The sequence below is a fragment of the Engystomops pustulosus genome, chromosome 7, assembly GCF_040894005.1.
Source record: "Engystomops pustulosus chromosome 7, aEngPut4.maternal, whole genome shotgun sequence".
Classification (NCBI taxonomy): Eukaryota; Metazoa; Chordata; class Amphibia; order Anura; family Leptodactylidae; genus Engystomops; species Engystomops pustulosus.
The window spans coordinates 41,855,534-41,916,250 of NC_092417.1; the positions used below are offsets into that span (position 1 = coordinate 41,855,534).

The following is a 60,717-nucleotide window of genomic DNA, read 5'->3' on the forward strand; positions in this document are numbered from 1 at the left end:
TCCCTTTAAAAAAGAAAATGCACACGTCACATCTGCCAAATCCCACTGAATACATTAGGTCAGTGTCCTGCACGTCAGAAACGTGTCTGTGAAAGGGCCTAATGGTGTTGAAAAAATTCTGCAAGGGCAATTCAGCTGCAGCATAAACCAGACGAAATTGGATTGTTCGTTGCAGTTTTTGCAAACAGGTTTAGCTCAACTTTCATGTTCTGGTATTGATTGGTAAAATCCACGAGTAGCACTTGTCCAATGAGGGAGATTTATCATACGCTGGCATACGAGTCCTTCCCCTCCGGACACATCAAGACACTAAGGATCCGATGTATCCTGCGGGTGGCTGCACTAGCGGCCCAAACTACACCAGCTGCTAGCTGGGGGAAGTTTGGCACCTTGAACACATGGGTTAGGTTACTGCCACACTCGGTCACCGTCCGCCCTTCACGCCCCATAGTGTGGAGCTGGCATAGGGAGATAATAATCTCAATGTCTGGCGGTTTGCACGGTATTGTAATAAGGGCTTCTACACCATTTCCAGCGTAGAAGCCCTGATAAATGTTCCCTATAATTTAAAAAAGTAAAATAAATTGGTTTATGTCCGATTTCATTGATGAGAAGGTAAAGGAATTTTCCAATATTATAACCTGTAAAAATAAACACCTATTAGCACTGGACAATTCCTCTTTGCTGGTGGCCTTCAATATCAAATGTTATCATCCCGGGGAAACACCACTTACCTATTTTCCCTGCAGCGCTGCTACAGAAAACCCCAGGATCACTAACACCATCACATGTTTGGTTTTCCTGTGGTAGATTATTTTGTGACTCTGTTCACATTTTCTTATGGTTTTTATTCTTTTTTTTGTGTTGTGGTGTTTTTTGATATATGAATAAAGAATGTATTGTCTTGGTCACTTGGCATGTATCCTTTCTTTTTCTTGTGGCTACAGCAAAATAAAGCATAACCCAGCACCAACTGTAATGATGCAATACAGTAGTGCTCTCGGGTGAAGGGACCTTCTGGGGACCCCCATTAATCAGCACTACATGCCCCGACAAGGGTCTGTATAAATCAGATTACCCTATATAACTCCTGTCTGGGAAAAAACTCCAGGGCGGAGGGCAATCCACTTCAACACACAGAGATATTGACCCGACTTCCAGAAATTCTTCTTAGATGAACACATAGTCATTCCAAGTGACAGATTTTATTAGTGGACACAAGATGTTTCAGTGTGTACAAGTTTATTAATTTTCATACCAACAGAGTCTGGATACAAGGTATAAGATATCCTACACATAGTTTTTTTTGCAATTACAATAACCCATTATAATAATAGTGCATTGCCTCGATCACATACAGTATCTTTTCCATACATTAGTCAGTGAGGCTTCCCTTTACATTAATCTAGAAACCAAATATAAGATTTATCATCTAATGTGTCGTTTTTACTATTTTGCTTATTAGGTTCAGTTTTATTCTGTAAAAGTTGCTACATGGAAACCATCAAGTGGGACAATTTATGTTGACGGACTAATATACAGTGTGTGTCTTCATATAACAATACTTAATAGATGCGAGCACATTACGTTTCTGTTTAAAAGAGCCAAATTTTATTGTCATTTTGTTGGACAATCCCCCCCCCCATGCTGACAGTTTCCATCTTTTCTACACCGACTATTGATATGAACTAGATGCCAGCTTTGAATTGGGTCCATAGAAAGCCAATGTTAGTCACTACTGAATTCTCTTTAAAGGAAATCTATCACCAGGATGAGGGATTGTAAACCAAGCACACTTACATGTCAGTGTGTGACCCCTCTACCAAGATCTGCTCTTCTTTTAGCCTCTGATGGCATCATTTTTACAAAAAAAATTTTTTGGTAATTTTAAAATTATGCAAATAAGCCTGAGGGGCTCCAGGCTCCATTGACATCTATGGAAATGGAGCCCCGCAGGCTCATTTGCATATTTTGTAAACCTGTGTTTTCGTAAAAACTAGGGCTTAAGAAGCTGAAAGAAGAGCAGATCCTGGCAAAGGGGGGCACACACCAGAATGTCAACGTGCTTGGTTTACAAACCTTCATCCTGGTGGTAGATGTCCTTTAAACTGCTATTATGAGCATCAATAGATGAGCAATACTACTCCGCACATTAGAGGGGTTGGTCAATTTGGTAGCAAACATTGATAAGTATAAGACCCTGCTAAAGTTTGCCGTTCTCTGTCAGGTTACATGCACACAGTGGGGGAGATTTAACATAAGGCTCTTAGAGCAGAACTGTTCTAATTGTCCATGTCAACCAATCAGAGCTCAGTTTCATTTTCCCACAGCTGTTTATAAAATTGAAGCTGAGCTCTGATTGGGTTCTATGGGCAACTAGAACAGTTTTACCTCAGAAACTCATGATAAATCTCCCCCAGCAACTACATTGGACATCGCAGGAGTTCTGCTGCGGCAGGTCACGTGATGTGTAGCTCCTTGAAAATGTTAACAGGCCAAGTATAATAAGGGTTGCCCTATTTGGGTCTTAAACTTACCCTGTTAAAGTTTGTTGTTAGTGACCACCCCTTTTCACGGTAGGTTTTGGAGTTAAAGGGATTGTCCTATGTAAAAACAAAATGGCTGCTCCACAACTGACTATTGGCTGTATCTGGTATAGCAGCTTTGCCCCATGAAAAGGAATAGTGCAATTCAACAAACAACCTGGGGACAGCTGTGGTTCCTTTAAATCAATTTGGCAATCTTATATAATACTCTAAGGGTGACTGACCTGCAGTCAATTTAGTTCTAAATTTTGAGGGCTGGAGCATGTATAGCCTTTAGGTCATAGTCACGTTACTTTATTCAAAGAAGTTGTCCAGAAAATTTAAACTATTGTGAACGCTCAGATACACCCGGGCTCCGTGTCTAAGGAGCCTCGGTCCCTTCTGATTTCTACTTCCTGTACAAACAGGAAGCGCTGCTCAGCGAATCACTGTCAACAAATCTGACCTGATCAATGACTGGTTCTGTAGGAATTTTCAGGGGTTTCCCAAGAGAACAGGATAGATCCGGGTAGCGTTGAACTAGTAGGGAATAGCCAATATAATGAATATGACCTTTTTTGTGCAAGAACTTCCATCCTAAACAGTTTGAAAAATATTTTTTAATTAAAACAGTTTTTTGTGGCATCTGTCTCTAAAGAGACTAAAAAGCAGGAAACTTTTTGATCTAGACTTCCAAATATTGTAGAGACTGATACAAAAATAATCCCGTGTCTTCCAGTGTCATCTACATTGGTTTTATTACCATCGAAAAACCTCAAATTGTTGGATACAGTAATGTGAATACAGACTATTACACAAACTTCTTTCATGCCATTCTACATCACCACCTCCATATACCCCACATTTCATAGGTCATAAAAAAAAAAAATCAGGGATCCTTATAATATACATTAATTTTAAACTCACTTTATTTAAGCTCCTATGCTTGTTACATTAAAAAACAACCCTCTGTGTGTGTTACAACCTTTTCCTGGATATTAAAGATTTTACTTGTTTAAAGGGAACCTGTCAGTAGACAGTGTTAGATTGCAGTCCCGGAGATCTGTGTAACCATACCTTTGAGTGTCATGTTATTAGCAGCAGGACTAGAAAAGTCCATTTATATTCCAAGATTGTAGCTGGACTTTAATGCACTGGTATGGGAGGTCTCTTCACTATACACAGAACAGCCTATGCAGCAGCAAATTGAAGAGCATCTAACCAGTGCATCTAAGTGCTCCAAATCCAGACACAATCCTGAAATATAATGTTGCTCCTAACAACAAACACAAAGGTATGGTTACACAGATCTCCAGACAGATACCCTTTCAGACTAGTCCTGCCCGTGTCTGTGAGCACGCTACGCACACTCAGTTATGGGTGGAGACATTGCTCTTGTGATTCACTGACCCCTCACCATAGATCTTCCAATCCAACACTTTAGTGAGCCCCTGTTATGCAACTTGAGAGACAGAAAGAGCCTGTCAGAATCCTTTGTACGGATGAGTTCAGAGCTTGCGAGTCACACCCATCTGGGAGCTGATCGACAGCTATCTTGCTGTATCTGATCCTGATAAAGTTGGGTGGCTCAATCTGCAGCTCAGTGTTTGTGTCAACTGTGGATTAATAATGCAAAGCTAAGCCAGTCAGATGCTGGGGGTGGAATACAGGAGCTCAGTTCACTCAGTGCTGGTTATACTTTCTCCTGTAGTACTACAGTCTGTTTTGATAGACTTGAAACCCTCAACTTGTACCGGAGCTGTTACCCTGAATCCCAGTGTGAACCGGACCCTGTATCCGAGTTGTATCCAGCCTGAGCAGTTCCCTGGACCCAAGTCTGAACTACAACCTGTATCCAGCCTGCTCTGGAATCCTCTGTCCTGCCTGATCTGGAACCCCCCTGTACTCTGAACAGACTGAACCCTGTTTCCGAGTCTATATCCTATTCCTGTGCCTGTTCCCTGATCCTCATAGGTCTGCAAAAAATTATCCTAAACCACAACAGAGCAAAAGTAAGTGGAGAAAGAAGCACTTTTCTCTAATAAGATATAGAACAAAATGTCTTGTATTTACAACTGTTATCAATTTACGCATAGTTTGTTTTATCATCTAAATGATCACTAAGTTTTCAAAAGAAATTGCATAAATGATTAGTGAACCCAAGAAACTTTGTTATCTATCTTTTCAGAAAATAAGTATAGAAACTTTCTCCACAAACTCTCAGATGAATTCAGAAGTGTCAGGTTACATCAAGGAGATGGGAGGGGTGAGGAGTGAGTCACAGCAGCTAGGTCCCTACCCAACAAAAATAGAAAAACTTCAACTGAACACATAGATGTCCAAATGGAGAAATACCGTATTTTTCAGACTATAATGCACACCAGAGTATAAGGCGCACCATCTTTAAATGCCTGCTAAAACATCTAGGTTCATATATAAGGCGCACCTGATTATAATGCGCACCTGATTATAAGGATGAATGACCAGCAGGTGGCAGACCTGTGCACTATTCAAGGCAGCTGTTGTCTGTAAGTACGGTTCATATATAAGGTGCACTGGACTATAAGGCACACCTTAAATTTCTGAGAAAATCAAAGGATTTTTCGTGCGCCTTATAGTCCGAAAAAATACGGTAAAGCGTGCACATATCTAGGAGCACTCTGGAAAATGCATATATTACAAATATTTTGTCCCAAGTCAAAGAGAAAAACTCTTTATTGGCTTTATGCTAAAAATATAATGTATTGAGGCTCTCTGGGGGGTTATGTACTGCGGAAGTCCTTGCTCAAAGCTGCGACACGTCCTATTTTTAGCCCATAGTACATCAAGTTTTTGTTTTTCACTTTTTTATTCCGGTGCTGGAATGAACCATTTCTCACATACACAAACAGGAAAATACACTTTAAACAATCTATTGCTGAAGCCTCCAAAGTCTGAAAACTAGGAATATTTTTGTGTCTTTCACCTCAATATAGAGAGACAATGCTGATAACCTATGACGACTCCTTAGATGTTCAGAACAAGGCACTTATACCACTCAATAAAGGCACAAGTCAGTCAAGTCTTTGGGAGATTAACCATATAAGAGAACATCCTCAGGCTTGAACACATTGGGGTGTATGCTGCAGGCTATGGATGCCCAACGAGGAAGCTACAATCATCTGACACCAAAGCTGGACAATGCCAACATCAGTCTTGAAAGGGAAAATATATCCAATATAGTAGGATCGTTGCCAGGGCTGCATAATTAAAAAAAGATTCGGTCACCAGCTTTTACCCCAATTAACTACTTGCCTCCTCAAGTAGGGTGTGTAAAATCCTTTTTATAATTCCCTCTTATGTGAAATCTCACTCCTTTACCTACATTAAATGTCCTCCAAAGTCAAAATGAGCAGAGAGGAGTCACTTTTTGCCCGGGATGAGTCATGTTTAGAGGCTGGAGAAGGTGTGTACTTTCAGATGCCAGTATCTTGAGCTCTATATAGTACATAAAATAATGCTTTTGATACCGATGATACAGGAAGTAAAAGAAAAAATATAGGAAATTTGAATGTTATCTACACATCACATAACCAACTCTCTCTAGTTTTGTAGCTCACAAATCCACAAGCCTAAAATGAATCTGAAATATGTTTTTGAATTTGTTACCAAAAGCAGGTTTCTAGTTACTATAGAACCAGAAATATGAGCGTCTGAAATGTCGCTTCTCTTCCAGACCCTAAAAGTGACTCATCTCAGGCAAAAAGTGACTCTGCTATGCTTATTTTCACAAGACTTTGAAGATGATTTTGTTTTAAGTGGATGAGATTTGATGTAAATGAGGAAATTCTAGAAAGGACATAGATTATGTGAGGGGGCAAGTAGCTTAATGGGGTAAAATCTGATGACAGGTTCCCTTAAAAGGGGTATTTCAGCAAATACATGTAAAGGCATATTGCTAGGATATGCGGTTACTTGCTCCTTACCCTTGTGGCACTGCGTAGGTAATGCAGCTTGAAGAAATTACCAAATGATAGGTGTGTGGGTCTAACCGTCAGCTTATTAATGCCATAGACTATGAACAGAGAGAGGGCTTATTCTCAACAATGCAGAGTTGTAAGGAGCTGGGTCCCCAGTATTGGAGACTGGAGGGTCCCAGCAATCTATAAAATATTATTTTATGTGAATGTTAAAGCTCTTTATAAAAAGTATAAGAACTGTTAAACTGCTAGTAAAAGCAATGTTTATATAATCTCAAAAGAAACTAGTCTATTACAAAAGTAAAAAATAAAAATAAAAAAAAGATAAATTAAAAAAAGAGGGTCAATCTTACCGTCCAGCCTTGCATATTGTGGTGGTTATTGTTTGAAACACTGACTTAAAATGAATGAAGTGTGAATTTGACCCTATGATAGTATAGAATTTTATCAATTTAAAATTAACTTAAAATGAAAATGTCCAATTATTTGTGATTTCACTAAAATATTTGACAAAAAACTAATTAAAAAGGAACCTGTCAGAAGTTAACTACTGTGTTAACTATTGGCCCTGGAGTTCTGTGTAATCAAATAATTTGTGTATGACGTAGCTTGGTGCCTGAAGTCAATTTATGTCACAACAATTTTTACTTCCCCCTTTTTTTTCTCGTAACATGTGATACTTCAACTATATATGATATTTTTTATTTATAGAATTAGTAGACAAATGACATGAAATGAGAACAAAGTATTTTGTCATTTTCCCTATTAAAGTTTTTTTTTTTAATAAGGTGTAAAATTGAATAGACCTTTATCCAAAATATATTTTATCCTGAACCATGGCACCTAGAAACAAAGTTCTGGTGTCATATTAAAGAGGAGAATCTTCCCTTTAAAACTGCATTGAGTTGTGATAGGAAGGGGGTTATATAAAAATTATATACCGTAAATAATATAATATATATATTAATATATAAACATTTTAGACAGCAAATTTAACATCTCCAATGTGGTATCTAGAAACACAGTAGAGTTGCTATTTAAGGGAAGAAAACATGGCCATTCGAAGTGAGCTACTGTCATGACATCTATGTACGTGCGATCTGTATGTGGTGTGTGCAATTGGGACGTATATAGTCCGTACGGCAGTCGAGAAGGAGTTTTAAGGAACTAGAATCCTGGAATGCAAAACAATTTCACAGTCCTGCTGCTACTAATACACACAAAGGGACGGTTACACAGATCTCCAGGGACAATACAAAACACTGTCTGCAGCTTTGTATGGTTAAAACTGCTGACAGATTCCCTTTACGCTATAAATGTTTGTACTATCTATTAGTTTCTCTTCTAAAGAGTAGTGGGCACTGAATAACTACATCATCTAGCTTCTTAGAAACCAAGAATCACATTCACCTTGCACAGTCATCTTCTGGGCATTTTGGCTGCCTGCAACCTTTATATGATAGATTGGCTTTATGCACGGGAAAACCTTAATTTCATGGTGGTCACTGGCCAAAGAGTAACATCACTAGTGTATTACAGCATAACCCATCACCAGGACGGGCTGCGGACTTATCCCATCTATAAGATGCCCTTACTTACAATTTCACCTGCTAAGATGCTGCCTCGTGGACATATGGACATGGCCTCCAGCCCTGTGCCCTCCTTATACAGTCAGGGCCCTCCTCAATGAATTTAGTGGAAATAGTTTACATGGACATGACATTTACAAAAAATAAACTTATTTTACATGAATTGATAGGACAGGATCAGAAGTGTGATGCCATATCTAATAAGAGATACCCGATAATTTCAGAACGATTGTACTACAGTATTCCTGGGGCTGTACCATTCCAAGCCATTACATACATTTCCAGGCAGCAGACACTGTGGAGGTATCTCGAGTTATAGCCTATGTATAGCCGTATTAGTTTTTCTTAAGATTTGCATATTTTGGCCCTTTTTTTTGTTTCAGAATCTTGCTGAACGTTGCCGGAATTTGACAAATGCATAGATGGCCACAGCAGCGAGAATCACGGGCACCACCATCATGGCCAGTGACGTCCCTTCAGAGTCTCTATCACTTCTACTTCCCAAAGGACCATTTAGATGATTCTGGAAAAGGAAAATAAACAAAAAGTATAAACAATGGGGGGGAGGGGAATAAAGATGACAAAATTGAGCAAACCCGATTATAAAGACATAATAAGGCTACATTCACATTACCCTCATAAGAAAATAAGGAAACCTGTCAACAGGGACCTTATTTTCACTTAAGACAGATTGCAGAAGCCCATTACAGCTGAACTGCAAATATGTCTTTCTGCTTTCTCTAAGAATTAATATTACAATATAATTGTGTGTTATAACTTACCTTGTGCTGACAGAATCCTCTTAGTGGTTAGGCTTTGGTTTGGATGCATTTCAAAAACCATGCGACTTGTCTGTGCTGCAGACTGCTCAGCTCTCAGCCCCCACCTTTGTGCTCCTGTACAGCTCCTCACTCCACACCGCTGTGACCTCTGTGAAGGAGCAGGAGGGAGGTGCTGTACAGGAGCACTAAGGTGGGGTCTGAGAGCTGAGCAGTCTGCAAGTCACATGGTTTTTGAAATGCATCCAAACAAAAGCCCAAAAACCCCTGGGACTACACAGAGGATTCTGTCAGCACAAGGTAAGTTATAACACACAATTATATTGTAATATTAATTCTTAGAGTAAGCAGAAAGGCAAATTTGCAATGCAGCGTTTTTTCAACCTGTCTTTAGTGAAAATTAGGTCCCTGGTGACAGGTTCCCTTTAAAAAGTTTCCCTGGATAAAGATCACTTAAACAGTCACTGAAGAAACTGGGTAATGTATCTTATCAGAACATAGTGTCTCTTTCTTAAGATACAAATGAGAAGAAACATACACTGCAGTCACAGATTACATTGAAGTCTATGGAGAGGAGAGGGTGGAGGAGCGAATCACAGCAGCTATGTATCTATTTCCAAGTTAAAGAAGAAATGAGAACCTACACAGAAAACTGGAAAACAAACCACACAATTTAGAGAAAAAGTGTCTCCTCTTTCTCCACTCCCTTGACTCTTATCATCCTCCCTTCCTGTATGACATATAATAGAAGAAATGTATGCTGTGGTTCTAGATTACATAGAAGCCTATGGAGAGGAGATGAAGGGGGGAGTGAGTCATAGCAGCTACGTATCCACTTCCCAGCTCAAGAAGAACTGAAAACCCACACAGAAAACTAGTCAAAAATGTACAGTATCGGGCTATGTTCACATGGTGCTTTTGTGAAATACTCAGTGTATACTCATAGATACTGACAGATGAGGACACATCCTTTTTGTCGCTATCCAGAAAGTATTCTTCGCATCCTGTCGAAAACACAGGATGGAAAGACACAACAAGCTACATATTTCCATCCTGCCCCCTACTACTTAGCTACGTATATACTCAGCAGACACCATAAAAGCTTATGGGGGGGGGGGGGGGGGAATGCAACATATTGAATCCATGCCCGACCTCCGCTGAGCATAAATGCAGGGAGTTTCCAAAGGTGACGTATCCCACTATATATGTAAGTGGGATACATCAGGAGAATTGTGATCGGAATCTAGCCTTATGCTTCAGGGACACAAGCTTGGAAAGTTTGTTGAAAGGTAGTGTTTTAAATATGGCTGATAACAGGCCAGGAACTTGTATAGCAAGGGTAAATTCTATGCCAAATACTTGGAATACTTGGCGCAAGGGAGAACTGAATGTGGAATGTGGAAAATGATTTGTTGTAGAGCACCACTCACTATCCCACAGGAGAAGCCTGGGATGTCAGCGAGGCACAAAGAGACTTCACTTATTGAAGAGCAAACCGGGAACAAGGTCATCTGCATTCTTATTTGTGTACTTCCCTCTCCGATCCTGATGCCTTCCGAGCAGGTAGATCAGTGATCCACAAAGGGGAAGGGTAATTTATAGAGGACAGGACAAGCGTCGGAGGTAGGAGAGGGTAACGAATCGCTCCTGACAGCTCACATTTATCTACCAGGAACTAGGGCTGCCGGGCGCACATCTGCTGCCATCTATCTTTCATGGAAAAACCTAGATAAAATCTGTTTCTATGGCTACAACTAAAATTGTGAGCGTGAAAAAGTTATTTTTGTGGGGGAAAAAAAAAAATGTAGCAATAAAAGTTGCTAAAATTAGTAAAACTGGTTTTTCGCTCTGCAACAGACAATGACAGCGAATACAGTCCCCACAGTGAGAAGAGGGAAGGTCTAGATTGTATGTGATATTTGTCTGCCCCTACATGGCTACATATTCATACCATTTATTAAAAGGGGTTGTCCACCCATATCAGTTTATTGAATTTGTTCTGTATTTTTCTAACCGTATCATTCACAGAAATTGCCACCAGTCTGAAATATGTTCCAGCCCAATAATTGGTTGGGTGATTGCTAACCTTATGAAAAGTTGACCTTTCTGGGCAGGATAACTTAAGTAGTGCTTAAAACAAAAACTAGCAAAGCTGGGCCCAACCTCACCCCCACCCCCCTTTCCTTAAAGGGAACCTGTCAGGGTGATTTAAGACACAACCTCCCAAAAGCCCAGTGGTTTAGTGTCCCAAATCGTCGGAACAGGGAGATTTGGAACACTAAGGCTTCATGCACACGGCCGCTGCCGTGAGATGCAAGATGGAAGAAGAGAGGAAGCGTGATCGCTGCTCCCCCTTTCCCTCTCCACAGAGTACTGAGTGGTAGCACCGCATATCAGAGCAGGAATATGAGCTGCGCAATGCACGTCTATGGCAGCCATGAGTTAGCTGCCATCTTTGCGAAGACCATTAGCTCACGACCGCTTAAGGAACGATACTTGGTTAAAGGGCATCCAACACCAGGATAAAGGACTGTAAACAGTCTGAGGGGCTCCAGGCTACATAGATGCTAATGCCTCATTTGCATACAGTCCTTCATCCTGGTGGTAGATGTACTTTAAGTGTCCCAAATTGGCCTTACATTTCCCTTTATAAACAGAATAGGATTCCTATATGTAGCCCATGTGCTCTGAAAGACCACAATCTGGTTAAAAACTAGAGAAGTGTTTTAGGCTGCAGTAAAAGGAGAGGTGGGCGCACATGTGCACCGTTCTCTATGCCAAGAACAGCCAAGCGGGACGCCTTTCTTGAGAACAAAACACCTTATTAAATTTGCAGTTGTTCCAGGGAGCTATTCTGACTGTCATGTTGGGTTCAGGAAGAAATTTTCCCTAACTTTGGCATCAGCCTTGCAAAATTGCCAGCACCAGGCCGCCCCTATATACACAGCGGCAGCACCAGGCCGCCCCTATATACACAGCGGCAGCACCAGGCCGCCCCTATATACACAGCGGCAGCACCAGGCCGCCCCTATATACACAGCGGCAGCACCAGGCCGCCCCTATATACACAGCGGCAGCACCAGGCCGCCCCTATATACACAGCGGCAGCACCAGGCCGCCCCTATATACACAGCGGCAGCACCAGGCCGCCCCTATATACACAGCGGCAGCACCAGGCCGCCCCTATATACACAGCGGCAGCACCAGGCCGCCCCTATATACACAGCGGCAGCACCAGGCCGCCCCTATATACACAGCGGCAGCACCAGGCCGCCCCTATATACACAGCGGCAGCACCAGGCCGCCCCTATATACACAGTGCCAGCACCAGACCGCTTGTATATACACAGCGCCAGCACCAGGTCGCTTGTATATACACAGTGCCAGCACCAGCACCAGGCCGCTTGTATATACACAGTGCCAGCACCAGCACCAGGCCGCTTGTATATACACAGTGCCAGCACCAGACTGCTTGTATATACACAGCGCCAGCAACAGCACCAGGTCGCTTGTATATACACAGTGCCAGCACCAGACTGCTTGTATATACACAGCGCCAGCAACAGCACCAGGTCGCTTGTATATACACAGTGCCAGCACCAGCACCAGGCCGCTTGTATATACACAGTGCCAGCACCAGACTGCTTGTAAATACACAGCGCCTTTCACTGGCAATTTCCAGAGCTGACCAGTAAATGTTACCCACCTGGTGTTGAACTCTTAGCACCACATGGTCACCGGAGCTCCTGAAGAGGTCCACAGCCTTCTTATGTAAGAGATTTTCTAGTTTGATACCATTTACCTGAAAAGAAAAAAATAATAAAACTGAATTACATAAAGTACATTTTTTAACTTTTCTTTGTGATCTCACCATCAGACTAATACCCAACCTCCAAAGTTTCAAATGTTCTCTTAAAACCCATCTCTTTAGGCAAACCTATTACACTTGTTAATTGCATGGAGTTTTCAACTTTCTCTTTACTAACCCATCTTGTGTCATCCTCCTGTTATCCAGCAACCAGGTTCAAGCAGCAGCACCTTTATTTATTATATTATATTTTGTTCTATTCCCTTATGAAGAATGTCTGGACCATTATATAAGCTTTTTACCTCTTGTGTTGCCTGAATTGTGTTGCCTGAATCTGAACCATTATATAAGCTTTTTACCTCTTGTGTTGCCTGAATCTTCCCATTTACAGCTCTTGTGATGGTAGCATGGTGCCCTTACTTTGTTTCCATAATATGAGGTCAGTTGAAATGAGGTTTCCATATTAAATGGAAACCTAGGAAATAAGGAAAATCAGTTTTGCCTTCAGCAAGTTGGCACCTCCCAAATAATTAAGTTAGATGTGAAAATGGGTCCCTGTCAGATGTCGTCACTGACTGCTCTGACTGGAAAAGCATATAATGGCCATCACTACATCACCTTCATAGTGACCTTCTACTGGTAGACAAGATAACATACAAATAACTAGACTGCTTGTATGTAGCTTCATGGCTATAAAACAAAGAGTGTTCATGGCATTCAACTGAGAGGGTAGGACAATAAAGATTTAAATGCACTTTACCTCATGTGATCTCTATCGGCCCATAAATAAACTTTATGATAGTATTAATGACTATAAGATCAAGGTCCTGGCAGGGCGATTGTTCATGGACAGATAGAGATCACATGACCCTCCATCTGCAGCCATTTTATGGACTGGAATGTCTGGCTGATGAGGTAAAAGAGAACTTTTACACGACTCATCCCTTTTTCCTTTTTGCGAGTTTTTTGGTGTGAGGGCTTGTTATCTGCAGGTCAAATTGTACTTTTTAGTGGCACCTTTTAATATCCCATGCAATGTACTGGAAAGCTGGAAAAACTTCCAAGAACGTTGAAATTGACCAAAAAAAAAAAAAAAACACACACATTTGTGGAGCTGTGTTTTTACGAATTTCATTCTTTGCTCCAAATGACACTTCCTCTTTATTCTTTGGGTCCATAAAATCACAGGGAAGAAATCCAGCAGAATGTATTATTACCATAAGTAAAACGTAAATTTTAATCATTACTGATAAAATAAGTTCACAGTGAACCACAATAGTATGCACATCAACCATCTAGTCAGCAATAACACATCAGAAAGGGAGCTCGTTCAGACCTCCAATAAGTCTCGTATGACACGGTCCCCAGTAATACCTCCCCGTGCCTTAGTGCATTCCTGTATAGCATATGACACGGTGCACCATCTCAAAACCACAGACCAACATTAATCCAGACAGTAAGGAATAATAGGGTGGATCTCAACAGTCTGCGATGCTCCGTCTAATGGTCGAGCGGTACCGGTCCAGAGGTACAGGACCTATTAAGCCCTACGATCGGTTAGTATCCTGACCCCGCAATATTGCTCCCGCCCTGACAAGGACGGTCCCAGTACTGTCCCTTACAGACCCTGTTAGTCCCTAATATGTAATCCCTACGCGCTTCATACATCATGTGACGCCCTCATCAGGGGAATAAAGTAATAAGGGAATAAAGTAACATAAATCAACCTTGGTTGATGTGCATATTGTGGTTCACTGTGAACTTATTTTATCAGTAATTATAAAAAGTTACGTTTTACTAGTACAGTACATTCTGCCGGATTTCTCACCGATTTTTGAATGTATTTTTCTTGACTTGAAAAGGGAGTTAGCCAACTAGGCAACCTTTGTCTTGTTCGGATTTAGAACCATACGATCACAGAGATATCAAATATATATTGGTTTTATTAAGGTTTAATAGATTTTAAAAACGAAATCATCAGTAACTTTTTCACACTTTGCTGTACAGACTTAGGCTACATTCACACAATGTATGCCCGTGTATGCCGCACGTGTGCTGCACCGTACCGCTCCCGTACAGGGCCGTGAGCCCATAGGAGTGTATGGGGGACGTATATCGGCCGTATATACGTCGGCCGTATATACGTCCCCCATACGTTAGTGTGAATGTAGCCTTATGCAAGTTGTCATTTTTTGCGGTACGTGCTGGTGTATTAACTTGGGGACCTATAATTGGGATAAATTTGGGACCTACAGAACTGTTTGATCACTTTTTCAAATAATCATTTATGGTAAAATGTTTTTATAAACAATAAAACCTTGTTGAAACTTTTACTGTTTAAAATAAAATGTCATATTTTTTACTATTTTTTTTTATTATTATTTAAGACCTTTTGGGCTACTTTAACCCTGAGGGTCTGGTTACTCACACTATATACTGCAATGCTACTGTACTGCAGTATATAGCAATTTAACTAATCATAAACCATCCAAGGCGGCAATGTTGGGTGCCGTGGTCGGATTCAAACACAGCACTTAACAGGCTAATTGCAGCGATTGGGGCAGTAACTGGCAGGTGTCAGCTCTATTATACAGCTGACACCCGCTGTGTGTCGAGAAAGCTCAGCCCATGAGCTCTCTCCATACACCTCCCCCCCTTCCCGCAGCACCAGGACTTTATAGTACACCCTAGTGCGCAAAGGGGTTAGTAGATGTATATTGGTAAATTTCCTAATAAATAACATGCCCCCACACATATTACAAAAAACAAGAGGTAAATTGACCAACCCCATTAAAGTGCTGCACACATAAGTAGCAGTTATATTGCATTATATAGCACCTCTGACATAAAACTTGTAGTACGTCCCCGCAGACGGCCATGTGAATGAGCCCTCAGGCTGTATATGGATACAGGACAGGCGCCACTCGGACAAGTCTGCCTAGTCCTGTGTCAGAAACCCAGATCTAAGTGCTCCACGGCCCAGGGACCTCTGTACTAGGGGACGTCTAGTGGTTAGGGGGAACAGAATTAGAGAATTCTCACTACTGAGCTTATAATGAAGGACTTAAACCAACATGGTGACAATATTAATATCTACCATGCAGGGGATGAGTCTAGGCATTGTATATTTTTACAATACTAAAATCCACCACCGCTCCCCCCCCCCCCTCCCAGAATAAATAAATAAAACAGGTTTTAAGTGCAGTAGGTATTTATATAACCGGTATCTATTACACCTCCTACAATGGATTCTTGTCTGGGGTACACACCCAGGTGTTGTCTAAAACAGCACAAATCTCATCATCCGTATAATTGTACGCTCTAATTATGAGAATACGCTGGCTAAAGTAAACAGTTAAAATAACAATTCTATGAGAATATAGGTGAAGGAGAACACAATAGTATTCACACTGATCAATGGTGCCTCACCTCCAATATCCGGTCTCCTTCCTGCAGCCTCCCATCCACAGCCGCCGCGCCATTCTCCTTGATGCTGCTGACATAGATGCCGCTGTCATGCGAAACGTACTGCTGGTCTGTGCCACCCACAATATTAAACCCCAGACCTGAGAGAGAAAGCGTGGATGAAATTACTATGTACATATATCCAACTTATCTAGGATTTTTTATAGAAATGTATAAACAATCCCCAGAAATGTTTTTTTTTTTTCCTCACGGTTTGAGCATAAAACAAGTACTAGAGAACAAGACTGCTATAGACCACACTAAAGTGTTGTCAGTGTCTATAAGAAGCTTTCACAATCTTATGAAGTAATTGTATGCAAAAAGGTTCATTTTAATAAAAAAAATACACGCCCACCGCCGGAGACAGTACATCCCAGTTGGATGGAATTCACAGAATCACATTGATGCTGCAAATTTAAGAAGAACCACGATTGGGACAATGAAATGTGGCCGACACACAGACTGCACATCCTGAATAGTCAAATGAGTCCTTAAAAGGGGTTGTCCACTTTCAGCAAATAATTAATATTGTTTGTGTAATGAAAAGGTTTAAACATTTTCCATTATAGTTTCTGTATCACTTCCTTATGGTTTTCTAGATCTCTGCTTGTTGTCAGTCAACAGGAAACTTCATTATTTACTTCCTGGCTATGGTCATGTGAAGTCACACAGGTGCACAGCTCGTTATATATCACAGAGATTATTCAGAGCTGTGTATAACAAGCCGTGCACCTGTATGATCACATAAACAGGGATATAATTATATGTGCACCTGTGTGAAAGAGCCATAAACACCACATATTTTAACATGTAATTCCATGAGAGCCATACATTATGCACATGCCCCCTCAGTGAATAGGTAGCCACAGCACATTCCCCTCAGTAGAGGGGCCACCGCCTGGGTTGCACAAAGGACACAAACAACAGTGGTGTGTGTGTGTGTCTTAGGCTACATTCACACTATAGTATGGGGACGTATATATACGGCCGACGTATATGCGGCCGATATACGTCCCCCATACACTTCTATGGGCTCACGGCCCTGTACGGGAGCGGTACGGTGCAGCACACGTGCGGCACTGTACCGCTCCGTAGCCCGGGGAAAGATAGGACATGTCCTATCTTTGCCCGTATTACGGCGCCGTGCGCCATTACTTTCTATGGTGAGGGGCGGGGGTGAGCTGCGCTCACCTCCTCCTCTCCCCGCGCTGCACCCACACTACCCTCACGGTAGTGTGAATTTAGCCTTAGGGTGAAGACACACATGGCGTTTTTGGGCCGTTTTTACTAAGTGCGTTTTCAGATCGTTAAAAACGCATGCGTTTTTGTCCGTTTTTCATTGCGCAATTTCGGAAAAACTGACAAAAACGCATTTTTGGCCTTTTAAGCAGTCCGTCAAAAAACGCATCCCTTTTTGACCAGTTTTAATTAAGATAATTGGTAAAACCTGTCAAAAACGCATGCGACAATCTAATCGACCTACCAGTATGTTTTTGGAGTGTGGGAGGAAACCAGAGGTCCCGGAGGAAACCCACTCAAACACGGAGAGAACATACAAACTCTTTGCAAGTAGTCCTTTTACTTTTACCTTTGTACGTTGCCGTTTGGGATTACTACACATGTAGGGGTTATCTTGCATTAGTTCAACACTTATTATTACTGAAGACTTGCATCATAGTGTGATCTTTGCCACTTTTTTTTGGATGGGATTCATGCATTGTGAACCAAACATAACTTGAGAATGCTGTAACTACACTGATGCAGAAACATATCTTGTTTAATCCCTCAAAAAACAATTATAAAAAACGCAGGACCTTGGGAAAGCTGGGTTGCATGCAGGCTGCCAATATGAACACATTACACAGAGCTTCCTGAACTGACCAGACAGGAGTAATCAACCTGAGCTGGATGACATACACAGCAGCTGGTGAATGGTGCAGCGATGGATTACTTCTACTTGTCAGAAACAAGACAGGGATTACAGCGTTCTCTAAAGCACTGCATTATTAGGGCAAGAGGAGAAGCGCTGGGGCAAACACATGAGTCACAGAGCTTTATTATCATATTAAACAAGACATGTTTCTGCATCAGTGTATCTACAGCAGTCCCAATGTATGTTTGGTTCATAATGCATGAAATCAAATGGTAGATTTCCTTTAATTATTTTACTTGTCTTTAATAAACTGTGATTATGTTTTTACATTATATTGAATGTCTTATTGATGGATTTTCATCTAGTGGGTTATTATCATTGTATGTTCAGTGTTATATTCAGAGGAAAAAAGAACTACAAACCTAATCCTTATTGTAGTGGAGGTAGTACTATGGTTTGGGGGGTCTTTAATATCTCAAGGCTAGTGATCATTTATGGTACATTGTGTATGAAAACATTTTACAGGAGAATGTAAGGGCAACCAACCATCCACCTCAAGCCGAGGAAACGTAAGGCGACAAGACAAAGATCCACAACCTAAAATCAACAGAAGAATTGTTGTAGGAAGATAAGGTTTGCGTGTGGAAATGGTCAGAGGCCTAACCTTATGAGGGTGCTGTGACCTAGAAAGTGCTGTGCACACAAGGAATCTGAGAAAAAGATCCATCAAGTATGACCCGTATGCCGACATATCTTCCACAGCCATTACTGTAAAGTATTATCCTGATAGCAGCACAATTGTCTGTGGTGGGTAGAGCTGCCGGAGACACCATTAAGTATCCAGTCCGCAGAATCAATGAAGCCGAGACTGTAAATGTGCCTTTCTCTAAGTGCGCCCCCACCCCAATGTCATATAGATCCGGTTACATGTATCCTGCAGGTAGATGAAGTATAAAATTATCTGACCCATCTTCATGCAGAACACTGCTAAACCACAAAATCCAGAAGCCACCTTCTCAGAAATCTACTAAAGGCAACTCCAAAGATATAAGGTGGTAAGTGAAAAAAACTGGTGAAGAGAAAATGAAATTTTCTCTTCAATGACTGTTTTTGGGGAAAAAAAGTAATTGGATGTATACAAAGCTTATAAGTTTCCCTACACAATATTTTTATAACTTGTGTGGTGATTACAGAGCTAGTAGACTCGCTGTCGCTGGTGACCCCACCCCCCACCACAAATACACACAGTACCCTTTAGATGTCTTTATACATGTTTCACTGATGACTATCCATGGGATTAAAGTCACTCTGCTTCTTAATCCCATTACTAAAGATCCAGTCATGGAGGTAGTTGAGCTCCAGAATACAGTCAAGTTACCCTGCCTCCTCACTTACGCTGCCACTTCTTAGCAGACCCTCTCAGGAATGAGAAGTTAAGAGAGCGGGGCTGAGTGACTTGCTTAAGAGAGTTCCTGAGGGAGGGATAAATTACAGGGTTGAGAGAAATGTTGGCTCTGTGTGACTCGCTAAAGACAATCCCTGAGGGATGGGTAAATGAGGGGGTTGAGAGAGATGTTGGCTGTGTGTTAATTGCTGAAGAGAATTACTGAGGGAAGAGGAATGAGAGTCAAGAAAGAGGATGGCTGTCAGCGACAAGCTGAAGAGAGTTTCTGAAGGAGAGGTGAATGAGGCAGTTGAGGAAGACATTGGCTGTGTGTGTCTCACTGAAGAGAATTGCCGATTTCTCTTCAGAAAGTAATACACTGCCAACGACTTTCTCAACAACCTCATTCAACCCTCCCTCAAGAATTCTCTTCAGCAGCTCCCACACAGTCAAGGTCTTCCTCATTTTTCCATATCTCAGAAATATTCTTCAGTGAGTCACATACAGCCAACGTCTCTCTCAACTCCCTCTTTCCTGTGGAGGGCCGGGGTAGCCATGTCAGTTAAGAAGGTGGGGTAGATGACCAGATCTGTAGTAAGGCATAAATAAAAGTTTTGTTTTTTTTTAAGAAGTAAAATGGTGTCTAATCCCATGGATAGAGCCATCAGTGAAACATGCATAAAGGGGGGGAGGGAGTCGCTGGTGACAGGTTCCCTTTAAGGGATTGTGCGGGAATTTTAATTGATTGTCTGTCCCCAGGAAAGGCCATCAATATCTGATCATGGGAGAACAAGGCAATGGATAGGCAATCAATTATAATTCTTGGATAACCCAATTGACATGCTGGTCACACCCCTTTTCAAGGTAAGGTCAGCAGATCAAGTACTTAATTAATAAAAAAAATTCAAAAAGCTCTGCAGATGCTGGAACAATCTGCCCGGCCCGGGAAACTTGCCAACTGTTCAGTGAATTTGAGACGATTTCCCTTTTTTTGTGGGAGCTTCCCGACCTCACCTTCAGTCGCAGTTACAGAATAAGTCAGTCTTGTACGGCGAATTTTCAAAGGTTTTCTGAAAAATGCTGTTCCAAAAAGGTGGCAGTCAGCAATATCCTGTCCTATACCTACAGAGACCTGAAACCATTCATTGTGACAAATGTGTAATAATAGGGGCCACCTTGAAGAGGACAAACCCTCTTCCCCCAGCGGTGTATACATTACAATGTAGAATGAGGTCAGTGTGTCCCGGTGTCTCTTTATATTACTTGTGTCAGCAGTTATAGGAGGGTAAATATCTGCAGAAACTCAAAGGGCGTTCACCCCAAAATCTAAACAAGTGCCACCTATAAAACGTGATCTGAGCTGCCAATCATAACAAGGACAATTATTACACATTATACTAACATCATGACTGTGCAATGCTTATACCATGGTCTACTCTACGGATAGAAGCGCTGGGCAGTACGTATATATTATATAGGGCACAGACTACTATTGTCGGGTGCGAGACATCAGATATCATCTTTTCATGCCAAAACTGATTGTGCATTTCCTTTTTTACAACTAGATAAGGAGGAATACAATAGTCATATGTGCCAGGGGAAGCATCAGAGCACCCATGTACATCAGCACTGGAGAACTTGGCAGCTGCACCTGCAGGTAATCTCTAGTAACCCTTTATGTAAACACTAGAATCACCCTGACAAAGCCGAAGTATTCAGGGATGACAAAGTAATCTGTAATATAGTGGAAAAGGTGATAATAAAAGCCAAATTTAAGTATATAATTGAAAATGGAACCAATGAAATGTCAAACCATCCTGCAAAAAACAAACCCTGCACACCAGAAGGAAAGTGTAACCCAGAAAACAACACCCAAAGTATTGAAATTCCTGCTTTTTAACCAAAAAGGAGGTGAAAAAATGTGTATATTATATTTATTTTTAAAGTTTATTTGTTGCACTGAAAATTACAAAATGGGAAATTGAAAGTATAATACACTGAGCTGCCTTAATTTTCACTGGATTAATCAAATGTTATAAAAATGCTTATTTGGAGTTGGAAGCTTGGCTTATCAACTCCACAGTTCTGATTGGGAAACACCCATAGGGTGTGGTCACACGGAATACAAAATGCATGCGTTTTTGCATGTTACCATGCATTTGGGGGCTTTGAATCCGTTTTTTTTCATTTCTGGAAGTGTAAGCAGCTGTAAAAACATTAAAGAGAACCTGTCACCAAGGACCTCATTTTCACTAAAGACAGGTTGTAGAAGCCCATCACACCTGCATTTTAAAGAGGTATTTCTGCCTTTTCTAAGTATTTGCATTACAATATAATTTTGTGTAATAACTACCCTTCAACCCAGACAGAATCCTCTGTGTAGTTCCAGGGGTTGGGCTTTGGTTTGGATGCATTTCAAAAAAACAACACATGACTTGTCTGTGCTGCAGACTGCTCAACTCTCTTCCCCAACCCAGCTCCTCCCTCTCCCACTGATGTCAGCTCACCAGACTGTGACCTCTGTGACGGAGCAGGAGAAGGAGCTGTACATGAGCACACAGGTGGGAACTGAGAGCTGAGCAGTCTGCAGCACAGACAAGTCACATGTTTTTAGAAATGCATCTAAACCAAATACCAACCCCTGGGACTACACAGTGGATTCTTTTAGGGTACAAGGTTACTTAAAGAAGAGAAGTGGGGGGAGCAGCACAATGAAAAGCGAATTAAAATTCCTAGTGGGTGCAGGCTTCACAAGGATCCGACTCCAAATCCCATGAATAACCAAAATTCAAGACAGGGAAGCAACACTCCGTGAAATATTCAGTGTTTTATTTCGCCAGTGGGCAGATGCAACGTTTCAGCTGTCTCTATGCATCCATCCCCCATTGCCTCTAATATCCACTGTAAACTCATCTAGTACTCCCCTGTGACTAAAAATACTCCTCAAAAAACTGGAAGGAGTATTTTTTACTCTGCAGGGAAAAATTTTTGTACAAATATTTGATACTCGGAGTTCTGCTATGCAGCTTCCATAGGGGTGGCTTATGCTGAAGAACACATCTGAATACATGGTAGTTGTGTATTTTTGCTGTGGTGTCCGAGCCTTGTTTTTTTTGTGGTTGGTATACAATTATTTGCATTCAACTCGTGGCAGGATCCTGCTAGCCATTCCTTGACTTAAAAATGTGTGCAAAAAAACTGAATTGTAAACCACTTACTCTTGAATGGAGAAGAAATTAATGTTTATCTGGATACCAACACCTTTACTACTTCTGAATCTGCGTAAAAAAAAACCTCACCCTGAACATATTTTAAGCGGGAAATTCTCCCAGTATAACTGGACTGATGTTCTAGTCAGGCCTGTGGAGATGCTAGGCCCGGGTTACATGGCGACGTGTTAGGTGACATGAAGATTGTAGTGTCCTAATGTACCCTGCATCTAATCATTCTCATTTACCTCAGGGGAGGTTCCCAAAAAAAAAATAAAAAATCAGACATATTACTTTTACAGCCAAATTTTACCTCAGAAATCGTCACATAACAGAAAGGTCCATTAAAAGCCCAGAATATTTGACACATGGCAGTCATACTGGTGGTTATTCAGGTTTTCCAGGCAAGGAAATAATATAAAAAAGGAAATAACATTACATAAAAAGAACATAGAAAATACAAGGATGTTTCAATACTACTAGAAAAATTAAAACCTATCCAAGAACAATACTATATACACTGGATGTCAAGGTCATTGTGTAGTGCTATGTGACTAGATCCTAACGCGAGTACAATACTGATTTCATAATTTATATATATTCTAAAGCAAAGAATAAAAATGTAAATGAGATACAATAAAATAAACTGAGTACTCCCAATTCCGACGTTATGGGCAGGTCCTCTTCATCAGAACGTAGAGTACACCTTTACTTTTTTTAAATGCTGGGCATACATGGGGGCTGGCAGACCGCCTACTACATGGGGGCTAGATATATTACAGGGCGCTGGCAATACACTACAGGGGGCTGGCTATATACTGGGAGGCTGTGACCAATGCATTTCACACCCTAGGCTTATACTTGAGCCAATAGGTTTCCCAGTTTTTGGAGGCAAAATTAGGTACCTTGGCTTATATTCGAGTGTGTACAGTGATTGTCGAACAACACAAAATAAGAGAACGCTCTCAGATACCTGCAAGTTACTAGTATTAATGTGGCACCTGGTGCTAATTTCCTTAATTCTGACAAACGCTATTTACCTGGCAGCCTGAGGGCACGTTCACACATGGCGTCACTGCAAACATTTTGAAACGCCAAACAACAGCTGAAGAAAGGAGATTTGCCTAATTAAATTGCTTTTAACATTTACAAAATGCAAAGTTAACCCGATGTTAACATGTGTGTCTACATTGTGTTAATGTACGCATTTAGTTAACACTGTGTTAATGTGCAGAAACGGTTGTGTTTTGTAAATGAAAATGTTAACAGCAATGCCATTTGGCGAATCGCCTCTCAGCTGCTATATTGCATTTCAAAACTCATGTGTTAACACCATGTGTAAACGCAGCCTTACTTTCAAGTTTTTACTGACTTTGAAAAAATTTTGTGCCGTTCCAAAGTGACCGAAACCCTCCAGCAGAAGATTGTCCAGATGAAGGCCAAAGAGGTGACCCAATCGTAGCAGGTGAATTTGGTTGTTCCAAGTCTGTGATTTCTAGACTATTGCATCACAAACTCTTTCAAGTCTTCCGAGAAGGCTGGTCGTCCCCAAAAGACAAATGCAAGAGAGGACAGGATAATGGAGAGAATCTCCATGGGTATTTCAACACAGCAGCTGGAATTGTTCCCCAGTTCAGCACTGAACAGGGCAAGGATCTGTCTAGTCATACAGTGTCTGTATGCATTTGGACTGAAGGCCCACTCTGCAGAGACCAAACCTATAATTCACCGAAAGAATCAAAAGGCTACACTAAACTTTACGGAGGAACATGTTGCATGGACAGAGGAGAAGTGGCCCACTGTTCATTTTAGTGATAAAACAAAGTTTCATTTATTTGGGTCTGACAGAAGACATTATGGTCTGGTAAAAGACTGAATGCAAAGTGTGTAAAGAAGTCAGTGAAAGGTGGTGGAGGAAGTGTCATGGTTTGGGGAATGTTTTCTGCAGCAGGAGTTGGATCTCTCATATGGCAGACATGCTACATGTGTATCCAAACCTTATTAAACAACACATGGCTCCTTCTTTGCGTTCAGCTAGTAATTTTCATGCAGCTCAATGCAAAACAGGTAAAGCAGTTCCTCAAAATGTCCTGATCTAAACCCATTAAAAACCTTAGCAAAATTACTTGGTGACAAAGTTAATGACAAGGAACCCACAACAGGCACAAAACTGTGGAAGAGACTGGAAAAATTGTTGGACCAAAATCTTAGCATATTACCGCGTGACATAAACAATGAATAAATCAAGCATTTGCCATAGTAACCGGGTTCTGACTTGGGTTTGCCGATAGAAGTAGGGACTGGATTGGTTGCTATGGCTGACTATACCATTTAACTTATGTACCGCATACTCCCATTTTAATGCATTGTCTCTATGGGCCTGCTGGTTTTGAGCCTAGTACTGTGCTCAGATTTATGTTTTCATGGCAATAGGAAAATTAAAAGTGGACTATGATTCCTAAGGGCGACGCAACACTGAGATAGTAAGCACCCATCATTGGGATTTATGTATAAAAAAATATGCAAAGGAAGATGGCACAACCTTGTACTGGTTGTATGTACCCACTGCCAAGTGTATTTGTTGGCACTGATAAAGCTGCCACCATGGCTATTGACTTGTATAAATTAGTGATCACAACTACAGAAAGTTTCAGACTTTAAAGGGAACTTGTCACCTGACTTTCGCCATTACCACCACTAGCCCCCTATGGTAAGGTGTGAAAAGTCCTTTCGAGAATTCCCTCTTATGTGAAATCTCACATCTAACTCCTTGTGAAAATCAACAGAGAAGAGTCATATTTGCCTAAGATGAGTCAAGTTTAGAGGCTGCATGCGGAGTTACTTCAGGCGCCCCTATAGACAGTTCTATAGAAGCTAGAACTGTTCTAAAGATAAAATTCTCATTTTATAGTTCATATCAGGTTTGTGGTTCTGTGACCTACAGAACCAGAGATAGACAGTTAAAAGCATAGGGATGTGAGCTGCAGATAAACATCCGGTTTCCAACTTTCAAATTTTTAACTGCCTGTATAATAATAATTCTTTATTTATATAGCACACACAGATTACGCAGCGCTGCACAGAACTTGCCAAATCAGTCCCTGTCCCCAATGGGGCTCACAATCCAATCAACCTACCAGTATGTTTTTGGAGTGTGGGAGGAAACCCACACAAACACGGAGAGAACATACAAACTCTTTGCAGATATTGACCCTGGGACTTGAACCCAGTTCCCCAGCGCTGCAGACTCTCATGTCTGACCCCAGTGAAGAGACATTGGGTGTAATTAGGGTTCTCCACATACGGGTAATTGTGGGATATGTCCATCTGTCATAGGACTACAACTCCCAGCATGCTGTGGCACTCTAGTCTGGAGATGTGTACAGTGCAAGTAGTTAGGGGTGTAGTGAGTGTGCAGATGCCCACAGCCAGGCCTGCACAGTCCCATGACACGGCTGTCCGCACAGCAGTGCCCCGTAGTGCAGCACCCACTGCCCGCATACCTGAGGGGCCCCTGACCAGCTCGATCTCCTCCAGCGCACCCCGGGATCCCGCGCTCATGTCGGCTGCTCCCCCCTGCAGGGTTGCGATGAGACGAGGGCTGAAGGTGAACGCAACCCCAGCACTTTCTGTTCCTGCAGCCAGGCGGCCCCCACGTGGGCAGATGGGCGCCGCGCGGCATCACGGGACTTGTAGTCCTGGCGCCATAGGCTGAACCTTCAGCGCGGGCAGCCGTGCAGTGTCATTACACGCAGGATACAGGACCGTGTCTGTCTGTACACTGGCCATTATACTGGCCGACTGCTCTACTCTAACCTGTGCCTTCAAACACAAAAATGCTTTAATACATCTCACATACATAAGGGGTCACTGATTACCTGCAGCTAATCGTGTGACCTTACACAACAGATCCCATTACCAAAACAGGGTTCAGGAAAGTGTAACTAACACCCCCTATAACCGCTCTATAACCAGGCCTAAAAGGCTTTATTGTAATGTAGAAAATATTTTTTTCTTCACTAACACAATGATTATAAATCTATTGGCTAGTGCGGGACAGGAGACTGGTGAGGTTTTTAATTTTTCAATAATGTATTTATATGTAGACCCCTGGGGGACATTTCCACATTTTTTTCTTCTTCTAGTTTTCGCCTGTAACTGGGGCATCTGTAAGAGGAAAAGGACCCCCTGTGGGGGCAGATGTTTGATCAGAGCAGGACTGGGTCTGATTGGACCCAGCAGCTCTGATTAACATTGGTGCCAATGCTGGCTCCGCTTCAGCGCGTAATAAACCACATTTTCTTCTCCCTTGAGAACGTGTCCTACTCCTGAGGGCGCACTCACACATTCCGCTAGCGCACAGTGGGCGGGGCTCGGGCCGATCGCATATGTGTTTCCCGGGAAACGCATGCGATTAATAACCATATGCGATCGCCCCAAACTCCGCCCCCTGTGCGCTAGCGGCACGTTATGAACGCGGCGCTAGCGGAACGTGTGAACGCGCCCTGAGATTTACGCAGGCACAGAATAAAACTCCAAACCTGCTGAGGTCAGAAGCGGGAATGCTAGCGCAACAGGGGGAGTGAATAAATTATGGGACGAGGGACTCTGATGACATAGTCGGAGCACCCCAGACTAATTGGCATTAGGGTACGGCCACACATTTAGTGAGTTTCCAAGCGCAGCAGCGGCCTAAATGCATTTGCAGTGAAATTCATGCGATCGGTGACACACGTGGTGTTTTTGGTGCGTTTATTGCATTGCGTTTTTGCTTCCTTGTAAAACGCATCAGTTTTGCATATTGGCTTTTTGGATAAAGTGTCTTAACTTTGCGTTTTTGTGTCTCAGTTTTTGAGCTGCATTTTCATAGTGCTTTACAAAGTGGTTGCGTTTATGGCCTGCATTTTGAAACGCGCGCCACTACTTGCACAAACAGCAGGGGCAACAAGATGACCGCTTTTATTTTATTAATTCCATTAGAAACAGCAATGGATGCACATCAAGCCGTTAATGAGATCGGGCCGAGGCATGGGCCCCTGCACGAGCGATGCGCTTGTAAGCACAGCACCACTGGTACGTGTGACCAAACCCTGACAGCTGCAATGGCGGCACAAAGTTATACGAATTCCTGAGGAACATCTTTTTAGGACACGTATACATCAGTAAAACTGATGGTAGAAGTCCTTCTAAAGAGATATTCCCGCCAAACATAACAAAAAGGATTATGCCAACAGTGATGTCACAGTATATGTTTCTTAAAGGGGTTTTCCCACCAAATAAATTAGTACAGTCCCGATCGGGACCCCAGAAATGCCGTAGCAACTATCGGCGCCCCCGAAAACGGCCCAGGGGAGCTGATCGTGGGGGAAAGATCCCCAAAGGCATGTTATATGCGTCGGTTGCGCTGACCGCAGCATTTAACGGGTTAAAAAGAAACCCCAAACGGAGCCCACTCCGATCGCGGGTGTTACCCAGGGATGTCAGCGGTAGATTACCGCTGACATTCCGCGACCCCCGATGCAGTCTCGGCTCCTGTGCAGAGCTGAACCAGCATAGTCTCCACGCCGTAGCTCTACTGCACTGAGCGCTATTCGCAGGACCTAGCACAGTACAGCGCTAAGGGGTTAATGTATGTTAGGTTCATGCACTGTAGCTGTGTATTCTCTATATACAGGAGGGGATTATCTAGCAGCAGTGTATGATGTAGACGTAGGAACAGGTGTTTCACATCATATGACTACCATGTGCATTGCTCTTGTATTATCACTGAGTCATGTCTGTGGCATCACTATACTTGTTCTGGTTCTGTCACATCACGGTGAGCCCGAGGGTGCGTTCACATGCTGTTGTAAGAAGCAGTTTTTAATGCCAAAAGCAGGTTTGGATCATGATGGTTGAGAACATAACGTTTATCTCCTCCCTAAGGCTACATCCACATGGACGTATGAAAACGGCCGTATCCGTACTGTACCATTTTTTACGGATTACATACGGCCACATTCATTTCAATGGACAATATGTCTGACCATTTATATTGCCGTTGTTAACTCTGTTCCGTACCGTATAAAAATATAGAGCATGTCCTATTTTCTCCCGCATCACCCTAAGGCCCATTTCAACAAACAGGTAGGGGTGAGGAGGGCTCACTCCCACTCCCTTCTCCACCTGCCATTGTGCAACATGCAAAAAGCCTTTGTTCCCACGTCAAGCGTTTAGGGTACGTTCAAACGTTCAGGTTTTCAGATGTAGATTTTCCAAACCAGGAGTGGAGTGAAAAAAGGAGGAGCAACACCACTCAACAATAAGTCCCTCACCCATTTTCAACCACACCTGCTTTTGGCTTCAAAAACTGCATCTGAAAACCTGAATGCTCAAGCACACACTGAGGGTGATACCACACGTGGCGTTTTTTGGTCCGTTTTTAAGTATGCATTTTCAAGTCCTTTAAACGTATGCGTTTTAGACAGTTTTTCAAAATCATCTTAAGATTATTGGGGAAAACGGACAAAACCGTCAAATGTATGCTTAAAAACAGACTAAAAATGCCATGTGTGGCATCGCCCTTAGGAAGCACCTGAGGAAAAAGTAACCACCAAAAACAGATGCTATTAGACCTATGAAATAAGCAATACATATTTTTGCTAGTAAACAATCCACAATACATGTTGCTTGTTCCCAAGTGTTTAGGTCTAAATGCATCTGCCATCAGAAGATCCTCCCTGCTGAACTTGAATTGTGTTTCTAAATGTAATTCAAATGCAATGTGCGAACACAACCTTCTAGCAATATCTGCTCTTAAGTTAGCTTCTTATGCCCGTTTTTGTTGTTTTTTTTTTTTTTTTTAAATTAGGCAGATGAACGCAAGGGGCCTTTTTTCCCTCAAAAACAATGGAATATATGTCAGTGTCCTTGGTTTACAATACTTCAACCTGGTGGTGGATGCCCTTTAACCAAGGAATGCTACACTCAGCCATTTCTGTACACCATAGTGTCCTATAGACTCTTCCCCTGCTGCACTGACCGATATCCATGCCACAAGCGGCAAGACACGTCTGTGGCCGGATAAGGACTATGTGCCACAATATATACTGTAAAGCTTAACCCTTCCGTACTGCTGCAGTTTATGTTATGGGGGAGGGAGCAAGCTTTAGACACCCATTAAAGTGTATTGTATTTTTTGGCATCCCCGACCCCCAAAAAAACTGACCATGAGAAACCCTTTTAGAGGCAAAGTAACATAATATAATTATATATAACACTACAAAACTTACAAACTCAATACATTCCTCTTCTCACAGTCGCCAAACAGCCAGAATACAAAGTGTTCCCTTTACAAGTCATCACAGCTGGCATGTACATATGCATAGCTAACAGCATGGCACAAAACTATGTACAAAAGTCCAACCCCTCCATTCTCTTCAGGGGGCTCCATGGATTAAACTACTGCAGTCTCATCCTCTTCTCTGGAGGAGCTTTGGGGGTCGTCCCCTGAGGAGGTTTAACCGGTTCCTTTTCCTCTTGTTTTATCGTTTCGGCTGGTTGCTCTGGTTCCTTTTTGATTTGCTCAACTACAAATAACATAAAATAGAAGTTTTATTGTGACTTAACTTTTTACTGTTATATAATTGCACTTCAAACACTTTGTTTTCTCACCTTTTAGACATGGATGACCTAGCCATAAAACAGGCTGTCAATATCAGATCATCAATAACAGGACATTACCACCGTTCCCATCCCCAGTATTTTTCTGGAACTCTGCTTAAATTCTGGCATCTATCATCAAAATCCAGGGCAAGGGCACTTCATCATAGATCCAGGCACTGACTGGTCATCTAATATTTGTTATCCATGGCCTCCTTCCTTCTAGAATTAACTTAAAATATTATGCTATGCTTTCTGATGTGCTAGATTACACAGGCCAAGGGAGGAGGGAGAGACATTTTTCTGCTCATTGTAACAGCCTGTGAATCTGCATTCACCACAGTGCCTGGATCTGTGTGTAAAGTGTCCCTGGCTTATCCATGCTTGCCCTCACCCCAACCCCCAAAAGCACTAGTCATTCAGCAGGTACAGTATTCTTTATAAACTGCTAATTGGCTGGAAATGCCTATTACCAAAGGATAAATGATTGAGGATTACATTTTGGGATCCACGCCTGGCACCCTGTTAATGAGAGCAGGGATCTTGCATAATAAAAGTCTATAAGCAGCTTTCATTCATTTTATTTCAGTCTCAGAAAACCCAGGGTTAACAATCATTGGAGGTTGCATAGACCTAGAGGGCGCGTTCACAGGTTGCGTTTTGACCTGCGTTTTCATTGCGTTTGAAACGCATATACAATAGCTGAGGAGGGGTGATTTGCCTAATTACATCACTGTTAACATTTCCGTTTACAAAACGCATTGTAAACGCGATGTTAACACATGCGTTAACATTGCGTTTACAAACGTAAACGGTAATGTAATTAGGCAAATCACCTCTCATCAGCTGTTGTATATGCGTTTCAAACACAATGAAAACGCGACCAAAACGCAACGTGTGAACGCGCCCAGATAGTTTTTAGTGACATCACTGACATATAGAATAAAGAGAATAAACACTTACCAGGCACTGGTTTCTCTCCAGTTTTTTGCTGCAACATAAAGCACAGTACACGTAAGTGTCATATACATGTAGACCATTGTACCTTCCTATCAGGCATGTCAGCTCATGCATGTTCATAAAATAAAGAGGTAACAAACCATCTCTGAAATTGCTTAAATTGATCAGATAATAACAGAGACAAAGGCAGCAAAAACTATGGATGTAGAATCCATAGCAAGTAAAAAGAATTTTCTTGTATAATCTATTGATGCAGATTGTTTGCAAAAGTTAATCTCTGCCTCCCCAAAAAAATTCTAACTAAAACCAAGTCACAAACCAGACAATTACATTTTACTTCCTATTCTTTGCAATGCAAGTTAAGAAACTGTGCAGAAAAATACAAGGGACTGAGCACATTAATTATATGATATTGTGTTAAGGAGAATGAGCTGGTAAGAGTGATGTATGTTAGGCTTCTTGCCCCTGAGCGAGTTTGATGTGTTGAACTTGCACCAAACCTTCATCATGTACTTGCTGCAATGTCCAGCCCAAACACTCAGAAACCAGAACTGAACTCCGCACGCCAATTCAGTTCCGGAGCATTTGGGACGGACATTGTAGCAAGTGCGCTGCAAGTTCCACACATCAAACTTACTTGTGGGTTAGAGGTCTAAGGCCGGTGTCACACGTGGAGTTTTGAATCCGTTTTTGGGCCGTTTTTAAGCAGTCCATTAAAAATTGCATGCATTCTTTGAAAACGCGTCCGTTTTTGACCCGTTTTAATTAAGATAATTGGTAAAACCAGACCAAAAAAAATGCATGCATGCGTTTAACGGACTGCTTAAAAACGGCCTAAAAACGGGTTCAAAACGCCACGTGTGCTGCCGACCTCAGGCTTCTTTCACACGTTCACTTTTTCAGATGTAGTTTTTGATGTCAAAACCAGGAGTGGAGTGAAAACAGAGAAGGTACAGTTTCACTCAATGATATGTTTCTACCCATTATGATCCACACCTGCTTTAGACTTCAAAAACCGCACCCTCAGGTCTTCTGTTTGTTCCACCACTTCTGTTTTTTTTCAACAGGGACCTAATTTTCACCAAAGTCAGGTTGCAGAACCCCATTACACCTGAATTGCAAATTTACCTTTCAGTCTTTTATAAGCATTTGCAAAACAATATAATTGTATGTTATAACTTACCTTGTGCCATGACAGAATCATCTGTGTAGTTCTAGGGGTTGGGCTTTGGTTTGGATGCATTTCAAAAAACAACATGTGACTTGTTTGTGCTGAAAACTCCTCCCTCCCCCACTGATGTCAGCTAACCAGGCTCTGAGCTCTGTGAAGGAGCAGGAGGGAGGAGCTATACAGGAGCACAAAGGTGAGGGCTGAGGAGTTTGCAGCACAAACAAGTCACTTGTTTTTTTAAATGCATCTAATCCAAAGCCCAACCCCTGGGACTAAACAAAGGATTCTGTCAGTGTTCAAGATAAGTTATAACACACAAATATACTGTAATGCAAATGCTACAGAAAGACATTTGCGATGCAGCTGTGATGGGCTTTTGCAACCTGTCTTTGGTGAAATTGAGGTCCCTGGTGACAGGTTCCCTTTAAAGTGACTATACAGAGATGATGTAAAATGGAAAGACTTTCAGGCCGCCTTCACATTGCTTTTTTGAAACACATTACAACAGCTGAGGAGAGGTATTAACTTAATAACTGTTAAAATGTGCGTTTACAAAAAGCAATGTTAATGTACGCCTTAACGCAGGCGGTTTGTTAATGTAATGTTAACTTCTTAACATTGCGATAATGGTTGCCATTTCTAAATGCAAATGTTAGTGGTAATGTAATTAGGCCAATCACCTCTCCATAGCCATTGCAATGTGTTCAAAACGCAGCAGGTGAATGCGCCCTCACCTGTTCTGTGTGTTCCACCACTCCAGGGGATTACTCACTTTAACCCCTTAAGGACGCAGCCATTTTGTAGCTTAAGGCTCAGCCCGATTTTTTGGATTCTGACCTGCGTCGCTTTATATGGTTATAACTTTTGAACACTGTTACGTATCAAAACGATTTTGAGATTGTTTTTTCCCCACATGTTGTACTTCATTTTAGTGGTAAATATTGGCTGATAAGTTTTGCGTTTACTTACAAAAAAAAAGCAAATATGATAAATTTTTTGAAAAATTTGCCATTTTCGAAATTCAAAATCATTGCGTTTTCAGGCAGATAGATTTACCACCTAAATAAGTTGCTGAATAACATTTCCCATTTGTCTACTTTACATTTTCATAATTTCTGAAATGTTTGGATAATTTATTTTGATGTCACGCGGCTTGCAAATAGAATATCGCTTTTCCGGATTTTCAGAAATGACTATTTTGGGGATAAATACAGTTTTGAATGAAATTTTACATATTTAGCATCAAAACCCCCAATATAACCAACCCATTCTCAAATCTGCACCCCTCAAACTATCAGAAACAGCATTTACAAAGATTGTTAACCCCTTGAGATCTTCATAGTAATTGAATCAAAATGGAGGTGAAATTTAGAATGGTCAAATTGTTCCCTTATACGTTCATTTAGCACTAAAATTTACACATTTCCAAAATATAAAAAGAGAAAACCCACCATACAATTTGTTCTACAATTTCTCCTGAGTACAAAGACCCCCCACATGTGGCCATTACTTGTGTTATGGGGGCACAGCGAGGCGCAGAAGGGAAGGAGCACCCTGCAGCTGCCAGGATTTTAGTTTCCTCATTGGCCCCTTTTGAAGGCTATAAAATTTTCGCTTTTTCGTTATTTGGGCCATGTGATGCCATTTTTTTTGCGCGATGAGATGCTTTTTCCATTGTTACCATTTTGGGGTTAGTATCACCTATTGTTGAAAATTTAGGAACTTTTTTTGAGGGCAGGAGTAGAAAAGCATCAATTCTGTACTGGATTTTTTACTTCTTTTTTTTTTGGTGTTCACCGTATAGACTAATAATCATATTATCTTCATTCTATGGGTCGATACGATTACGGGGATACCAGACATGAATATATTTTCTTACGTTTTACTAAATTTGTCAAACAAAACCCTAATGTGGGGAAAAATCTATCATTTATGTATTGCCGTCTTCCAAGTGGCATAACATTGTTACTTTTTTGGCTACGGAGCTGGTTGATGGCTTATTTTTTGCGGGACATGTTGTACTTTGCACCAGTATCATGTCGGAGTACACATGGTTTTTTGATCACATTTTATAGCATTTTTTGTGGGATTGAATAGCTAAAAATCATAATTTTTGGAAGGTTTATAGCAGTTTTTTTTTACGGCGTTTATCGTGGGGGTTCAATAATGATTTACTTGTATTCTACGGGTTGTTACGGACGCGGTGATACTATATATGTGGGGTTTTTGTTATGATTTAGACTTTTTTGGGGTTATATGTCTCTTTATATGTTATGGGGCTTATGGGCATTTTTATTGATTTATTACTTTATTTTTTATTGAATAACATTTTTTTTTTAACTTTTTCACTTTTTCCACCATGGGAAATGACCAAGCAATCATCTGATTGCTTGTTCATGATAATACTCTGCAATAATCATGTATTGCAGAGTATTATCAGTGTCAGCCTATGCACTTGCATAGGCTGGCACTATGCCAGTAAGATGACGTCACAGACGCCATCTTACTGGCAGTGCCTGCAGGTAACTCTGGGGTCCAGATCGGACCCCAGAGTTACTATAGCAACGATCGGCGCCCCCCGAAAACGGTTCGGGGGGGCCGATCGTGGGGGAAAGACACCCCAGAGACATGTTAGATGCCGCGGTCGTGCTGACCGCGGCATTTAACGGGTTACACACCCGCGATCGGAGCCGACTCCGATCGCGGGTGTTACACTGGGGTGCCGGCTATTAGTTACAGCCGGCACCCCGTGTTTCCCCATGCCGGTTCGGCTCTGATCCAGAGCCGAGCCGGCATAAGCGCCGTGGCGGATATATCCGCCACTGAGCGCTAAGTCACTGCGCTCCGTGGCGGATATATCCGCCACGGAGCGTGAAGGGGTTAAAAGATGCAAATAACTGAAGACCTAACAGAGGTGTGAACTGAGCCTTACAGGGCAGAACGAGTTACAACAGTAAGATAATATGACTCACAAATTCACACATTTGCTTCCTTCTGACAAGTTCAGAACTTACCTGAATAAATTTAGGAGGGAATTTATGCCGCAGTTCTAGCAGTAAAGAGTCTACTCTCTGCCTCTGGAAGAAGGAGCTGGCTTCTTCCTTCTTTTTCGTCTTTGGTTTGGCTTTATCTTTAATAAGAAGTAACGAAAAGTACAATGTTAGCCGAAAATTGCACTGAATTGTGAGGTACCTATTTTTAGGTCTAATGTTTTTCCTGCCTCAATCACTCTATACTAAGGAATTTTCAATGTGTATTTCTATGCCAAAACTATATTCAGACTCAGTCCTGGGTTTGGCTTGGGGGGAAAAAAAAAAAAAACCTGCAGGGTGTAAAGAGAAATGGAGAATAACACAATAGCGCAATGCCAGACACGATAGGAAAACCATAAATAATAGTATAATAGTAATATTGAGTTTGGTACTTCAGTTTAGTGGTACATAATGGACCGTGGACATCATATCACTGATGCAGATTCCCGGTAACTTTACACACGCTCCATTTTACACAGACAGAACAAGATCGCTTGGCGCATTCCCTTCCCACCGATTACCTTCTCCTTTTTGCATTAAACTTTATGTCTCGGTGTACGGAGCTTTACAAGAGCTTATTTTCTGCACAAATTGTATTTCCCAGTACATGACTTGGAAAATTAAATACCACCATTAGAAAGCTTTGCAAATTACTTCTCCCCTTTATTCTTTGGGTTGGTGCAATTATGGGGATAGCGAATTGATATAAAATGTTTTAAAAAAAATTAAAAACTTTTTTTTTTTTTTGTTTTCCATGTTCTGACGCTAATAACTTTTTCATACTTTGGTGTATTGCATCACTTTACACAGGACAAGATAATGTTTAAAATTATACCATTTGTCAGACTGTACTACCTTTTGATCACTTTTATCAAAATAATGAGTCATGTGTAACAGATCTTCAGAAATTGCAAGTGGATCCCCAATGACATCATGCTAAGTGACAATCAAGAGAGATGGAGGCGCGATTAGCCACTGGCATGTAAAGGGTAAACACACGCAATTAGTGCAATCTCTAGGCATTGGTGCTGCACTATGCAGTAAACACCCAGTCTGCACGGAGAGCCCCCTCCATACACCACTTGCTACAATGCCACTGCTACTAACAATTGATGATGTCATGGCTTATTTACAACCCCAATCTACTTGTCTAGAACACTCCACATAACAAAATAATAATGTACGATACCTCTTTCCTCCTGGTCTTTAAAGTGCCACCAATAGCCTTTAGAAGGATGATACCGACAGTAGGACATTGCTTCATCAAATGCTGACTGGATCCCATGAATCGCAGTAAGCTTGGGGAAAAAAAAAAAAATCACATAAGTAATTGTATTTTTTAGAAGATTAAAAAACCCTGATATAATCACTTAGACTATCCATATATGCATCTTACAGCTCTCGAGTTGATAACCGATCCAAGGTCTGGAGCCTGGTAGATCACCCCTGCTATGATATAGTAGTCAGCCAGCGGTATAGCTGCAAAAAGTTGAATACACATTTAATAGATAATCATCTATACAAATTTTAAACTACATTCTATAGCAGTGATGGTGAATCTTTTAGAGGCTAAGTGCCCAAACTTCAACCAAAAGCCACTTATTCATTGCAAAGTGCCAGCACAGCAATTTAAGCAGCAATTTATTTCTTTGACAACTTTCAATTGTTCACCCAATGCACCAATGCAGTTGAAAGGAGGAGGGCAAATTCATCTATCAAAGATTCTTTGAGTCCTGTCTGGGGAACTTCATTCTGGGGTGATGACCTGGGTGCTCACAGAGAGGGCTCAGAATGCCGCCTCTGGCACCCCTGCCATAGGTTCGCCACCACTAGATGGAAGTCCATTAACCAGAAATATGATATAAGGACTTCCCAATAGCTGCCAAACTTCATCTACTTATGCAGTAAGATTTATCTCTAGTACTATTATGCTGTGACAGGCTGCCCAAGTGTCAGACACCCAGATGTCAGCAACAAATGGTGTTACTATCCACAGTATATTACTTCCGTTAAGATATACCTTAAGTTTACATCAAACTACATAGACACCCATATATCATGCCTTGCACAAAGCATTAAAAAAATTGCATTACTTAGCGTGTGGTTTGATTTTCTGCCACTTTTCTGAAAAGTTGCATGGTAGGGCACACAGCGGGCAAGGGGATAGACGCCCTGAGCTGCCAAATTTTCTATAGTCTGTGCCAGATTAACAACAAAGGTTACAGGTCAAATCTACACCAGGTCTCACCTAAGGCTGTAAGTTCTTAGTAATTCCAGTGCGTCGACATTGAGGAATATCAAAACTGGTGAGCAATGTGCCAGTGTTAATAAATTCCCCCTAGGGAGTAGTTCTCAGGATTGGTACAATGTACAGTGGGGAAAAAATGGATTTAGTCAGCCACCAATTGTGCAAGTTCTCCCACATAAAGAGAAAGGCCTGTAATTTACATCTTAGCTAGATCTCAACTATGAGAGACAAATAAGAAAAGAAAAAAAAAAAAGCCAGAAAATCACATGGTCTGATTTTTAAAGAATGATTGGCACACACTGTTGCCGTTATGTTGGCCTATTCCTCCATGTAGATCTCCTCTAGAGCAGTGTCGCTGAGCAAAAGACTTTCAGCGCCCTCTAAAGGTTTTCTCTGGGGATTAGTTCTGGAGACTTGTTGGCCACTCAAAGACCTTGAAATGCTTCTTATGAAGCCCCTCTTTCGTTGCCCTGGCATTGTGATTGGGTTCATCATCATGCTGAATAAACTAGCCATGTTTCATCTTCAATGCCCTTGCTGATGAAAGGAGGTTTGCACTCAAAATCTCACGCAACATGGCCTCATTCATTCCTTCATCTACACTGATAAATAGTCCTGGTCCCTTTGCAGTGAAAGAGCCCCTTGTCATGATGTTGCCACCCCATGCTTCACAGTAGGTCTGGTGTTCTTTGAATGCAAATCAGCAAAATTTCTTCTGATCCATATGACATTCTCTCAATCCTCTTCTGAAACATCCAAATGCTCTCTAGAAAACTTCATGTGGACCCAGATCTGTACTGGCTCAAGCAGGGGGACACACTGCAGGATCCAAGTCCCTTTGGTGTAGTACGTTATTGTCGGGAGCCTTTGTTACGTTGGTCCCAGCTTTTTGTAGGTCATTTGCTAGGTCTCCCCGTGTTGGTTGTGGGATTCTGGCTCACCGTTCATGTGATCATTTTGACCCCACAGGATGAGATCTTGCATGGAGCCTATGATGGAGGGAGATTATCAGTGTCTTGTATGTCCCTTTTCTAATTATTGCTCCCACAGGTGATTTATTCACACCAACCTGCTGCCTATTGCAGATTCAGTCTTCCCAGCCTGGTGCAGGTCTACAATTTTGTTTCTGACGTCCTTCGACAGCTCTTTGATATTCACCATATTGGAGATCGGAGTGTGACAATTTGAGATTGTGGACATGTGTCTTATATACTGATAACAATTTCAAACAGGAGCCATAACTAAAAGGTAAAGAGTGGAGGACAGAGGAGCCTCTTAAAGTTACAGGTCTGCAAGAACCAGAAATCTTGCTTGTGTGTAGGTGACCAAATACTTATTTACCACAATTATTTGCAAATAAATTCTTTAAAAATCAGACAATATGATTTTCTGGATTTGTTTACACATGTCTCTCATAGTCGAGGTATACCTATGATGTCAATTACAGGCCTCATCTTTTTAAGTGGGAGAACCTGCACAATTAGTGGATAAATACTATTTATCTCCCCTCTATGTCCATGGTCATTCAGTATAACAGAAACTCACCCTGTGTAGGAGACTGCCTCTGCTGCTTCCTTATGATGAATAATATTGGCTCTTGTGCGTGCAGCAAAATATACTCCACTCCAACCATCTGACTGCGATAGACATGAAACAAAATTATTAGCAATAAACGGATTGTAGTGATGCTCTAAATACAGGCACTTTAATACAATAAAGAACATATATTGTGAATCAGTAATACAATCTTATGATCTGGATCATTGCCTTTAGCCATGGAAGCATCATATACATCATTTTTTAAAGCGGCAGGCCAATCCGTGTAAGGCCAGCGGCACAAATCAGAGACCATGCACTGGATGGAACAACCACTGTGCCAGGGATAGGACTTCAACACTCAAAAGTGATACATAATACAGGAGATACCCGCTTCCCCTCTGTGGTCATGATTACAGTTTGACACTGCTGTTTTGCTGGGAAGCTGGGACTCCAGGCAATAACCCCCCCCCCCCTATATCACTACATGATAATACAATTTCTACATATCTCATTCACACTAAGAAAAAAAAAAACCTTCAGCAGAAAATGATTGCCACTGTGCATTCACAACCCACAGACATTTAGCTACTCCCTATTCTAAGTGCAGAATTCAACTGTTGCAATGCAAAGCTTCAGATTTATCTCCTACAACTCCTATACTCAAGCGTTATCCATGCTAATTTCCAATGCTTCCATAGTAGAAATTGGCTGAACCCAGAGGTCGCACTAACATTTTTCCAGAAGGGTAAAAATACTCCTCTCACCATTTTTGAGGAGTATTTTTACCCGAGGAGGAGTATGAAAATTTCGGTAGCACACTGCGCACACAGCACACACTACACTGCGCACACACTACACTCACACACTGCGCACACAGCACACACTACACTCACACACTGCGCACACAGCACACACTACACACTGCACTCACACTACACTCACACACTGCGCACACACTACACTCACTACACTCACACACTGCGCACACAGCACACAGCACACACTACACACTACACTCACACACTGCGCACACAGCACACACTACACTCACACACTGCGCACACACTACACTCACACACTGCGCACACAGCACACTCACACACTGCGCACACAGCACACTCACACACTGCGCACACAGCACACACTACACTCACACACTGCGCACACAGCACACACTACACTCACACACTGCGCACACAGCACACTACACTCACACAGCACACTACACTCACACAGCACACTACACTCACACAGCACACTACACTCACACAGCACACTACACTCACACAGCACACTACACTCACACAGAACACTACACTCACACAGAACACTACACTCACACAGAACACTACACTCACACTGCACTGCACACACAGAACACTACACCTACAATCACACACTCACCCGTCCGGATCTGCGGGCAGGTAGAGATGGAGCAGGACAGGGAGCAGCAGCCCCGCTGTCCACAGGTATCGCGGGGCCTGCGCTCTCGCTCCGGAGCGCTGCTGACACAGATCACTGTGTCAAGTGTCGCGCTGAGCGGTCCGGCGCGCGCTGTGATCGCGCGACATTTACCTCTTTTGCAGCGCGCGCCGAGCCGCTCAGCCTGCGCGCTGCAAGGAATAATTGCCAAGCGTAACTTTACGCATGGCAATTATTTTGGGGGGTAATGGCGCCTCATCACGCGTCTATGACGCGTGGTGAGGCGTTAATGCGACCTCTGGCTGAACCCATACTTGACCTATCACTCCACCCACAATAGGTCCCCCATTTTCTTGTATTGGTGGGGGACTCAGCTGCTGGAACCCCAATGATAACATTATCATCCCCCATCAGCGATAATGACCAAACTCGTATAAACACCAGCAGACTATCGCACGTCTGCATAAAAGAAGAGCGGCTCACTCCATATTCAGTCAAGAAGAAAGTGCATGTTTATGGGAACTTGAGGACTAAAATGAGTTGGTATAAGCACATATGTGCTGCCCCTTACAATAGCATTACTACAAGCCAGCAGCACTTACTTCAGATGATCTAGAGTTAACCTCTGCATCTTAACAACTTCATTATTGCACGTCCTGTCATAGAAGGGGTTACTCCTCTCTGAGAAATAGTCCAGAACAGTCCCTGTGTTTAATATGGGGATCCAGGAGCTGTCCACCCAGGAGATGCTCAGCAGGTTATCTGTAATATGAAGACATAGATCAGACAATAAGAGCACAGCAATGCACACAAAAACTATAGGGACAAGCTTCATATTGATATTTTATGCGGCCTTGGTTAAATTCTGTACCACAAAACCCTAATGTTTAATCCCAAGTCTAAGTCACATCACTAAAGTAAGGAAAAGCCCTGCACTATGGGGCACATCAGCCATCATAGATTCCATAGTAAAACCACTACATTGTGGGCATTTTCTGCTTTGAGTTGTCTATGCTGTAGCTTTATCTCACTAAGGAGTCTCAGGCCTCAAAACTGAAGGAAAAACTGCATCTTGTCTAGACAGAGTCCTATAAGGCTGCGGTTCTCCACTAGAGCTCATAGAGATAATAGGATAAGCAGTAAGAGCCGTGACAGGAGGGCTGTATAGCGCAGCGCAGGATTACACTACAAGTCACAGCAGTCATGTATACCGCTAAACAGGCGATAGATACTTGCCTCTGATATCCACGGCCGCCATGCTGAAACGCAACACAACTGTCCACTTCAGGAAACCGGCAATAATCTGTAAATAGATCGGCAACCTGAATACCACTTCCGGTATAATCGTCGGCGGCCATTTTGTCGGAGACTGTTCCCATTACAATAGAGCGCGTCAGGTCAAGATATCCGCCTCTTGCTCCCAGACGAGTGCATCTAGATGTAGTTTTGCCTCTATCAATTGTATCACTGAAGTATAGGGTGTCTGTTATATGGGGATTTAGAGCGCCCTCTGGACGTTGGAAGACAAACTGTGTCATCAATAATTACCATGGTGTTAAACATGTGACGATTTTGTGGGCATATACTAGGCAAAACTTAATATCAATAATGTTTAACTACATCCCAATGTTCACAATGCGCCACAGAAAATTTACTGCACAGTAAAAATCTCCTCTTAGTGCCCTCTTCTCCCCTCATATTGGGGCTCATTTACTAAGGGTTGGGCGCTTCACTTTTGTCAGACCTTGCATGTTCTCCATGGCTAAAACGGCTTGCACAGGTATTTAAGAAGTGCCTAAGCTGCTATTGTGTCACACGTGCTGCGCTGGCTTCCATGTGACGCAAATTAGGGGGTGTGCCGGCTGACGGTTTGACTGATTCTGAGCGAGCGCCCTATTTAACCTGCACCTGCAAATTGTGTCACACTCTATATTTAAGATGCACCACAAAACAGATGGTGAACTCTTTCGGACCTGAGCGGGGAAGCGACACATTCATGATTTCTGGCGCACAATCTTAGTGATTCGCCGCACGCTGCATTTTTAGACTGACAATGCACTTTTAGTGAACTCTACTCTGACTTTGGGGGTCATTTACTGAGGGCCCGAATCGTGTTTTTACGGCGGGTTACTCGAATTTTTCCGTTTTGGGCCGATTTTTCCTGAATTGCCCCAGGATTTTGGCGCAAGCGATCAGATTGTGGCACATCGGGGCCGGCATGCACGCAACGGAAATCAGTGGTCGTGGCCGTACAAAAAGCCAGACGGATTCAGAAAAACCGCCACATTTTTAAAAAAAAAGTGTTGCTGGACACGCGCTTACCTGCATTCAGCCCGGCTTGGTGAAGTTCAGTGCATTCCGACGAACTTCAACGCAGCAGCGACACCTGGTGGACGTCGGAGGAACTGCCTTAGTGAATCGCCGGAAGACCCGAATCCTCCGCAGAGAACGCGCCACTGGATCTGAAATGGACCAGGTAAGTAAATCTGCCCCCTTGGAAGTAAATGTGCCCCAGCTTACCTACATATTGGGGCTCATTTACTAAGGGCCGTGCAGCCGCACTTTCGTCGGGTTTCCCGGCGATTTGCGGCAAATTGCCCCGGGATTTTGGCGCATGCGATTGAATTTTGGCGCATCGGCGCCAGCTTTCACGCGGTGTATATCGGGGGTATGACGGTTGGAAAACCCGACGGATTCGGAAAAAAACGTGGTGTTTACCGTATATACTCGAGTATAAGCCGAGTTTTTCAGCACAAAAAATGTGCTGAAAAAACTCCCCTCGGCTTATACACGAGTCAAGTAAAAAATAAAAAACGTAATACTCACCCTCCGGTGTCCGGATCGTTGCCGCGGGTCCCGATGTTCAGCGCGAGGCTCCCGATCTTCGGCGCGGGTCTCGGCGGCTCCTCTTCTTTCTTCTCTGCTGTCTCGCCGGCAGCATCGCGTCCATGCGATCTGCGGCGGGCGCACACTATGATGCGGCGGTGTCTCCGCTGATGACGTCCTCAGCGGCGACACCGCCGCATCATAGTGTGTGCCCGCCGAAGATCGCATGGACGCGATGCTGCCGGCGAGAGAAGAGAGAAGAGGAGCCGCCGGGACCCGCGCCGAAGATCGGGAGCCCCGCGTTGAACATCGGGACCCGCACCAACGATCCGGACACCGGATGGTGAACATTAAGTTTTTTATTTTTTTTGACAGGGGGCTGCCTGCATACTACATTGGGGGGGGGGGGGTCTGCCTGGCTGTATACTACATTGGAGGGGGGGGGGGTCTGCCTGGCTGTATACTACATTGGAGGGGGGGGGGGTCTGCCTGGCTGTATACTACATTGGAGGGGGGGGGGGTCTGCCTAGCTGTATACTACATTGGGGGGGGGGGGTCTGCCTGGCTGTATACTACATTGGGGGGGGGGGGGCTGCCTGGCTGTATACTACATTGGGGGGGCTGCCTGGCTGTATACTACATTGGGGGGGCTGGCTGACTGTATACTACATTGGGGGGGCTGGCTGGCTGTATGCTACATTGGGGGGGCTGGCTGGCTGTATGCTACATGGGGGGGGCTGGCTGGCTGACTGTATGCTACATGGGGGGGCTGGCTGTATGCTACATGGGGGGGCTGGCTGGCTGTATGCTACATGGGGCTGGCTGGCTGTATACTACACCCTCGGCTTATACTCGGGTCGGCTTATACTCGAGTATATACGGTAAATAAAAATTTGTGTCACTTGTCTCAATGGACCGGGTAAATAAATGTGCCCTATTGTGTACTCTAAAGCTGCCACATTGCCACCCCAGCAGTTCACCCCCTTATTGCACCCTGCAACGATCACCCAAAACGCTCCCTCTCAAATTGCCCTCCCCAGGAGCTCCTTTTTCATTGTTCCCCTGAGCAGGACCCCCGTAATATCCCCTAATACTGTGACTATAATATCCTCTTCACACAGCTCCCCCTCACATTGTGCCCCCCCGCAGTTTCATCTCATATTGTGCCCCCCAGTAGCCCCCCTCATATTTTGGCTCCCAGCAGTTTCCCTTTATATTGTGGTTGCAATGCAGCTCCCCCTCATATTATGAACTGCCCCTAACAGCTCCCCCTCAAATTGCGGTCACCCCCAACTCCTTTTTTTGTTACTGCTTAATTAGATACTCACCCCCCTCTCCTTATCTCTGCTGCTGATATGTGGCGCTCTGAAGCCAGCAGGCAGGATGATGTCATATCATTGCGTCTGCCCCTACTACACAGCATCCGAGGCATAGAAATGATGCAGAGAGCTGATGGAGGTGACTGTATTCAACTCTATCATTTTCCCAAGATCTCCTTCCAACCAACAGCTCCCCTTTCCCCCGTGGGAGGACATTGGCAGCTAAAACTTGAAGAAGAGCTGAGCCCCCCCCCCCTGTACCGGTGCTCAGTATTTTGTACTAAATGGCATTACGCTGTATTATTTCATACTACATGGCGGTATGCTGCACATATTTTGTACTACATGTCGGTAAGCTGTATCTATTTTGTACTACATGGTGGCACGCTGTATCTATTTTGTACTACATGGCGGTACGCCATATGCATTTTATATATGTTTTCAGGCTTGCAGGTGTGGATCCTCTGGACCACTGCAGACGATGACACAAGCCACTACCTGGGACCGGAGTCTAAGTGGTACCTGGTTTTCACCAGAGCCTGCCGCAAAGTGGGTTAGACAAGCTGCGGCATGGTACCACCAGGTCATTCTTCAAGCTTGACTTGTCTGCAGTGGCGGCCAAGGTCGAGGTACATGGATGGCAGACAATCTTGAGGTCAAAGTCCAGGCACAGGGTCAGGGCAGGCGGCAGAGATGCAATGTCAGAGTCCGATCCGGGGTCAAGAACAGGAGGTTGCTGCACAGGAGGAGAGCAGCATGGAGGAACACTGGTACACGGGAACACGGAGGAGCTCAGGTAACACAGGAACACGGAGGAGGTCAGGAAGGCTGGAGACACAGGAAGGCTGGAGACACAGGAACGCAGGAGACACAGGACCGCAGGAGACACAGAAACGCAGGTAAATCGCAGGAGACACTGGAACGCAAATAAATTGCAGAAGAGCTTTCTCTCAGGTGTTAGGCACAAAGATCCGGCAAAAGAGTAAGGAAGGTGCTGGGTTTTTAAAGTGGAAGTGATCAGCCAGTGCACCAATTAGCGGACGGAACTCGGCAGGGATTCCGGAATGGGGAGAAGTGCGCTGCGCCGGCACTGCGCCTGCGAGCCCCGAGGAGCATGGGTGAGCCCGCGACCCACGATATGGGTCACGGGACCACCCGTGACATATGTTTATATATGCATATGCTGTATATGTTTATCTGCTGTATGTTTATGTATATTCTGTACATGTACATGTATATGGTGTGCATGTATATATGTGTATATTTACTGTATGCATGAGTACATGCTGTATGTATAGGCAGTATGTGTGTAAATAGTGTATATACTGTATGTGTGAATATGTTGTATGTATAATCAGTATGGGGGATATTTATCTGTGCATCTGCTGCAGCTGGCAAATTTTTACATGGGAAAATTTGCCCGCTGCGTTTATAAATGCTGCCCAGGACCCTGTCGGATATACCAGGAGGCCGAAAATTATGGAATAGATCATGGGGAGCTTCCTACTTCTACATATAGTACCTGTATATTCTATATATAAGGACAAGTTTAGGATGTAAGGTCCAGCATTAGGTAGTACCGATTTAAAGCAATCATTCCCTCTGATGTGGCCCCTCACCTCCCCCTCATATTGTGGCCCCTCATATTCCCCTCATACTGTGGCCCCTCAAATTCCCCTCATATTGTGGCCTCCTCTCATCTCCCCCTCATATTGTGGCCTCTCATCTCCCCCTCATATTGTAGCCGCTCACCTCCCCCTCATATCGTGGCCCCTCATATTCCCCTCATATTGTGGCCTCCTCTCATCTCCCCCTTATATTGTGGCCTCTCATCTATCCCTTATATTGTAGCCCTCTTTCATACCCCCCAAATTTCATAGGCCCCATATTTTGTCCCGCTCTCATTCGCATATTTTTCCTCAAACCCCCATAATGTGGACCCCCTCTCATATCCACCTCATTGTGTAGACCCCTCTCATATCCCCCTATATTATAGGCACCCCTCTAATAGCCTCCCCCATATTGTTTCCCCCATTCATACCCTCCAAGCACACCTGGCAGAGTCTGGCAGAAGTGTGCCACACGCCCAATGTTAAAGTGCACCATTAAGCTGCCATTCAGCTTACATTTGCACAGACAAGTGCAACATCCCCCACCGGGGCCTAGCATTTTTTTGGTGGTTGTAGACAGCCGGGGCCCAGAATACCAGAGTGTTTGGCTTATGCAGCCTTTGGCATGCTATGGTCATGGTGCTTGGTATTGGGACCAGTGGACAGGCCTACAACCTGGCAGGTCTCCAGCAGGTGGTTGTATGCAAGAAAAGTAGACGGAGAGGCTGATGAAAGAGGTTTCTCCCTGGGGCAACTCCTGTGGTGCATATAGGAATCCCTATGATGGGGAGGGCTTGGTAGTGATACAGCCTGATCCAGGGATTACACAGAGGCACGTTGTGCAGATCAACTCACGTTTCTTTATTTGAACTGGAACAGCAGGCACCAGCCTAACATCAACTGCAGCAGGTTCAGCAGGCCAGAGATAGCAGGTCAGCAGGAAGGCTTGCTTGCAACCTTGTAGTAACTTCAGGTTGGGCTGGTACATGGAGCCGAGTCCGGACAGTGGACCTCAACTCTGGGTCTTAGTTTCCTGACTTGCCCAAGGTGTCAGGCAGCTGGCCCAAACACCTCTGCTTCCTGCTAGTGTGTCTGGATGGCAGCCCTGCAGGAGCGGCATACTGGACTTGCTTCTCACTCTGCTGACTAAGATCCAAGACAAGGACCTCTTTGGATCTGACCTGACTGACCATGCTTTCCCACCCACAAGGGGTTTTTATACTCCCCCTAGTGAGCTGCCCGCACTGTCCAACCAGCTTCCAGCTTGCGTTACAATAGTACAAAGGATATCATTGGTTAATAACATTCCACATGTTAACTCTTGCTTTACCAGGCAGTGGTTTCCAGCTGCAATTACTAAGTTCTCCACTTTCGGAGCTCTCATAAAGAGATGGCCAGTCTTCCTTGGCAGCTCGAGGGCACTATTCGCCTACCCTATGCATCTGCAGGGCTGTTTCACAAGCATTATCTGGACTGTAGACTGTTCGGAGTCCTAAATGCTGCTCCCCTTAAATCATTTTCCTTTAAGACTTGCGCTATTGATTTTAGGTTGACCAATTTAAACTGGAGACTTGTTGCAATTTGTTTACAACACATGAATCATCTGAAGAGTTTTGCTCCCGATTCGACTGTTTTTGCCACATGTTGTGTTTCTGCTTACAAAAGCTGCTGTTCAGTGTCTGGGAAACTGATGATATGCATGCTGACATACCCTGTCACTTTCAATAAGCCTGTCAGATGGAAAAGAGTTCCCTAAAGCATGTCAGCAAAATAATAGATGTGATTACCAGTAGAATGAGTCTAGACATGTCATCCAGTGTGGGCAGAAACCCTCAGAGGAAACCTACAAATACAGATGAAGGTGGAAATGTATTACTTTCTACCAGGCATACAGTGGTGAAGACAGAGGGGTAATATAAATATTTGTGGGTGTGGGTGCAATGCAAAATCTGCTATCCTGACACTTTTCCTCTAGTTCTAGTCTATCAACTTTGTATGGGGACCGGAGGGCTGACCTACAGCCTGGCAGGTCTCCATTGGTGGTGTGTGCAAGAAATATGGAGGGAGAAGCTGATGCAATGATTTCTCCCTGGGGTAACTCCTGAGTGTCTGTAGGATGAATCCCTGGGTCATGGATGGGAAAGCGTTTGGTGGCAAGCAGCCATATCCAGGGATCAGACGGAGGCAACCTTTGTGCAAATCAACTTACAACCTGTGGTTGCTGGTAGTGGACACTGGCTGTAGCAGCACTGACTTGTGTTGCTCACTCTGACTAGCCTTAACCAGGCTAAGCCCTAAGGCTACATTCACACAGACGTTGCCCGCCGTACCGTAGCACGGCAGGCACACGTCGGCTCCTCTCCATAGGGATATATGGCGCACGGCGCCGTTAGCCGAGAAAGAATAGGACATGTCCTATCTTTTTACGGCTACGGAACGGTACGGTTGCCAGCTGCAACTTGAAGATATACTGCAAGACATAAATCTCAAAACGCAAACAAATAAACTGATAGGGAGCGAGAGTGGGACAGTTGTCAGGTGCGGGCAAAGAGGAGGAGGACACAGGGAGAGCAGCATATAAAGGAAGAGGAAGAAAAAGGAGGGCAATCACCCATTATTTAACGCCCCATTAAAGTGCACAGTACCCATCAACATTACATTATAGGACAGTGATGGTGAACCTTCTGGAAACCGAGTGCCCAAAGTACAACCAAAAGCCACTTATATGTTGCAAAGTGCCAACATGACAATTTAAGCAGTAACTTATTGATCGCTGCTGTATCACGGGTTTCAATCGTATTGGCGTCCTGAGCTCACCAATACAATAGAAAGATGATGGAGAACTTTGATTCAGGGTCCCCTAAAGAGGAACAATTAGGGTTCCCAGAGCAGATAAATCAAAATAATCTCTGTCCACACTTTCTTGTTCCTCCTGTAGTCCTGGCAGCCAAGGATGTTGGTTTAAAATGGCGCTGAGAATGGCACGTCCTGGGCTGTATTGGACCGCAGGAGGAAAACCTGAGTCCTGTCTGGCAAACTCTGTGCTGGGGTGCCCACAGAAAGGGCTCTGAGTGCCACCTGTGGCACCCGTGCCATAGGTTCGCCACCACTGTTATAGGAGAATACCACCTCCAGTCCGTGGGTACCCTCCTCAAACAGTCGGAGGTCCCCTTCATTTCAGCATTTCTGTTTCTAGTAAGACTTTTTCAGTTTCTATCAAGACTTTTTTTTAAGTTTGCACTTCTAAATGACACTGCATCAGAAAATTATTATTTTGAACATACTGAAATTGATGGGGTCACAAGGACATGGTATGGTATCTTATTAAAATATATTTATAAAAAATATAGGTGTGGCTACATATCACACTTGTTTGTTACTGTCACCCTGGTAGCAGAGTGAGAATTCATTCCATTATATCAATTAAAGTAATAAATGTCTAGGAATTTCACAGTAGAACATTGTTATTAAGAAATGGAAATGTGCCTGATTTCCTGTTTGGACCTGGCTTAAAGGCACATATTATTTCTGGGCAACCATTCAAGCAATCGTGTACCAACAGCGATATATATGAAGTAGACGTTCCAGCTCCATAAGTAATAGCTGACAGGTATTATAATGCTACATAATTCAGGTATATAGGTAATAAACTGGGCCCTGGAACTTCCTTACCCATGAAATGGCTCTCCTGATTGTGTGCTCCAGGCCTTCTTTACCTAGTGCTGTATTTTTATGGGATATTTTTGTAGTTAATATTTTTCTTCTTTTACCATGAGAGCCTACAGCATCTTCAATCATCCTCAGTAGAGACTTTTCCATCTGTCAGACTTTTTATACCCTGTTGAGTCTTGACCTGTAACTGTTTTATAACTTTAGGTAAAGGCACGTGTTGCAGTTAACAGCACGGAACTGCCTGCGTCTGATCAAAGGTGGGTGTACATGGTAGGTCCTGGCCAATAATGTAAGTGCTATTTGCTAGGCCACACCTGTGTTTTAGATGCTGCATTTGTATTGGCAGCCATGTTTTTTGCAATCGCAGACAATCCCTGTAATGGCAGAATCGCTGTTGGCTGAGACCGGGAATTTACATTTTTCTACTGCAGAAAATTGACCTAGGAGGCCAATATATAGCCATCAATACCACCAGGATGAAACGAATCTTGGATGATTATTCATGTATAAATAAAATGAACAGCCGCTTAAAAATCGCTCCAGTCTGTAGGGTTGAATATACACAGCATGTATTCTATCTGAATACTGAGAAGGTTTGCATTGTCATTTATGTATACTTAGAGGAGTCTCTGTGTTTTCTACAAGACAAACTCTTGAAATTTGAGGTTTCATTTACTTGAAAATGCTGCCATACTGTACTGTCTAATGTAGCACTTCTGCATCACAATGATTGCTAATGGAATCCATTACTGCCACAAATCCCAGAATTCTCCATGCCGTTCCCTAATAGCACCTTGTTATGATGCCAGTGCTTTTAAATGCTTGCTTGGTTTTAACTTTTAATGCATAAGGAGTGGAAATGACCAGAGCTTGGATCACATAATGAATCATATATTTTAAAAAATGTAGTCATTATATTCTAGTATAAATGAATAAGTGGGTTGTTACCATGCCGATAGATAGTTTCCTATATTACCAAGAAGAATAGGGGGCAGTTTGCATCAAAATAATTTGTGAACATAGTACGTGTGCCAATGTTTGCTCAAAATTTGCCTTAAAAAGTCGGTTGCTCTTCTCTGCCATATAAAGGCCCTCAGCAGCAGCACATAGTTTCATAGTTAATACGGTTGAAAAAAGACAACTGTCCATTAGGTTTAACCAAGGAAGGGAAGGGATTGGATTTAACGTAAGCATCTCTATATTATTACATAACCATCAATTTTATTTTGATTAAAAAGGGAATTTAAGCCCTTCTTGAAGCTCTAAATTGTCAAAACTCGCCATAAGGAGAACTCTTAGTCCCTGACCCTGGTCAAAAGCCTCTCACTCAGCTAAACCAGTTCCCTACAAGGTACTGAAGAGACGCAACCACAACGAAACAGTGCCGTCTACAGTTGGGAATATGTTCCTTGTAGAATAGATATACTGCTATCCCACATCATGTCATTAGGCCTCCGAAGAGAAAATCTACCATCAAAATCCATCATGATAAACCAGAGACTCTTACTCATAGACCCCAGCACCCTGACTGTGGTGATCTTCTTATAATTGTCATCTATGACGTCATCCCTTCTAAAACCAACATTTAAAATTATGCTAATGAGACAAAACGTCTATGGGAGTGCAACATCCCCCACCGAGGCCTAGCTTTTTATTGGTGGCCTGGAGGCAGCTGGGACCTTGGTATGGGGACCGGAGGGCTGGCCTACAGCTTGGCAGGTCTCCAGCAGGTGGTGTGTGCAAGAAATAAGGAGGGAGAGGCTGATGCAATGATTCCTCCCTGGGGTATCCCCTGAGTGTCTGTAGGATAAGTCCCTGGGTAATGGATGGGAAAGCCCATGGTGGTAAGCAGCGGTATCCAGGGATCAGGCGGAGGCAATGTTGTGCAAATCCACTTACAGTTCTTTATTGAACAGCAGGCAACGGCCCAAAACGGTTAACAGCAGGGGTGCTGGGGTAGTCATGGAGAGTGGTCAGCACACAGCCTAATAGTAGATACAGCCTGGGATAGTTGAGGTGGAGCTGTGTCCAAGTTGTGGAAGCTGCAGTTCTGGGCTAGATCTCCAGACTCGCCCTTGGTATCAGGCAGTAGGGCTGAGGCACTATAAGTTCCTGGGATGAGTATCTGTGGCAGCACTGAAGGTTTGCTGCACACTCTGGCTCCTAAGTTCATTATAGAAGGACGGAGGCCATGGATAATAAATATAAGAAGATTACCACAGTCACTGTGCCTGGATCTATGAGTAAGTGCCCATGGTAAATGATTCAATTTAATGGTAGATTCCCTTTAAAGGAAACCTACCTCATGATATGGTAGGTGTAAGATGCAAATACCGAGCACCAGCTCAGGGTGAGCTGGTGCCGGAGCTTATTTTCGTAAGTGTGATAAACCGCTGTATCGCGGTTTAAACACTTTTTAATCTTTATAGCTGAAGAAGCTTCCTATGTAGGCGCGCGCATGGTCGTGCGCTTGGTGCGCCAAAGCTGCTTCACATATAAAAATTAAAAAGTGTTTAAACCGCAATACAGTGGTTTAGGACACTAACGAAAATAAGCTCCGTCACCAGCTCACCCTGAGTTGGTGCTCGGTATTTGCATCTTACACCTACCATTTCATGAGGTAGGTTTGGTTTAAAGTCATGCTTAATGTTAAGCCTTACAAGGTAGCTAAGAGGCAATGGGGCTTATTTACTAAGGGTCCCACGGCCGCATTTTCGTCGGTTTTCCCGTCTTTTCGGGGATCGCGCCGGGTTTTGTGTCGCACACGATCGTTTTGTGTTGCAATCGCGCTGGCTTTCACGTGACAGGAAGGCGGGCTGTCGGACGATCCTACGGATTCTGACTACACGCGGGATTTTAACATTTAAATTTCTGTGGCAAGCCATGCACTTACATGCACCAGGAAGAAGAAGGTGAACTCCAGCGGACCTGATCAGAGAAGTGACACGATCTTAATGAATCGCGGCAGAGTTCATCCTTGTCAGACAGTCTGGATCGCGCAGGAACCGGGTAGGTAAATGTGCCCCAATGTTTTTCCTGTGCATCCTGAAAAACCTATTTGCATATTTCCCAGAATACCCCAGTGGAGCATCAATGGCTGTAAGTCTCCACTCATCTGCAAGGTGGCTTTAATTGGCAAAGTTTCTATAAGGAGAGCTCTTATTTCCCTACCCTATATAGAAAATCAGCAATGATTAGTAATGAGCAGTGGGACATTGTATATTAGGTATCCATGCAATGCAAAAGTACAAATGAAAATTAGAAATACAAATTTAAAGGACTCCTAAAAGTTAGTATCTGCCCTCCAAAGAGTCCTGATCTTAATATTATTCTGCCTATAATTACATGAAGAATAAGAAGGATCTGAGCAGGCACTCATCTTCATTGGTTTGTTCTGCAAGATGTTTGGAACAACCTTTCTGCTGAGTTCCTTTGAAAGCTGTGTTAAGTGTTCCTAGAAGAGTAAATATTGTATCAAGGGAAGGGTGTTCACACCAATTATAGTCTATATACTGTATGTGAGTCTAAAAATAAAGCGACAAGGAAATTATTATTTTCCCCCCAAAGAGGCCTCATGTCAATATCACTCAGCCTTCCTGGTATTAAATAACACACCTACATCCACAGAATGTCTTGTTAGTTCTGGAAGATGTTTGGAACAACCTTCCTGCTGAGTTCCTTCAAAAGCTGTATTTAGTAATCCTATAAAAATGGATGCTGTTTTCAAGAAAAAAACAAGTGAACACCCCAAACATTATTTATCTACTCTATGTGACTCTAAAAACAAGGAGTCATGGAAATTATGATTTGCCTTCCAAAGAGTCCTCATCTCCACATCATCCAGCATTCCTGGTATTACATAAATAAACAGAAGGATTTGAGCAGGCTTACATCCACAGAACTGCTGTGGTTAGTTCTGCAAGATTTTCGGAACAACCTTCCTACAGTGTTCCTTTGAAAACTGTGTTCAGAGTTCCCAGAAGAACTAATGCTGGAGGCTGAGCATTGATACCAAGCTATTTTTTATAGTGGAGGTTGCTGATGGACATCTCATATCACATGGCCTTTCATTAGGGGGCGACATTTAGGACCAAAAAGTGATGCAGGAAAAAGAGCCCTTTGAAGGGGTAAAGTTACATCTTAAATTTACATGTGACCCTACTTTGCAAAGGACCCTATAGCTTCAACTTTAGTTTATGGTAAAGTATATAGGCCAAAATGCTGTTACTTTACTATGAAGATTGTCTCTGATAATTGAATAGCATGTAACCTCGGCTATGGCTACCAAGCTATCGGCTTCCAACATAGACATCTGTTAGTGACTCCTCTGTGCTACACATACATTTTGAAATGTGATCAAGTCTAAAAATGGGTCTATAAAAGAAACATGAAGCTGGGAGTCCAGTGTTCCCTGTAAGTAATACACTATATTGCTCTGGTCTTCTCTATGCATTTTTCATACAGTCTTTAAAGGACTCATATTTCCTGCCTTCCCTAGGTACATGATATTGCTCCTTAGGTGACATGTACTAAACAAGTCTCTTCTTTTGTACCATAGGTTTCTTAAAGGCTTTGACAAAACAACATTTTACACAAATATTTTGGAAAAAAAATTACACATGAGTTCCTTTTGTTTTTATTCTGGGAACAAATGACTAACTTGACACCGGTTGTTACTATCCCTAGTGTCGGTGAGGTAGGTCGCGACAGTCAAGGACAGTTTTAGATGATCGTGGTCGGTCTGTGAACAACAAACTGCGCAGTATTTAGTTTCATGGACCACCCATAGTGCAGAGGATACGACTCCATGCATCATGGCGTTATATGATACAAGGAGTCCAGCAGTGGACTCCAGCAGCAGCGCACGGTCGATGATTAACCTACTTACCACAGTTGTCTGAAACAGCATAAACACTTAGGCCCCTTCTACACTAGCGAGTGTGATGCAATGAACACTGCAAACCCAACATGTCAGTTCAGTTACAGTTTTTAGCGTTCGGGCCGTGCGATCCGGGCAGTACGCGTTGGAAGTGTGATGCGAGTTCATCGCATCACACTCGCTAGTGTAGAAGGGGCCTTAGGGGCTCATTTACTAAGGGTTGCGCTACTCACTTTTGTCGGTCTTTTTTGGGGATTGCACGGCTTGGATAAGTATTTAACAGGGGTCTGCACTGGGATTGTCTCATACACTGTCGTTTTTTGGCAAAGCTGAGCTGGGTAACAAATATAAGAAGATTATCACAGTCACGGTGCCTGGATCTATGAGCAAATGCCCCTGGTTTATCAGGATGGTTTTGATGGTATATTCCCTTTAAAAATAAAAATATAGTGCAATCTGCAAGCAGCATGTTATAGAGCAGGATGAGTTGAGGAGACTGTACAGATAAGTCCCATTCACTTGAATGGAATTGAACAGCACACAGGCCACGCAATGAATTACGTCACTGGTCAGATAAGCAATTCACACCGGAGTGTCAAGACCACTACAAGAAGCAAATCAGCAGAGGTGTCTGATATTAGAATATCAAACCCAGTCTAAAAATAATCACCTACGTTTAGCCTGTTCGACAGTAAGGCACTTTCTTGTTTTATCATTGAATAAAACTGTCAAAAATAAAAATAATCACCTTTATTTTTACACCTTGAGGTGTAAACATTTTCGAAAACTCTCAAAAACCCTTCAAGTCACTGCTCTATCTTGGACTAGGAGGTCACTGATCAGTGATTGGCAGCCAACTTAGCCAACTTAACTTAATAGGACCACCTCCTTGACTCCTCATCATAGAAACGGAACTACAGGCACGTAGTGTCCAGAGACACAGCGGTGCCACAGCTTCTAATGGACACAGAGATCATGTGATCACTAGTGCAACCCATTGTATTAGAGGTACAGGGTCTTATGAAAACTTATGCATCCCTACAAAATATTCCTGCCCTGTGATGGTTGTACTTGCTGCGCAAAACGGTAAGAAAAAAAAAATAAAGTGTAAATGACTCCAATGTTTTTTTATAACTTAAAGGGGTATTCTCGTCTGGGCACTCACATTCAGTTTGATAAATCTGCTATATATATACATTTCTTTAATTAGATGTTATTAAAAAAAATGTTCCTGTGTAAAGATAATTTCCCATAAATGTAGTCATATGGTCCCTTAGAAACAAGATAGCTTCCTCGGATATGGCCACCTCTGCTGAAGCGATTGCACAAAGAAACAAAAAGTTTTTGTATATGAAATGTCTGGGAGTTACTGCATGTCCCACAGCTGTCCTGTAATAATGATTGCTGAATCCTGGTGGTCCGGCAGAGTGTAGGGTGGTCGTAACCGAGGAAGCCATCTCGTTTCTAAGGGAGAACATGGCTATGTTTATGGGAAATTATCTTCACACAGGAACATTTTTTTTAATAACATCCAATTGAAGAAATGTTTATATATGGAAGATTAATGAAACTGAATGTGAACACCCCTTTAACATATTACAGAAACCTTGTTCAACATTATTTTGATGTCAATCCAAATAAATAAAAAATTGTTTTTATTGTTTACCCCCAAATAAATCTAAAAATAGCTGTAAAAGGTAAAGTACTGTGTGTCCGCTTCCTGTGCTTGATAGTTAGAAGTAAAGAAAGTTGGCACTCACCATGGTGCTTCTTATAAGGGGACAAACACAGGGGAGAGGGTACACAGAAAGAGCAAATTTCAGGGACGAGCGGTTTGGCGCTGCTTTGAGCCCTTCTTCTTGCCTACACCGCTTTGTATCCACACAACTGCATTTAAATGAAGGCGCCATGTGGCGTTGCCATACAACACGAGTGCACATACAATTTTTAAGGGCATCTACCACCAAAATGAAGGACTGTATGCAAATGTGCCTGAGGGGCTCCAGGCTTCATAGATGTTAATGGAGCCCAGAGCCCCTCAGGCTCATTTGCATACAGTATTTCATCCTGATGGTAGATGTCCTTTAAGAACATACCATTCGTTAAAAGAAAATTAAGGGACTGGGCTGTGTTACTTACACTCCCCGTCTCGTAATAAGGCGACAAGCTGAGACGGGCCTGAAGGAAAACCTCTGCATTCCGCTCATCCAATCATTGATGGATTGGCGGATCTTAACAAAGGTCGGGTCGGAGCTAAAAGGAGACTTAGTTCTTAAAATATTCAATCATTATCAAGTGGGAGGATCTTAGTATAGCTTCAATTCTAGCAAAAATTTGGTATCTTCTTTTGCGTTACAGATTAATCATATCATATCCAATGCAGTTGTAAGCTGCACACACAAAAATGACAAAGCAGAACACATGACAGTATCTATCACTAGATATGAAGAAATACATAAAGAGAGTCGACTTTCATTAGCACCTTTTTCTTTATCGATATTCGAGACAGATACTTGTTCGCTGTTAGCAAGAAAGTACAATTATGATATAAATCCTCCTATTGCAAATTTGCTTTCTTTGAAAAATATGCAAATACGTTTTCCAGGATGGGAAAAGAAAAGCCACGCCTCTTGCTACCTTGTAAGGCAGTCCCCTTAACCATTTTTATAATCCACCATGCATCTCTCCTAAGGAATTTTTCTACGTCTGTCACACCATTTATCGGTATTGGAACTTGCTCTAGTGCTGCAAACATGAGTACATTAGGGATCTCCTTTATGCATTTCTCTTATAAATTTGGCTTTGTAGTCAGTTGTCATTAATGATGGAATTTTTGTGTTTGCGGAAACGAGTGAATAAGGTGCTTACCTTGGAAGAAAATAAGGTACACAACATAGGGTGATATATAAGTTATAAATTGATTCACTTTATGTTTTATCTCTCCTATTTGGAGCTCTTGCCCTCATCATATCCATACATTGGTTACAGCCGCCGCATTTATGGTTACCTTAGGGTAGTGGTGGCGAACCTATGGCATGGATGCCAGAAGTTGCACTTGGAACCATTTCTGTGGGCAGTTTGGAACTGCGGGAAAAGTGAGAAGGTTTTGATAGAACTGCAATATCTTTGGAGCTCATCCATTCTTCCTGTACAGAGAGATCCTGGAGAGGAGCTATAATGAGAGTCCGAATTTGCCCTCCTTCTTTCAACTTGGTGGCTTCAGGGGGCTGATTACAATTGAAAGATGTGGAAGAACAGGAAGTAATAAGTTGCTTCTTAAAAACCCATGTTAGCATTTCACATTAAATACGTTGATTTAGCTTGTAATTTGGGCACTCTGTCTCCAAAAGGTTCCCCGTCACTGCCTTAGGGGATCTATTTCTTTAACCCGTTGCTCTCATTTTGAACCGTGGGCAACCTACCGCATGCTATAAGATCTTTAATAGTTTTACACCACCTAAAAGTTCTTTTAAGAAGATGAAATGAAGAAAAATATTTTTATAAGAAGCACCGTGGTGAGAGCCAACTTTCTAACTACCAAGTTTTGGATACAGAGTTAGAGCACCACCCAAAGAATTTGAATCCATTTTTTTTCAGCAACCAGTCTATAAGATGTCTGTATAAACTCCCTCTCCAGACTAAAAAATAATGATAGTGCCCCTTTACAATTTTTTTTTTTTAAAATGTCTGCTACCTGTGCCACAGGAACCTCATGGACCCTGTATAGCCACACACAGCTGGTACACCACAGTGCACAAGGCTTTACTCACAAAGTACAAAAAAAAACTCCATTATGCAGTTTAATAAGAATTTCAACCAAAGAATAAGACAGAGTGTGAAGAAAATCAATCAACCTGGAAGGGGCTGGAGGAGATGAGACTCAGAACTGCAACTCTGTGTTATTAGTCTGGGCTGGAATTATCTTCTCACAAAGAAAAATGACTACGCAGTGTCAGTGGGCTAGAGGTGTCTGCTCTGTGTATTTCTCACTTCATGTGTTGGCTATGAAAAATGAATGACCGCGCTAGGGAGAGGTTAATTAAACACATTGGGGCACATTTACTAAGGTCCTTGCTCCAGTTTTCTGTCCAACTTTGCACGTTCTTTCTAGTGCAAACTGCTTGTACAGATATTTAAGAAGTGTCTGCACAACATTTGTGTTGCACGCGACCGTTTTATGGTGCGTCTGCACTAGTCATCGTGTGATACAAATTAGGGGGCTTTGTCGTGCTCATTTGGGCCGTGCGCCACATTTAACATACAAAGTCTGACAGAAGTGTGTTGTATTCCCCATGTTAATGGTGCACCAAAAAAAAAAGTTGCTGCACTCTGTAGGAGCCGGTTATGATGAGAGAAGCGGCACTCACCAATTTGTAAAAAGTTATTTATTGGCGAAGGTACAGTACAGAGATAGTGCGGGGCCTGGCAACGGTCTAGGTGGCACGAAACGGTCTGTCGCCATGCCCCACACTATATCTGTACTGCGCTTTCGCCAATACTTTATACAAAGTGGTGAGTGCCGCTGGCTGCGTGGTCTCGGGTCCGAAGCTGGAGCTACTGCTCCTGTGTAGAATGCCGGCTTTGGAGACGAGGGCGTGCAGCACCTCGTAGCTGTGCGCTGAAGATATCTGAGTAGGAGGATCAAGGAGGCTACTGGGGCGTGGAGTAGCCGCGCAGTGTAATCTCAGCTCCGGCTACTCCCCGCCCCAGTAGCCTTTTTGATAAATTAGCATATTACCACAATTAAAGATTAAAAAAGATAAAGGGGGATAACGGATTAGCCCCTAAAAAGGCTATTCTTACATACTTTAATAGGTAGATCCATGATGGTAGGTTTCTTTTAAGTCTTTGCATCTCCTATTAGTTTAGTTTTCTGCCAGAAAAAGTGCCTAAATTTGGTATACAGCAACTCATTATAGGTTATGCCTACATCCCTACACCATACAAACTTCTGGAACGTTTAAATTCTTTTATCTCCCCCATTGAGTCAGTTTTGGAGGTAGGAAAGGAGTGGGAAGGCCAAAGGGAGTAGAAACAAGTGGATCAACCTGTAACTAATGTGAAAGTGTTGCCATTGTGACACTGAGGTTTCAGTGTACAGTATCAGTGCCACTCAGTGCTCTTGCAAATGTAATTATAATAGTTGGGATGTGGAAGGGCAATGCAGGTGCCGGAAAGAGGTCTCCTAATTCTTCCAACTTCTTATCCATCAAAAAAGAATGCAATAGGATCACAACAGCATTTGCATAAAAATCTTCTTAAGTTTAAGGGACTGTAAAATTGGGTATTAAAGGGGTTGTGCCAACTTAGGAAGTTACCCCCTATCCTGTGATAGGTGAGGGGCAGACTGGCGGAAAACCCACCAATCACAATAACAGAACAGAAGGTGCCTGGTCTTACTGATGGGTGATGTGTCCTGCTGCTCCATTCAGTGGTGTGGAAATATCAGAACTTGCAGAGCCCATCACAAAGCTATCTCCAGCACCCATTTGCTATGTGCATTTGGCTGGTTGGAAAGCGTTTTCTTCTTTCCTGGAAGAAACGCATGCCAAACGCATGGAAACCTGTAAAAACGCAAAGCAAACGCCACATGTGACCGCCGCACCCAGAATGTGAGTGCCAGACATAATAGAGCTCTGTGTTCAGCAATCTCTGACTGGTCTCATGGTATTAAATGGAGCACATTATAGAGGTCAGGCTGGGATAACTGGGGGTCTCATTCTTGTGATTGTTGAGGGTCACAGTACCGTAATCAGGACCTTCACCGATCACCTTGTTTTCCTATACATAAGGGAAAACTTCCTAAG

At 42.9% G+C, this 60,717-nt stretch overlaps 2 protein-coding genes across 2 annotated transcripts; both read right to left on the reverse strand.

Moving 5' to 3' along the window:
- Nucleotides 1-1,189: 1,189 nt before the first annotated feature.
- On the reverse strand, nt 1,190-26,321 carry SYNJ2BP (synaptojanin 2 binding protein). The gene is made up of 4 exons (XM_072115590.1): nt 26,095-26,321; nt 16,090-16,226; nt 12,559-12,654; nt 1,190-8,596 (listed from the first exon to the last, which is right to left on the reverse strand). The coding sequence occupies exons 1-4, from the start codon at nt 26,150-26,152 to the stop codon at nt 8,453-8,455; spliced, it is 435 nt and encodes a 144-aa protein (XP_071971691.1). The 5' UTR covers nt 26,153-26,321; the 3' UTR covers nt 1,190-8,452.
- A 3,489-nt stretch (nt 26,322-29,810) lies between these two features.
- MED6 (mediator complex subunit 6) lies at nt 29,811-42,024 on the reverse strand. The gene is made up of 8 exons (XM_072115593.1): nt 41,841-42,024; nt 41,207-41,366; nt 39,189-39,280; nt 36,792-36,874; nt 36,585-36,693; nt 35,378-35,493; nt 31,196-31,223; nt 29,811-30,159 (listed from the first exon to the last, which is right to left on the reverse strand). The coding sequence occupies exons 1-8, from the start codon at nt 41,860-41,862 to the stop codon at nt 30,032-30,034; spliced, it is 738 nt and encodes a 245-aa protein (XP_071971694.1). The 5' UTR covers nt 41,863-42,024; the 3' UTR covers nt 29,811-30,031.
- Nucleotides 42,025-60,717: the final 18,693 nt, after the last annotated feature.

Excerpts from the sequence above, each read along its gene's own strand:
- SYNJ2BP (XM_072115590.1), bottom strand. The coding sequence starts at position 26,152 with ATGAGCGCGGGATCCCGGGGTGCGCTGGAGGAGATCGAGCTGGTCAGG. Across the intron at positions 16,227-26,094 it reads GCTGGTCAGGGGCCCCTCAG|GTCTGGGGTTTAATATTGTG; the intron begins GTATGCGGGCAG and ends TTTCTCTCTCAG. Across the intron at positions 12,655-16,089 it reads AAGGAGACCGGATATTGGAG|GTAAATGGTATCAAACTAGA; the intron begins GTGAGGCACCAT and ends TTTTCTTTTCAG.
- MED6 (XM_072115593.1), bottom strand. The coding sequence starts at position 41,862 with ATGGCGGCCGTGGATATCAGAG. Across the intron at positions 41,367-41,840 it reads GGCGGCCGTGGATATCAGAG|ATAACCTGCTGAGCATCTCC; the intron begins GCAAGTATCTAT and ends TTCATATTACAG. Across the intron at positions 36,694-36,791 it reads CGGTTATCAACTCGAGAGCT|CTTACTGCGATTCATGGGAT; the intron begins GTAAGATGCATA and ends TTTTTCCCCAAG.